Raw genomic sequence first — 71,596 nt, forward strand, 5'->3', positions numbered from 1 at the left:
GGACTGTCAACCTGCAGCGAAACGAGCATCTGGCACGTCCACGACCGTCGACAGTTCGCGCATGCGTAGAGGTTCCTGAACCTTTTTTACCTGTCCTTGACGGACGTACGCTTGGTGCCGAGTGTCCCGATTTGAGATGAAATCACCCATATATAAATATATATATATATATGGGTGATTTCATCTTGAATCGGGCAGGCTAAAAGGGTCTAATTTTTAATTTTCACGAAAAAAATATATGTTTTGGGGGTATTTCTCAAGTGAAGGAGGGGCAAACCGCATGTTCTCCCGATTTTTTGTTCTCGAGTTACGAGCCGTAGAAGCCGCAGTGGCAGAAACTAGTGTTTTTGCCTGCCGTCGCAGGTCGCGTGTTTGACACCTTCTGCTGACGCTATTGTTTTCTCTACACCCTTTTAACTTTTCCCCCTCATTTAATATGTATTATAAAGATACCTTGATGTATTCAAATATTTTAAGAATTCGATTGTTTTCTAAAACACATGTCAAACTCGCCACTCCGGTCGCTTTTCGGTCACATTTGACAGGTCATTACTTTGTCTGTACTTAAGGTAAATTTTCTTTCTTTGGCTCTACAGAAAGCCCAAAGCAAGCCCATTATAGATATAATAATATCATTATGATATTTCTACTAGCCGCTCCGCTACCTTCACGTAAACGTTGTAAAAAATAACAAATTTTGAAAGTTTGAGGTCGATTTTCTCAAAAACCCCATTTTTGTAAATTTTTATTTTTTAAATTCTTTTAGACATATTAGTCTACTACAAGAAAAAACAGCCTAGAAATGTAATATTTTGGTTGTATGTCCTCTGTTTGAGCCGCAATCGCGTGAAATGTGTGAACATTTGTTATTTTTAACAACGTTTACGTGAAGGTAGCGGAGCGGCTACTCGGTAGATAATAATGATATTATTATATCTATAATTCGCTTGCTTTGGGCTTTCTGTAGAGCCAAAGAAAAAAAATTTACCTTAAGTACAGACAAAGTATTGACCTGTCAAATTTGACCGAAAAGCGACCGGAGTGACGAGTTTGACATGTTTTTTAGAAAACAATCAAATTCCTAAAACTATTTGAATACATCAAGGTATCTTTATAATACCTATTAAATGAGGCGGAAAAGTTAAAAGGGTGCAGAAAAAACAATAGCGCCAGCAGAGGGTGTCAAACACGTGACCTACGACGGCAGGCAAAAACACTAGTTTCTGCCACTGCGGCTTCTACGCTTCGTAACTCAAGAACAAAAAATCTGAGGAACTTGCGGTTTGCGCTCTCATTCTTTATAGAAATTCCCCTAAAACATATATTTTTTTCGTGAAAATTAAAAGCTGGACCCTTTCAGCCTGCCCGATATGGGAAATTTCATTTCAAATCGGGCAGAATAAAAAAGTCTGATTTTTAATTTCTTGGAAAAAAATACATGTTTTGAGGGCATTTATCAAATGAATGAGGGCGCAAACCGCATGTTTCCCAGATTTTTTGTTCTTCAGTTACGAAGCGTAGAAACCGCAGTGGCAGAAACTAGAGTTTTTGCCTGCCGTCGGAGGTCGCGTGTTTGACACCCTCTGCTGGCGCTATTGTTTTTTGTACACCCTTTTAACTTTCCCCCCTCATTTAATAGGTATTATAAAGATACCTTGATGTATTCGAATAGTTTTAGGAATTTTATTATTTTCTAAAAAACATGTTGCACTCGTAACTCCGGTCGCTTTTCGGTCAAATTTGACAGGTCATTACTTTGTCTGTACTTAAGGTAAATTTTTTTCTTTGGCTCTACAGAAAGCCCAAAGCAAGCCCATTATAGATATAATAATATCATTATTATCTACCGAGTAGCCGCTCCGCTACCTTCACGTAAACGTTGTGAAAAATAACAAATGTTCACACATTTCACGCGATTGCGGCTCAAACAGAGGACATACAACCAAAATATTACATTTCTAGACTGTTTTTTCTTGTAGTCGACTAATATGTCTAAAAGAATTTAAAAAATAAAAATTTACAAAAATGGGGTTTTTGAGAAAATCGACCTGAAACTTTCAACATTTGTTATTTCTTACAACGTTTACGTGAAGGTAGCGGAGCGGCTGGTCGACAGATCATAATGATATTATTATATCTATAATGGGCTTGCTTTGGACTTTCTGTAGAGCCAAAAAAAGAAAATTTACCTTAAGTACAGACAAAGTAATGACCTGTCAAATTTGACCGAAAAGCGACCGGAGTGACGAGTTTGACATGTGTTCTAGAAAACAATTAAAATTCCTAAAATTTTTTGAATACATCAAGGTATCTTCATAATACCTATTAAATGAGGGGGGAAAGTTAAAAGGGTGTAGAGAAAACAATAGCGTCAGCAGGGGGTGTCAAACACGCGACCTGCGACGGCAGGCAAAAACACTAGTTTCTGCCACTGCGGCTTGTACGGCTCGTAACTCGAGAACGAAAAATCGGGAGAACATGCGGTTTGCGCCCTCCTTCATTCGAGAAATACCCCTAAAACATATATTTTTTTCGTGAAAATTAAAAATTAGACCCTTTTAGCCTGCCCGATTTGAGATAAAATCACCCATTTATATATATATATATACGCGCGTGTGTGTGTGTGTGCGGGGGGGGGGGGGGGGGGGGGGGGGGCGGGTGGGGAGATTGAGGCGGGTTCGTCGGGCCCCGGGAAATCGAGGAATTTCCGCCTACTGTCTCAAGCCTTACCCCCGACTTGTGCGAGGGCGGAGCTTAGTCGGAATCACTGTTAACCTCCTCTCCCGACTTCGCGCCGCCTTTCCCATGCGCAGAACACAAACATTAGCCTACTCGCGAGGCGTATTCAATGCTGACGCGACTCTCCCCTGCGAAGGCTGGCGCGGACAAGTGTCTGCATAGTTTCGGAATCCTTGGTCTTCGTATATCGTCGAAAGTGATTTCAAACTCGTACGAACCGCAGGTCACAAGCTCGTGGTAAGTCTTTATTTTGACTCATTGTTATTTTCGTCGGACACCGGATTCAATAGAATGTTATCGAACGTCATTTTACGACAGGCGATATGTATAAAACAAAATGAACGGTTACATTAAAAAAAAAAAAAAGCTTTTTGAAAACAGTCTGGTTGGGCACGCGTGTCGTGAAATAAAATTTTTAGAATAATATTTGCGGCTCACGACGGAATTTAGTCAACAGTCACCTCCTTCCCACTTGTTTTCTATCGCGGCTTTTCGGGCGCGTGGAGGAGAGGTACGAAGCTGCGTCCATCACGTTGAGGTGGAAAGAGTATGGGACCATTCTGTGACGTCATGAACATTGCGCGCTGAATTTAAAATAAAACTCGCGCCCTCAATATTGCTGTAAAAAAATATTTTTTTTTCGCGGAAAATTTTATTTTTCGGAACGGGTGTCCCAACAAGACCGTTTAAAAAAGTACTTTTTTTTTCAGTGGCCCTTTTATTTCGTGCCCGGGTATAATGCAGATATTCAGTGATACATTCGTTAGTATCGCTTACAACATTATTGCGAAACTTGTCTAGCCGTGTCCGCGTTCACTGCGGCTGCCTGGTGTTTGCTATGATCCGTTTTGCTGTGTCCCATCACTGTGTGTCTCGTCATCTTGTGGAAGTAATTATGTATAAGGTATGCATGCCTACACGAATAACTGCGTTTCTCAATGGCTTCGACTTAAAACAATCACATTTTTCTGAAGATGTCTTATACGCACCACCTGGTGTCATTTCATACCGATTATATAGAGGTGTCATATTTTGTCTGTGTTATAAAATGTTTACTAGCCCCGTTGGTATGTGTAGTTTTATTTTGGCTAATAAGACACGCGTAAGTGACTAAAAGCGCGCTGTTACGACGGTCGATTCACGCGTGTTGCCTTCGCTTCGGTGCTTCCGACGCGTGCCCCCGATGGCCTTCATTCGCAACATCACAAGAAGAGCGCTACGGCCGTAGATTTTAGGAGCTGCTGGCCGGCTTCGCTTCCCGCCGTTGAAGTCATGTGTGGATGGCGGAGATACTGGGGAAAAACTAGGGAGAACGAAAGTTCGGTCTTGGTAGCCAACAAAATAGTACGTGTTTTTTTTTTATTAAATTGACTGAATCCAGGGTAACGACTTGGCATATCTAAATCACGAAGACCTCAATATTCAGATGATTGATTGCCTTTGGATTAAGCTAAAAAAAAATGGGCGGAGTTCCCTTTAAACTGGCGCTTCTTTGTGGCCGGACGGGGGTGAGACGCGGAAACAGCGCAGCCATCTCCCTACCGCTCCAATTATCTTAGGTCAGATGTACGCCGCTCCCTGAACTTTCGTGCGCGTCGGCGCGATAACGCGTCGCCGCAGAAGGCAGCAAAGTTTCGGATTCGGTGAAACTTCCAACTCGGTCGCGACTGAGCTCTCACTTATTCGAACGAAGGCTTACGGACCTCGGGGAAGCAATTCCTTTGATTGTATTTTTATTACATAAGTGATTCGATATTGCATCTTAGCGTGTAGTTGTATTAGACAAAGTTCTAGAGAATGGCGGCAGTTTTGTCGAGGTCGGGACAACGGCCCTTTTACGCGTGCTCCTGTTTTCCAGAAGATGAAGCCGCAGTTAAACTGATATATATATATATATATATATATATATATATATATATATATATATATGCAAGATGTTTCACGACAGGTGGACAAATTCGATATTGCAAAAACTACGCGACGTAAAAAAAAAAAAGGCTTGTGTCGTTTTGGTTTTCGGCCAGAGGCCTATCTAGGAAAATTATTAAAATCCGCGATATTTAAGTTGTTAATTATTTTTGCGTTTGGTTTCAATTTGAAAATTGCATGGAGAAAAACGGAGAAATAGTGCAATCAACCTCTGCTGCGCTGTCATCGCGCGACGCAGTTGAGGTTGGTTGCACTATTTCTCCACGGGGCGCGGTGCCGCCGAGGCCGGGTTGCGCTCCGATAGCAAACCGAAACTTAAAAACCCGTCGAATTTCTGCGGTTTTTCAGAAAGCCGTAAAATGCTTCGTGTGCTTTCTATCGTTCTGCAATTTGTTGGTTTAAGGTTTTCGATGATACTGAGCAATTTTTTTTTTTTTTTTATTTTAACCATCTCCTTAAACAAAATATCAAATAAGTTAATTACGCAAAAATAATTAACAACTTAATGATCTCGGACTTTAATAATTTTCCTAAATGGGCCCCTGGATCAGGACCAAAGCGCCATCTCGTGAAGCGGCCGCCAATGGCTATCTAGGAGCCGTTCCGCTCAGCCAATGGGAGAATGGACATTTCGCGTTCTAAAGCGGTTAGTGACGCCGCCGGCTCTGGTCCATTGGATAGTTAATGCTTTCGCATAAAAAAAAAGATGAATCCTTTAGTTAATCGAAAGCGAAGTCACAGCGATAGCTGCGACAGGTCACGACAAGACGCTGGGCATCGGCGTCAGGTTCACGCACCGTGGCACCGTGGTGTTGTGAGTGAGCAAAAGCGTTCGGGACAAAAAACACAACTGACCTTCTTGTTCCGAACGATTTTCTTTCTTTTTTGTTCCCGACCACGTAAAAGCGCGTCTACCGGCACGAGTCCTTGGCATTGACAGCGATATACAACAACATTTTGTTATTGGCTATTTTACAGTGGTAGCGGTCATGGGCTCGAATTCCCACCACTGGAAATGACGTCCGCTGTTTATTGATAAGATACATATTATAGATAACAATGATAGACAAGAAAGGTGGGTAACATAACGAGATAGATATAGTTATTTATTTGTTTGTTTATTTTTGTTCACCCTCAAGGCCCGGGGGCATTAGTGAGGGGAGTGGGAAAAAAAGATACAAAAAATACCGCACAATACGTTCAACATAAATACTCAAACAGTAGGGAACTGGTAGTTAGCTATACTAGTTCAAAAAATACTGTAGTCAACAATTGTTGTTCGTGATGCGGGTAAACGTTTTCAATCATTGAACGTTTTAGGAATGAGGGATGCCAAAAAAAATGAATTAAAGTGTCAAAACGGTTCACCGACTTCGTGACGATGATGAATGCGTATGAAAAAGAAAAAGAACGATGGTGGGATTATTAGCTTTAGATTGATTTGAGGAATATGGTGGTAGATCTTATTAAAACGACAAATGCGAGTAATTATTTGAAGATGTACGAGACTGGGAAGTAGTAAGCTATTTTTATTGATGTGACACTTGCAGTGTGATTATAATTGGCTAGTATAAAACGTGCGGACGTGTTCAGAACTTCCTGAGGTGAGTCAGGGAGATAATTAGTGTAGGAATCCTAGATGGAGGCTGCAGTACTCAAATTTAGACCGAACAATCGTTTTATAGAAAAACTTTAATGATGAAGGAGCTAGGCAGAAGTAACGTTTGAGATAGCCAAGCATCCGATTAGCATTGTTAGTCGCGTAATTCACGTCCAGCTGCTAGAAAAAATCGGCGCGTATGATGACGCCCAGGTACTTGAATGAATCTACAAGCTGTAAAGATGTGCGATGAAGGTTATAAGTAGCAGAGGATTTAGCTTCACGTGTTATGCGCATCGTTTTGCATTTGGTAATAAGCTGCATAGACCAGAGTTCACACCACTGCAAAGTTAAATCTAAACCATGTTGCAATTTTTGTGAGTTGGAGTCGCTGAATATAATATGGTCATCAACAAAGAGTTTTATTTAATAAGAAATGAAGTCTGCAAGTCGTTATTATAGAGCAAAAATTGAAGGGACTTAAGACGGACCCTTGAGGCACACAAGAAGAGACAGATGCGAGAGGGGAGTTTGCCCCATTACACGCTACGAATTGAGAGCGATTAGTTAAAAATGAAAAAAACAATCTAATTAAACACATTAGAGTCAATGTTAAGTTTTCCCAGGTTAAGCAATAGAAGTTTATGTGACACCTTGTCGAAAGCTTCTGAAAAATATAAAAGATGCCGTCCACCTGAGGTCCCTCACAGGAGTGGTATGACAATTTTTGGTGAAAAAGAGGAGTTGTGTTTCACAAGCAAAATATTTCCTTAGCCTATGTTGGGGTAGAGGAAATAACGAATTTATTTCCAGGAAGATGTTGAGTTGTGTATACATTACGTGTTCAAATACAAAACACTGGCTAGTGAAATAGGCCTCTCATTAAATTTGATTAGTGAGATAGGCCTCTAATTAATATGAGAGTGCTTATGAGCAGATTTATGCTAAATAATTACTTTACCAATTTTCCAGTTGCTAGGTAGAAATGAAGTGTCAAGGGATTGTTGAAAGATGTGTGCAAGAATTAGGTAATAGCACTAACTTGTACCTTTGAGGAATTGTGAGTTAATTTCATCTAGTCCGGTTGCCGAAAACGCCTTCAGACCGTTCAGGAGTTGTAAACTCTGTCAGGACAAATGACGACCGGATTCATTAACGAGAAAAATTCAGAATGATAGGTTGGAGCGGCATTGTCAGGCGAGTCATAAAATGACTTAATAAACACTTCCTGAAGCATTACAGCACATAGTGACTCGTCAATCAAATTTTTGTCTGCTGTTATCAGCGAGATAATAGACGTATCCGCGGTGAGACATTACGTTCCAAAATTGACGTGGGTTATTTATTAGCGTGACTGGAAGAGGGTGACTAAAAAATTAAGCTCAGCATTTTGAACAGCTTTTCGTGACACTGAGCAGCAGCTAAATAATCCTGCCATCGGACAGGACACGATGTGAGCCAGGCGGCTCTAAATAAGCGTTTATTTTTATTGGACAACGGAGGAGCGCTTTGTTAATCGACGGAGAATAAGGATTTGAGATTATGCTTTTTAGGAATATGTATTTTTCAGTAAACGAAACCATCTTTTCCTCAAAAAGAGTCCAATTGGTCTCTACAGAGCGCTCCCAGAGTATCTAGAAAAGTGCATCTGAGAAATTGCCCAATTTAACGTTAATGACATAAAAATTGACAACTATAATCTCGAATAACTTTATTTTGATTTTCGACATAACAGAACAAGCACTGTAAAATGCAATAATAAATGGTCACTAAGACCAGGAAGAAAATTGATTGAACCAATCAAATTAGACGCAGTAGTTAGGGTAAGGTATAAAATATTTGATGTTGCCGCCGTTTACCGTGTCGGCTCATGAACTAATTGAAACATATGAAAATCGGGAACCATTTTTGAAAACTTGGCACAGTCAACTGACAGTGAATCAGACGGGGCTCCATTCGCGCTCCAAACAATGTCAGGGTAATTAAAATCGCCCATCAATAGCACAGGTGTATTTGGAAGACGCGTTGTAATTCAATTCAGTGCATCATGTAATTTTGAGAAAAGTCGGCAGCATAAGATGGGGGGTGATAACAGCATCCCAGTATAAGCTTTTGGTGTTTAACGGTAATACACACCCAAATTATTTCACGGGAACGGTTCACATTTACGACAAAGGATGGTATGCTATTACTAACTCCAATTAAGACGCCACCATCATTTCGTTTCTTACTATCAAAAATAAAAGTGGTAAAATGTTTTTGCCCAAGGCGCAACTTTGTATCTCTTATTTTTGACGAGAGCTACATCTCGATAAGTAAAACAATGTTAGCATCCTATATGTCGTTGGCAGAGCATCAATTGTAGCGCTTTTTTAAATAAACTGCTTATATTAGTGAAATGGAGAGATAAGTTTAATAAGTTATATTCAGGGTCAGTACCCCTCTGCAGCTGTTAAAGAGGGATAGATACAGTATCGGTAGTTGAGCTAGCTGTACTACGGCGTACAGTGCTGCCGGACGCACGTTGGGAGACCCTTTTCAAAAGTCAGCGCCTCTAGGGACGGTTGCGCGAACTTCACAAAATCCGCCTTTACTGCGTCGTCGTCAAGCACCGAGGGTGTTGAACCATACCGCTGTGTTCGGCAGTTTGACATGCCAACTCATTGCTGCGTCCCTCAATGCACCCAAAGAGGGCCAAAAGATGAAAAACAACAAAAGGTGAGTCTTTTTTTTTTTTTCCACGTTAAAAACATCAGTATTCGAAGAAATCGGGTCATGCAAATCCGCGCGGAGTGAGCGGCGATCACATTAGGCCTGTCTGCTGCTGCCTCAACGCTTTTCGAAGCTTCGAGAGCGTGTTCACCGCTTCAGAGTATAAAGTTTGCACAAATAAAAATAATCTTTAGAGGATAACCCTTGTCCACGTGACATCGTTCGAAAATGCGTTTGAACTGCTCGAGTAGTCGTGCGATGAATCCCGTAGCTGCGAGCGATTCCTGACCAGTATTCGGAGTTTATTTCTGACAACGCTGCGTTGTGGTGTCCGTTCACATGTTGTGTGAAGTTTCCTAGTAGGTATGGGCACGTAGCTTCGGATAATACCTCGCCTGCACAAGCAATCACGCAAAAAAAAAAAAAAAAGAGAACGAGCGCAAGGAGTGCTCCCACGTCACATTACATGGAATTCGATAGAACATTGTTTTACGTTCACGACATCGGCATTGAGCGCAGTGAACGCAGCGTAGCGCAGAACGCGCGCCTTTTATTCGCCGAGAACCAGGAACTCAATATTTGCGACCAATCAGTATCTGCGCGCGGTGCGCTACGCCGCGCCCGTCGACGTTACGTTGGAGTATAAACGTACCTTTACTAGCACGGAGAGCTGTACTTCGTCTCTTTAGTGCCTGTATCGGGAGCTCGTGCTGCAACTTCTAAACATGTTTTCAAGCGCGCGCCCGGGGCGGTATCGGGCCTCCGAGACGATTTGCTTTGCTCGTCCCCGCAACGTTTTGCTAGAGCTGCTCTTCAAGTGCTTTGGCCACATTATCTCGTAACGTTGCCCGTGAGCATACAACTCGCCCGATCACAGCCGCAAAAGGCACAGCATGCTATAGAATACATCACAGCATACCTGTAGGCCACAACATGATTGAATGAATGACGTGTTGTTGAGAATAACACTGGAGAGTAAAACAGGCGTGTGCATGGGATGCATAGGAGAGTTGACTTTATTTAGGTCACTTAAAGAGCTTGTAACAAAACAAGTAGGGACAAAGAGACACGCCCGAGTCTTGACAGAAGGCTATTTAAAAACAACCAGTAGAACAGCCTGACGGAAACAAGATTTTATTGCAAAGCTCCGTCTGCATGGTTTAAGTTATACAACCACATTTTTCTAACCGCAATAATTCTATTCCCAGGTTTGCTACTTTGGGTTTCCAAGAAGCAAGGACCTCCAGAAGAAGTGGATTGTTGCCATCAAAAGAGACGAAGGGAAGCATTTCAAGGTTACCCAGTCCACTAAAGTGTGCTCAAAGCACTTCAAGGAAGAACAGTACCTGCCTGGTTATGTGAATGGCCGAAGGTTTCTAAAGGAAGGTGTTGTTCCATCCGTATTTAGGTTTTCGGTCACTAAAGTGCCTAGAAGGACACTCCACAGAAACGCCACTGCACCACCGAGCAGTCCAGTGAACGTGGCAGCTGCAGTTGGAGATGAAGCAGGCACACCAAGCTGCGAGGACCAGCTCCCACCAGACCCAAATGCATCCCTGCTACCTCAAGAGGAAGTAGCCGAACAAGCTGCCCTGGTTAGACGGCTTACATCTGACCTTGAGAAGTCTCAGGAAGAGCTCAGTAAAGCTCAAAGAGAAGTTCTGAAACTCAAGAGGCACATAGAAATTCTAGAAGAAGAGAACAAAAAACTAAAACAGAAAGTAAGCCGCAAGTTTTCCATCGAGTGCTTTAAGGATGCCCCAAAGGACGTCCAGTTTTACACGGGACTGCCCGATTATGGAACATTCATGTTTTTGCTCAAGTTTGTGGACCCAGGCCAGAACGGAGAGAATGTGAAGCTGTGGTCAGTATCCTACTCTCAGGACAGCAAGCAAGGTCGGCCCCGAAGCTTGCCCCCTCACGACGAACTCTTCCTTATCTTGGTTCGCCTGCGCCTTGGACTGTTTGAGAAGGACTTGGCCTTCCGATTTGGAATTTCTGTTGGCACGGTTTCGCGCCTGTGCACAACATGGATTAACTACTTATACATGCACTTTGCAAGACTAGACTTATGGGCAACGCGGCAGCAGGTTGATGAGGACATGCCACCTGCCTTTAAGGAGAAGTATCCTACGACAAGGGTGATCCTGGATGCGACAGAAATCAAGTGCCAGGTGCCCAGCTCACTTGTTCTCCAGTCGGCAAGTTTCTCCGCATACAAGTCCACAAATACCTTCAAAGGACTTGTAGGCATCTCTCCAGACGGGGCTGTGACATTTGTGTCACAACTTTTTTTAGGCTCGATGTCCGACAAGGAGTGTGTGAGACAGAGCGGGTTTCTGCAGCTTGCTTTTGACCAGCGTGACTCGGTCATGGCCGATAAAGGGTTCCTGATATCAGATCTGCTAACAGAGATTAATGTGGAACTCAACATCCCCCCGTTCCTTGGCCAAGGAACCTTCACAGAGAATGAAGTGAAAGAAACGGAAAACATAGCATCACTGCGAATACACGTCGAAAGAAGGATTCAGCGTATCAAGAGCTTCCACATCTTTGATCGTGCAATCCCACTGTCATTGGGGCCAGTCGTGAATGAGATATGGACCATCTGCACGATTCTAACAAACTTTCAGAGCCCTTTGCTACGCCAGCAAGACAGTGGCAATGTGGACTAGCAGTGTGTAAACGCCATGTCCATGTGTGTTTGGGAGGGTTCTTATCTGTGCTTTACATATGCTCTAAATCAAGTGTAATAAACTCCACAATATAGTTAACGAGATAAGAGCACGACAATGGTTTTATTTTTGTATTTACATGCATTTACTGCTCCCTTTGCATATTTGTGAAGGAGATTTGGGATGCAAGGATGGGTACTAAAAATGGCACAGTAAACAAATTGGTGCTGCACAGTTGGCCTAAACATAAAGCAGAACAATGTTTCGTGAAAAAATTATAAAAGACAACTGCATCGTTACAAGTGACTGGGATAAATGACCACATAACATATTCAAAACATTTGATGCGACATGTCCCTGTCACTCAAGAGTTTGTGGATTTGAATACCGGTCAGGGTGGCTTGGAATGTGACAAAGGCTTAATCCGGAGAAGGCACAGTTTAACAGGTTAAACCAAGATGAAAATAATGCCACAGACCTTTGTTGCGACATGCTAATGGCCTTCCATTAGTTCAGCACATAAAACTCCACATTAAGGGGTGACACTGGCTAGAGATTTAACTTTTGAACTACTCAAGTGATCGGAATGAAATTTACATCAGATGTAAGTTTATTGTGTAAAATTGCAACTCTCCAAGACAACTTTACATACCTGCATAAGATATGCCACTCTTTGTTAAGAAATCTGATATGCAAATGAAGCCATTAAGCACCATTTTGACGGTTTGAATATATAGTGGGAGGTGTGGGACTTCGGGCTATCTAGTTTTTATAGCTCAAATGTAAATATTTCAGGAAGAGTTATTACCTCAAAATATGAGATGCATATCTGTCCTACATCAATTTTTGAAACCATCGTTTTTTTTCTCAATGAGGACTTCAACTTAAACAAAATAAGCTAGATATCCAGATTCCTCATTAGATTTCAGTTCAGAAACATCTTGACTGTGGTATCGGAATACTTTTACCTTCAAACAAAAGACTCCCTCGTTTGAAATTTGCAGCAAAAAGTGGAACTGGAAAAATGCATTCAAACATTGAACTCTTACTTCGTTACTGCCTCGCAATGTGTTGAAAATATTTTATATCAGCGTAACTATTTAACATATGGTTATCAAATTTAGCATAAAGGCTGAACTCCATGAGACGAATATGCTGCAAATAACCGACGAATTTTGCCCGGCGGCTTTTGCTCTGTGCGTGGAATCAACACAGTGGCTGCTATGTCGCGCGCAAAGCGAGCGTTCGGGTGGCGTTCGCCAGTTATTTGTCACATAATTCGTCCCATGGAGTTCAGCCTTAAGGGTTTATAATTAGGTTTCACAACGAAAAACCTCAAAATTAAAAGATGCATTTTTAAAACAAAATTTGAAACTTAGTCCCATGTCCTCCTTAACACAGAATGTTAAACTGCAATGAAAACGCTGTAAAGCTGCTATAAAAAAAACAGTGAAGAGAAGGGCATCAATCCACAAATGTAGGTAGCAGACAGTGCGTGCTACACGGAATTATGATAACAGAAAGGTGCTGATGGGCACATGCTGGGAGCTTATGCCTAACTTCGGCAAGCATGCATGCACACTGAGAATAAAAAAAAATGTCTTTAGCATTCTTTTTGAACCTGCGGAGCCAAGAGTATATAGTGCAGGGGTGGCCAAGCTGTGGCTTGCGAGCCACATGCGGCTCTTCGCGTGCTAAAGTGTGGCTCGCGGCTCCCTCTTCAACCCCCCCCCCCCCGTCCCGGCCACACGAGCAGTTCCCCAAAAAGAGAAATGGAACATGTATTAAATCGAAAGACGGGTTGCGGTTTGGTAGTCTTGTGCTACTACTACCTTACATACAGTTGGACTCATTTTTACTCATATAGATTGATAGTAGTTTGAGTTTTGTTTATTGCTGAGGACAAAAGGTTGCCCCCCCCCCCCCCAAGCAGCTCTTGGAAGTTTCGTGGTTTTGTTTGCGGCTCTTAGGCCGGGTCAGCCTGGCCACCCCTGATGTAGTGCATACAATGGGTTTCAGACACCCCATAGCTCCTCATAATGAACGAATAAAACTTTCTGTGCTTCCCAGGTTTCGTAGAATACTAAGGATCATTTTAATTTTATACATTTACCCTCATATGTGTCACACTTATGTGCTACTTCTGCACCAGTACGGAAGTAGCACTGAAAAATAAGTCATCCAGTGCCGCTTTGCACGCCAACCACTCATCCTCGGAGAAGTAAATCCTTTCTACGATCAAAAACTTGTGAGAGTACACTACAAAGTCCCCCCACTGCAGCCCGGACAGTGCCATCTGTCCGAGTATCTGATGGTAATGCTTGTGGTCCCTATTCAGCCTGTAGACACCTGCAGCATCCTTCGTCATGTAAAAGTTGCTAGCTGCGTTGAGGCCTCCGTCCTTCAGGGTGTACGGACACTTTACCTCTACAACTCCATGAGGAGTTGTTTCGGTTGGGTCCCAGACAACCCTGTCTGGCGATGCACCAAGCCATGGGCATTCCGGCTGGACAAGGATGCCACAGGGGAAGGTCTGCACATCGTGTCCCAGGGCACGCAAGCAACTCTCATAGCGCTGGACAGCGACGGGCTCATACTTGATGCCGTGCCTATTGGAAAAAGGCATTCAAGGGTCAGAAACCAGCTGCTACAAAGGGATCTGAAAAAAGGGCTCAAGTACTAGAAACAGATACGACAATGAGCATAGGCGTAGACTATGGGAGGGCATCGGGGCTCGTGCTCCCCTGGTGAGATCTGAGGGGGGGGAGGGGGGGTAAAGCCCCCCCCCCCCCGCCCGCTATGATCGTCCTGCCCCTACCGGGAAAATGGAAAGTCTACGCCGCTGACAATGACCACACTATGTACCAACCGACATTAATCGTGTTCACTGTTCAGGCACGGTCATTTCACCACTGCCACTTTGTTGGGAAATGCATCACAATGGTGTTCAAACTGACTTCCGTAAGTACCTTTATAGTTCATTATAACTGAAATATTCTGCAATAACCAGCTTCTTCTGGTCATCTCGTACACACAAACTCACATCTAAAAACAAACCAGCGTGCTGCTAGCAGCCCTCCTAGCGGTGCCCTACATGCGAAATAAAGTGTAGGCGAAAGGTGCGTTCATTTTACATCGGTCCCATTTTCCGTGGTCCTGACTGCATTGATATTGTTCTTGTCTCATCTTCTTTGCAGTGTGTGACTACTCTAAAAGTCTCAGCAAAATGGACAAGCCTTGACAAACTGCAGAATGTTGCGTGAATATGTGCGGCAGCCCATACTGTGTGAAAGAGGCACGTTTGTCGTTTGCTGTCATGGCTACCACATTCTGGGCAGGCCCTCTCCCTCTTTACCCCGCCAAATGCAGTGAAAGGCCGAACGTGCGTGGTGGCCTGTAAACCGCTGGCGTGGTCTTCTTTGGGCTGCTCTCGTTTCAAAGCGAAGACGCTCGGAACATATTCAGTGCCTCTTGATGGCGGTTCATCGTTCATGATGGAATATCGGAAATATTTTTACAACAATGTATATGAACTCAACAAAGTGCTTCCCGCACAGGCAATCGGAGTGCGACGGCACCCAGTTTTTCTTTTTCACAGAACCTATGTGCCCCGGCGGATTTAGCAGAAAAACAATGGGTGAAAAACTCTTTCAGTACAGTCCAAGCTTACAAAACACCACAGTGCTTTGACAAGAATGAGTTTTGCATTGATTTTTACTGAAATGCCATAACAGTGCCTACCTCACCTGGCTTGTTTCGCCCACACCGATAGACCGAAAGTGCATCCAAAACACCACCAACGTGGCGTGAGATAAGAGAGTTGAGTTGGGGTATATATTCATTGCGTAATCATCCTCACTATGCACCACCCTGGGTCTCCATGACACGGACTGCTCTCTTTCTGTGGTGATGCGGCTCCTCAGAACCAATGACAACCGCTGTCACTACGGCTGTTCTGAGCAATTTCGTTTCTACCAGCAAAAAGAATCACTTGGTGCCTTTTTTCTTGATTTCCGCAAGGCACTTGGCCTCCAGTGGTACTGCAATTTTGAAAAAAAATGTTTATTCTGCGAGTTCCTATACCAAGCCGAAGACCAGCACCTGGCGTGCCGAGCGAAAGACTGGGGATTAATTTTGACCATATGGGGATCTTGTGTCTCCATTACCCAGTATGGTAAGTCATTGAGCACAGACATATGCCTCGGACATCTTGGCCATTCCTCCAGATGCGAGCAATATTGTTACCTGCGTGGTGCCTTCACTGCAATATGCTTCTGTGAAATCGCGGGCACTTTGGGATTCAAAATGCGCCAAGCAGCGCTCCAATTTTGAACAATGTCAACTAAAACAAATCTCAATCTATTCAACAACTGTTTTATACAAGGAAATTTTAGAATCACCTGACTGCACGGACACGAGAGAGGTCCTTGCTTGAAGTCAAATTGTTGAGTCCTTTCAGGGTCCAGCTCTCTCGTTCGACAGCTTGCCCAAAGCATGAGGCAGTGAGTCGGGTCCGCCGGGCTGCCTTCCACAGTGGACTCTTGGCCTGCTGTCGGGTGTTCCTTTCCAGAATTGTGGCCTCCGTGGGAGTCACCAGCAGAGACTGAAAAAACAGAGGACTTTGTTAGTGATTACAATCAATGACACCCAGTACATGAGTGCTGTTGCATCAGAATGTGAATTTCAAGAAGAACATGGTCGGACCTGTCTGTACTTAAGGGGATGGTGAACTGCAATTTGAATTTCAGAAAACCATGCAGGGCGGAGGTAGGCGGGACGCTAGAATCCGTACAACACCACCCATAAGGTGATACCTCGGCTGAGGCCGACAAGGCGTGTGACGTCAACATATCCCGTTTCCTCCTCTCTTCGCTTTGCCACCTCAAGGCGGCGAGGCGGAGAAGACGCAAGGCTGTTTCTGCTCCTTCTCGACTTTTCTCAGAGAAACAAGAGGTCAACGTATCTCAAATGTGCCTCCTTTTTTTTAGAAAAATACGGTCATCTATTTGAGATATTGCTGTATGAGTGATGTTTTGGTGTTGGTAGTGTTTGTAGTAATTTTGAGCCATGGTGCAGCTACAAATATGCCAGGATTTGTATAAGCTCCTCTCATCTAAGGTGCTATATGTCAGAGAAACCTAATGCTATTTTACCACTCATAATCCTCGTTACAAACTACGAAATTGCAATACAAATGTTTGTGCTAATACTTGTCCCTACAGCCGCAATGCAAATCAGGGGCCTGCATTAACTTGCACAATGACTCTAGCGGCCCTATGAGATTGTGTCGTCTAACAACTTCTGGTTTGGTGTCTCGGCGGAATCCATGCTTGTGAACCTATGCCTCATGCTTTAATGTGCACGAAGGCAGGGTTTTCCAACTAGCTTGAGTTCTTTCCATGCTGTGGCCGACTGCACGATTCAGAGTACTCAGCAACCTAAAGGAACATCAGCTGGTGCTTGATTTTAACATATGCTTGCCATTATTCATAGATGAAGATGCGCTCACGCTTTGGCAATCAGTTCACCACCAGCCAAAATGGCCCTGGCGGACTCACTCGGGCGAACTTCGAAGAAAGGAAGAAGGAATCAAGAGTTTAGCGACTGAAATATATCCCAGATTAGGCTTCTTAAGTTTTGTTGCCGCTAGAGCCACTCGCAATGCTTCCGAGATTTTGGAACACCGAAAACGACGCTAACGAAAATTTGCTTACGTGCAAGTGAATAGAGCAAATGGTGGAAAAGTTTTACCAGCATGGTAGCAAAACCCGAGGCAAGAATGAACAGGCATTGGGTGATACTGCTTATACTAACTTGTGTTGCAAGGATCCAAGCCAAAAGCAAGTCACGGGTGGTGACCAATAAACAAGAAATAAACAGAAATAAATAAACGTTTAATGTGGCGAACTTGTGCCAAAAATAAAGAAGGAAACAGAAGAAAGCAGAGCGTCGCGGGCGTCGAAGTCGGCGTGTCAGCAGAGTCGAACGCTGGGGCGAAAACTGACTTGACAAGGTCGCGGGCGGCCTCTTATCTAGAGTGCGTCGCTATCTCGAAGATTCGGCGAAAGCGGCTCGAGCGTCGCGTGATCGGGCGAGAATGAACACGCACTTTCTAGAAAACAAAAGCAGGAATAAATGATAGCAGTTACGTGCGGTACATGAATAAACGAGAACTTTCTGGAGGTCCCTGACCGAGCGTTGCTTTCTCAGCCCTGGGCGCGGCATTATCCCCCCTTTGAAAGTGCATCGTCCCGATGCAGCACAAAAACGGAAAACAAAAAACAAAAGGACAGCAGAATTGCTAGCCGGAGTTCACAGTCCACAGTTCACTCGTCGATGAGAGTGGTAGAGTCCTATCGTTCGTAATACGGCTTCAGCCGGACGACATGCACCACCTCGGGTCGCGGCTGACGTCTTGCAGATGGGCGCGTTCCGTCGGGTAGAACTTCGTAGTTCAGATCGCCGAGGCGTCGGATGATCTTGTAGGGGCCAAAGTAGCGCTTCAGGAGTTTTTCGCTGAGACCGCGACGACGAATCGGCGTCCACACCCAAACTCTGTCTCCGGGCTGGAAGTGGATGTCGCGGCGACGAAGATTATACCGGCGAGCGTCGACATGTTGCTGGTCTTGAATTCGTAGTCTGGCTAGCTGGCGGACCTCTTCTGCCCGTTGAGCAACCACCTGGGCGTCATCGCTCCCGTCGTCGACTGACTCGTGCGGCAACATAGAGTCTAGCATAGTCGTCACCGCCCGGCCATACACCAGCTGGAAGGGCGTCACTCCTGTGGTCTCTTGCACTGCTGTGTTGTAGGCGAACGTGACGTAGGGCAGCACTTCGTCCCAGGTCTTGTGCTCCACGTCGACGTACATAGCGACCATGTCGGCGATTGTTTTGTTGAGCCGCTCCGTCAACCCGTTGGTCTGCGGATGGTATGCCGTTGTTCGACGGTGTTCGGTGTGGCTTAGACGCAGGATCTCTTGGGTCAACTGTGCCATAAACGATGACCCTCGGTCTGTGATCAGTACTTCGGGGGCGCCATGGCGGAGGACGATGGACTCGATGAAGAACTTGGCGACTTCGACAGCAGTCCCCGAAGGAAGGGCTTTCGTCTCGGCGTAACGAGTAAGATAATCGGTGGCGACGATTATCCAGCGGTTCCCCATCGTCGACGGTGGAAAAGGACCCAGCAAATCCATTCCAATTTGCTGGAAGGGCTTGGTTGGCGGGGTAATCGGCTGAAGGAGACCTGCTGGCTTTGACGGTGGTTTCTTGCGTCGCTGGCACTCATGGCACGATCGTGTGTAGAGATGGACGGTCTTCGGAAGCTTTGGCCAGTAGTACTTGTCACGAATCCGGGCAAGGGTCCTGCTGTAGCCGAGATGTCCGGCCGTTGGGTCGTCGTGGCACGCTTGAAAAATTTCTTCTCGGAGGCTGGCGGGGACAACCAGTAGCCAGGGGGTTTCGCTGGTTCCGAAATTCTTTCTGAAGAGCACGCCTCGCCGCAGGACAAAGCTCGGTAGGTCCCGAGAAAAGACCCGTGGGACAGAGCCTCCTCGACCTTCGAGGCTGTCGATCACGGAGCTAAGTTCCGCGTCGTCGCGTTGCAGTGCCCTCATGTCGGTAGCGTTAACTGCGCCTAGAAAACGGGCGTCGTCATCGTCGTCCGCGCCGGAGATGGGAGGTTCGACTGGAGCCCTAGACAAACAGTCAGCGTCATTATGCTTGCGGCCAGACTTATGCACAATGGTTACGTCGAATTCCTGCAGTCGAAGGCTCCAGCGGGCGAGGCGTCCGGACGGATCCTTGAGGTTTGCGAGCCAGCAGAGGGCGTGGTGGTCTGTGACCACGCGAAACGGGATCCCGTACAAGTACGGGCGGAACTTGGTTATCGCCCAGACGACAGCAAGACATTCTTTGTCGGTCGTTGAATAATTTTGTTCTGCCTTAGACAGCGCCCGGCTTGCGTAAGCGATTACTCTCTCTGCCCCTTCTTGTCGCTGAACGAGTACCGCACCGAGACCGGTATTGCTGGCGTCCGTGTGGATTTCAGTCTCCGCCGACTGGTCAAAATGTCCGAGGATAGGGGGCGACTGGAGCCTTCGCTTGAGTTCGTCGAACGCTTGCTCTTGCTCCTCTCCCCACTGGAACTGCACGTCGTCTTTCGTCAAATGCGTCAGCGGTGCAGAAATTTGCGCAAAGTCACGAACGAAACGTCTGTAATAGGCGCACAGCCCAAGGAATCTTCGAACGGTCTTCTTGTCTGATGGCTTCGGGAACTCGGCGACAGCGGACGTCTTGGCGGGATCAGGGCTTACACCCTGAGCACTCACGACGTGGCCCAAGAATTTCAGCTCACCATAGGCGAACCGACACTTGGAAGGCTTGAGGGTCAGCCCAGCAGCTTTGAAGGCCTGTAGCACGGCTCGCAGTCGTCTCAGGTGCTCGTCGAATTCGCTTGCGAAGACCACAACATCGTCGAGGTAGACGAGACAGCTTTGCCATTTCAAGCCGGCAAGGACGGTGTCCATAACGCGCTGGAAGGTCGCCGGCGCTGTGCACAGCCCGAACGGCATTACTTTAAACTCATACAGTCCGTCCGGCGTGACGAAGGCCGTCTTCTCACGATCTCGTTCGTCGACCTCAATCTGCCAGTACCCGCTCTTCAAGTCCATCGACGAAAAGTATCGGGCGTGGCGTAGCCGGTCCAGGGTGTCGTCGATGCGTGGCAGCGGGTAGACGTCCTTTTTTGTTACGGCGTTCAGTCGGCGATAGTCTACGCAGAACCGAAGAGTCCCGTCTTTCTTTTTCACCAGGACTACCGGTGAAGCCCACGGACTGCTTGAGGGCTGGACAATGTCGTCGTCAAGCATTTCTTGTACCTGCTGCTGGATGGCTTCCCTTTCTTTCACGGAGACCCTGTACGGCGGCCGATGCACAGGGAGTGCGTCGTCATCAGTAATTATCCGATGTTTCGCAACCGTCGTTTGGCGCACTTTCGACGACGCGGAGAAGCACTCACTGAACTCGGCGCGAAGGTCACGAAGTTGTCGTCGTTGTGGGGCTGGGAGGGATGGGTCGATGTCGAGCTCTGAGGACGTGATTGTCTTGTTCTGCGTCGGAGAGGCGTCTTCTGAGATCACGGCGATCGCGGCTGAGTCTTCAATTTCCTCGACGTAGCCCACAGTTGTACCCTTTGTAAGGTGCTGCGACTCTTGCCGGAAATTGGTGACAAGGGCTACTGTACGCCCGTCCTGGATCTCAGTTACGCCTCTTGCAATGCCAATCCCTCGTCCGAGGAGAAGTTGGACGCTTCCTTCCAGCAGTGCTACACCGCAGGTGGCTCCTTCGGTCCCAACGGGCACAAAGACACTCGACAGCGGCGGCAGGTTTACGTGGCTGGCGAGGACTCGCACTGCAGCTAACGTCGGTTTGGTATTTTCCACCGATGGGGCAGGCTTCCGAAGCGTCAGCTTGTTCTCCGCAAGGTCGATGATGGCGCCGTATTCACACAGGAAGTCCATTCCGAGAATGACGTCCCTCGAACAGTCTTGCAGAACGACGAACTTCACAGGGCATGTTTCGCCGTGAATCTCGACGCGAGCGGTGCATCTCCCGACTGGTGTAATCAGGTGTCCTCCGGCGGTTCTTATTTGTGGTCCATCCCACGGCGTCATGACTTTTCGAAGGCGGCGAGAGAGCCTCCCACTCAAGACTGAGTAGTCTGCTCCGGTGTCCACGAGTGCAGATGCGTCGTGGCCGTCGATGACGACGTTTAGGTTATTGGACACCACTGCAGCGGCGTCGTTTTGGTCTCTGGTAGCGTTCGAGTGGGGGCCCCCCGACGTTCGTGGAGGATCTTGGCGTCGGTCGTCTTCGGCAACTCCACCTCCAGGGGTTGCCGCGCCTAGTTTCCCCGGCGAGGAGCGAGGGGGGACAGGCTTTCACGTCGCGGTCGGTGCATCGGCGAAGCTGGACGTCGCGGTGACGGCGACCGGAACTCTCGGCGGGACGCAGGCTCGGGGGACTGAGGTCGTCGCAGGTACTCGTCGATCTCGATAGGGCGTTCACCATGACGGGGGCGCGGGTCGTTCGGGTGGAACCCGCGTAGCCCGAGTCGTCGGTACGGGCATCGGCGGTAGGTGTGGTCCGCTTCCCCGCAATGGAAGCACAGAGGGCGTCGGTCGGGCGTTCGCCACACGTCGGTTTTGCGGGGTGCGCGAGGCTCCGGGCAGGCGTACTGGACCTGGTCGTCGCGGCGTCGGTCGTGCTGCGGCGCAGGAGACTGGCGTCGGGGCGGCGTGACATAGGTGCGGAGAGGAGGCGGTGGCCGTCGGGCCACTGCGGCGTAGGTCAGGGCGGGCTCTTCGGGTGGTGCTACGCAGGCAGGAGCCTCCGGTTGAATTGCCCGCTGGACTTCTTCGCGCACCACTTCGGCGATCGACAGCTCAGCCGGCTGGTTGGCAGCAGGCAGAAGCTTGCGGAGCTCTTCCCGGACGATGTCGCGGACGATTTCCCGAAGGCCGTCGACACCGGTGGCGTTCAGGTCTAGTCGGCAAGATGCGGCGGTTCGAGGAGCAGGCACGCCGGCGAGTCGATGGTAATGGCTTGCTCGGGCCGACAGCGCTCGCTCGATGTTAGTGGCTTCAGCCACAAAACCGTCGACGGTTGTCGGGGGATGGCGGACAAGGCCCCCAAAAATTTCAGCCTTCACGCCACGCATGAGGACGCGAAGCTTCTTCTCATCGGCCGCCTCCGGATCGGCTCGGGCACATAGGCGCATGACATCCTCTACGAAGCTGGTCACGGTTTCGTTGGGGCCCTGCACCCTGGTTTGAAGAAGGTCCTCTGCTCGCTGCCGACGGTGGTGGTTGAGGAACGTTCGCTTCAACTCGGCGGCGCAGGACTCCCACGTAGTGAAGGACGCTTCGTGGTTTTCAAACCAATGCCTCGCTGTCCCTTCGAGTGCGAAGTAGAGATTGTGGAGGCATTGCTCAGTCGTCCATCCGTTGTGGCGGGCTACACGTTCATAGTGTTGCAGCCAGTCTTCAATGTCCTCGTGGACGTCTCCGTGGAACGGCGTTGGAGTCCTGGGTGCGACCGGCAGGTACACGACGGCAGAAGCGGCCGGGGTCTGCGCCTGGTTGGCCATCGTCGTCTTCGGCTTAGTCGTGGGTGGCAGAAGTCCGTGTTCCGGGGGTAGACCTCGGATGCGGCGACTTGACCGGGTCTCGATCTGGTCTTCGTCGGGTCCTCCGGAGCTTGGGTTTGGACTTGTGCTGCGGGAACTTGGCGGGCTGCGCTGTACGGACATGCGATTTACCCCGCACCTCCACCAGAATGTCACGGGTGGTGACCAATAAACAAGAAATAAACAGAAATAAATAAACGTTTAATGTGGCGAACTTGTGCCAAAAATAAAGAAGGAAACAGAAGAAAGCAGAGCGTCGCGGGCGTCGAAGTCGGCGTGTCAGCAGAGTCGAACGCTGGGGCGAAAACTGACTTGACAAGGTCGCGGGCGGCCTCTTATCTAGAGTGCGTCGCTATCTCGAAGATTCGGCGAAAGCGGCTCGAGCGTCGCGTGATCGGGCGAGAATGAACACGCACTTTCTAGAAAACAAAAGCAGGAATAAATGATAGCAGTTACGTGCGGTACATGAATAAACGAGAACTTTCTGGAGGTCCCTGACCGAGCGTTGCTTTCTCAGCCCTGGGCGCGGCAATATTTAATTCATTCGTGCTTGCTTTGCTTGTATTAGAAACAAACATCTGAAAATGAATGAGGACGAGATTACTTTAATAAGGTGTTGTGGTTCGTTTCTTCTTCCTTTCATACATTTGGAATATCATGTGTGATTCTAAGTACCCGGGGGGGAATCGGTGGCTGAGTGGGCTAAAGCGCACAACCAGCTCGACTAAAGTCCCTCTATCCTGGTAAAAGTGACGCCATTTATCGTTGTAGAAATGCACGAGGCACGTGCCACCATGATCTTCCCAAGGGCTGCACGTTGCAGGTGCCTCGTGCATCGACGAACCTTGCGCTACTTTTGAAACATGAAGCGGCTTGAAGCTCAACGCGTGTGTAGAGGAAGCTCGTGCTGCAGAACCCAAGGATCCTTGGTTTGAGCCTTACCCCTGCCTGTTTCGATCTGGATGAGCATCGTACCAGCGTGGGATCATGTATCACTACTGCGTGGGCACGTTAAAGACCCCAGGCTAGCAGTCGTACTGCACTGAAAAAATTGCTCATCTACAGTGCGAGTCAGTGTCACCTCATCCTGGCAGACCAACCTTACGTTGTGTAAACATGAACGTCAAATTTAAAAGAAAAACAAAAATGGCATGGTACCTTAAGGAGCAGGTCCTGTTCCACAGGAAAGTTGAGCCCGGACATGTCCCAGCCTGTGCAGGCCTCGAAGAAGGCAGGACAAGAAGGTAGTGCGGCACTCCTTCCTTGCACGTGAGCCAGTTCCGGGCTGGAGAAAGTCTCATAGCCGAATGGCACAACTGACTGTTGGTATGCTAAGGGACTGCCATGGGGAGCCAGTCCAAACTTTGTCTTGACTGTCTCTGTGGTAGCTGCTCGGAGGCGCTTAGCAAAGGGCGAACCTTGGGTCGAGAAAAGGTAATCTCCGAGCTGCCGGGTCAACGCCACTCTGTCGTTGACATCTACGATGTTCCTTTGAGCGTCATACAGCCTTGACGTGATGGGTGTTTCGAGCCCCTCTTCCCGAACGCTCCTCCAGTCCACTAACTGCAGGCTCGTGGAGGCGACCGCTTCTCCCCTTGGACACCGCCACTGTTGAGGCAACTCTGTGCAGGCCACTGCAGGTGGAGCCTCATCATACTTGTTCGCTCGTAGCAGAGTCAGTAGCTTCAGGACAGCTAGAGAGTGGTTGCATGCCCCAGATTTACCCGCCCACATTCACAGTTTGCGTCACGTACGTCCCCACTCTGCTGGATGTCACAGACAACCTGGTATGGCGTTGCGGTTTTCCTCTGGCTTCTAAAGCAGCTTGCCTTGATGAGCACTCCGGTGGTGGATCTGAAATAAATTTGCGTTCTTGTTTACTTATGTTTACCGCATAGATTGTACAGTGAGCAAACATACTATGTGTTCACCCACATTGTTTTTCAAATAAGTAAGAGGCATAATTTTAGCAGTGCTCACTATGTGTGAGAAAAGACGCGACATATATGCGATTGCTCGTTTAATAAACGCCGGAAGCTTTTACTACACCGAAAGTTAGGATTGGTTATCGTAACTTTTGAGCTAGCATGCTCGTGCTGATAGTGCACATAGTGCACGCTCGCGGGCACCACACACGTCAAATTGTCAACTTGAAACTTGGCAGCACAGAAAGCAATGCGATAAAAACTGGCGCCTTTGCTAAAAGAAAAAAAAAAAAAAGCTATGAGGCACGGCGTACAGAGGCGAAGTTCACCGGCACGACGCAAGAGCGATTCTGTTTACCTCTCACCCCCCGCCTCGTACTCTTTAGTCCGAACGCCACTGAGCTTCGCAAACTTATCTCAAGCTGTGAGAAAGCAACGAGCCAGAAAATACCAAATTTATTTCATATTGCAAAATAGGCCGAAGATGCGCGAGTATATTAGGCCTCTTTTGGCGTTTCCTTGTGCACGGCGCAGCGCCAGACGGCACAAGTCCGCCTGCACGTAAAACACATTCACGGCGTGATGCGCGCGCGTGTAGCTTTGGGTTGGCTCACGCTTAGGTCTGAACGGGCGACAAGAAAGAACAGTGCTTACCTCAACACTTGAACCGACGCCGGATCAACATAGGCCTCGGTGAGGAACTTGTTGCTTCGGGCAACCTGCCGGCTCGAAGCGAGTGTCAAGGCGCGGTACGCCTCTATCTTAGTTTCGTCAAAGCTACGCGGAACTGTAGTAAGGTCACTGCTCCACGGGGAGGGCAAAATCACTCGTCCCTGAGGACCGTAGTCCACGGTACCGGGAGTACTGCCACAAGCATCTGCCATCGCTCGCTCGCTCGCTCCCGAAACGACGACGCAGTAATGGCGGCGGTTTCGGTATCTCATAGTTGCTTGACTGACTTTTGTAAAGGGTCTATTCCGTGACCTGGCCTAGATCATGGTCGTATATATAGCCCTTGTCATATTAAAATTACTTGTTATGGTTTAGCTTGAAAGTGGATCCTTGAGCTTTCCAAAACTCGATTAGCTTTACCAAACGTCCTCACTGACACCAATTTTAATCAATTTCAGTTTTGCTCTTAAAGCTAAACCCTGCTGCTTTGACTTAGAGGATTAAAACTGCAGAATGATCGTATTGCATCTGTTTACGGCCAGCTGCCCTAACCTGTGAGCACGTTCAATGCCAAATGACATTACAGTCTCCCCGCTCAAGCAATGTGGTAAGGTTCTTTTAATCTTTTTCCCCCACTTGCATCGACGTTTCGTTGGCACTATCAAGAAGGCTGTAGAAAAAGGCATTATTTCTTCTTAACCTATCTCACAGATCACCGAGCCGATGGCGCAGAGCAGCATTTGTCTTTCTCTGGTCTCCGATTTCCTCTCGTAGACCATGTATTTCTTGCTTAAAAGTACTCGTCTTATTCTCGACGGACGCGAGCCTTTCCCCGAAGTTTGTAACCTTTCCTTCGATAGATTTTTGGCTTTGCTGTCTTCGTCAACAGACTTAGTCGACACTGTTTCGCCGGCCTCGAACACCTGCGATCGAGTGTTTAAAATATTTAGAAGTTGAACCATCTCTGAAAGCCGCTGAACCTGCTCCGCAGTCATGGGACCGAAATTTCTTTGAATTTCACCAGAACACAGCAACGATCTAAAAGAGGCGGCACACGCTTCAAAACAAGGCTGCAGACAAAGTGTACAGGACAGTAGCAGTAAAAAGCGGTCATCAGACCGATAACAGTAACTGTCGTTCTATACGAAACATGCCTGCAAAAAGATGAAAAGCAGCGCGTTACGCATGTTGCACGTCGCACTGGTATCATCCTGTCAACTGAATAGGCTGCTTAAGTGGCTGTCTTATATAGTCCAGGGCGGTGAAGGTGACGTCTCAAGTGGTTTTCCAGCTAACCACGACATATGGCGCCCGTACCCGGAACTGGCCACCGTGAAGTTGCAAAAACGTGCTGGAATTGACTCAATCATCGCGAAGTCCTTACATCCTCTGTTGTCTTGGCGCACTCGCTGAAATCTATCCCCAGAACCGTTGAGACGTGTTCTTCATGGCAGCGGCACACACTGCACAAAGATGAAAAACAGCACGTTACGCATGTTGCACGTCGCGCTGCTGCAGTCCTGTCCACTCCCTAGATAGATTGTTTAGTGCCTGTCAACAGCCGCGATGCCTACTCGACACTGTCATCGACATGATGGCTTGAATAGGAATCCGTATAAAAGATATTAGTTGCCAATGGGCAGAATAGAGTCGATAACATGTGACGACACTGTGGTTGGTACGGGCACACTAAGGTAAGACTGAATGTGCGCAGGCGAACTAGTGGTAGCTAATCACTGAGACGTTCCCTTCTGTGTCTGTTTCTTCGACTAAAAGTATTTTTCCTTCACTGCACCGCAGTCTCAGGTGTTAAACCACATAATACACTAAGATAAAAAAGTAAAATAAAAGTGTAAACTTGCAAACTTATCGAATTGTCACTGGACTCTTTGAATGGATATCTCTTTAAACGTTTAAAGAGATTTACAGGTTTTCCAATAGAACACTGAAGCACAGTGACTGCAACGGCTTACCACAGTCAAGGCTACTGTGCGCAACTTGGTGTAAATAAGTGATATCACGTGCAAGCCTCCTGTCGTGAAGAGACTGGAGGCTTAGGTCTGCTAAGATTGAAGTATAGCCATAAAAACGGCGACGGGCAATGTGTATATCGTATATGATACGAATAAACGTCCGCTGTACCTCTTTTGTTACATTGCTATAGGTTCGACAGAGAGAGTTCTATATTACAGTGGCAAACCTTAAACGCGGTCGGACAAGTGAACAACGAAGAGAGCAAGCACAATGAGGGATTCGGCATCGTTAGCCGTAATACTGCACCAAGACAACGCAATGCTTGATTGGCTATGTGTAACACTTTTTGGTTGTTGTCTATTTGTTATGCACCGCTACTCAATAGAACATACCTTGTTTTGTAACAAAAGGCGCTCCTGCACGTTATGAACGCTGTTGAACAATTTCAAGTCGTCGGCGTGCATTAATGCTTTTCAGCTCTGCACCTGCGACGGCAAGTCGTTAATGAACACACAAAAGTAACAACGACTGTGGGGCACACTGGATGATGATACGAACGGTCCAGACAAACAATCTGAAAAACTAACTTGATTCTGGCGGTTATCCAAGTAACTTGAAAACCATGAACAAAAAGTAAAGCATACATTTTTTTTTTTTTTTTTTTGACAAAAGGATGTTGTGTGAAACCCTTTCAAAAGACTTTGACGTATCGAAATAAATAGTGTCAACTTGACCATGGTTAACTACCAAAGGGCCTGTATATCTAAGAAAAATACTCAATTTGTCTCGATTGATCTACCTTTCTGGAAGCCATGCTGCAATGGTGATATTTTTGTTTAAAATTTAATTTGTAAGTTCAATAATGGCATTTCGGAAACTTTCGAGAAATCGCACAAAAGTGAAACAGGTCGAAAGTTTTTCACATCACAGGGATCGCCACATCTAAATATTTTTACGACAACAGATCTTTTCCACCTTTTACGACAACATACCTTTTCCGCCGCACCGCAACGACAAATTGTAGACACGAGTTAAAGCAGGAACGAGGATTTCAGCGCATCCCCTGATGAGGAAGTTGAGAATTAGTTTTTCGTGGCGTCATTGCTAGTAGTTAGTATGAAATCATAATCATTGAAAAACAGCGAGGGCCACAAACTAGTGTAAAAGGGGCGGAAGAATCAGCCGGCAGACCACATCTCATGTTTGTTAACAATATCAAGCAGTCATTCGTCCAGGGCAACTTGGAACAAATGGGACTAGTGATGGCTTGTTTTCAGTCTCATACATGTCACTGTTGTTACCCGAACGAACCCCGCGACAAGTTTCTGCACCTGAGACGGCGTGGTGCCGGGAGCAAGGAAAGATATAAAAGTCCTCATGCTGCCGGCATCTTTCGCGCGACTTGGGACAGTGACCAGACGTTCCAATTTAGGCGTTACAGGTCCAGCTTTTCCCGCCGTGGTCCCGCTCTCCCGCCAGGGGCCTCGTGAGGTGTTTTGTCCCGCCTCAGCTCCCCCGAACCGCGAAGAGATAAAAAGCGAAAGGATTGTACCAGTGAGTAAGTGCTTTCTCTGATCAACGATTAATATATGCTTGGCTGAGAAGACACCGATGCTAAAGGTTAATTTGCGTATGAAATGTGAACAGGACTATGAACTTAGTATGTACAAAAAAAAGGACAGCGACCATTCGGAAGTCTGAGAACAAAATTACAAAGAAGGCACTTAAGACAGCTTACGTGTAGGAATCCGAAAGAAATCCTACACGCGGAGCGCATTCCTACAAGCGGTGTGTCACATCTTCCTTTTTCACACGGTGATCCGGCGGTGACATCACGCTACCCCACTGCGCAGGCGCGGCGCGCCCGCCAGCTCCACGGCTTCCGTGACGATGCATCTGCGTTGCTGTGCTTTTCTTTGTGATTTATTTCTGAGGCGCGTCCGCTTTGACCTTGAGAGGCCCCGCTGGCTTCCGTGACGAGCATCTGATATGACGCGTCGCAGATAATAGAACTTTAGGTGCCGTTTCGCTGAGCCAATGGGAATTTAGGTGCCGTTTTTCGCTGCTATAGACAACGGCTACAGACAACGCCGGCTTCGCTCTATGGGAGAGTTAATGCTTTCGCATTCATAATTATAGGGTATCTAAGTAACCAGGCTCGATCCTAAATGGACCGTAAAAATCGACTCCTGCACGTAGCAATCTAAACGTTTTATCAAATGTGTACTTCACAGGTCGGTTTTATCCATTAAACTTACAAAGCCTATAGCTCCCTTTCTGTAAAAATAAGGCTAACGAACATGCCAGGGTCAACGGCGGACGGCGACGCAGACGACCGAGTCGAGTGGCGGGGCACGTTCGTAGCACGTATTTGAAGATGGCGTCGGGAGCAGCCTCAGAAGGTGTAGCCGACCAGCGAAAGAAAACAGACAACACTTAGACGAATCCGTCGGCACCCAGAGCGCCATCGTTATGCACCGGCGATTTTTTTTTTGCATTTTTTTATTATAAGTATTGGTTTTATTGTCTGCGCTTATCTTAAAACGAACCTATAACTACAAAAACTATTATGTTCATTTTAATAGACCACATTCGCCGCGAGCTCTCTCGCTGAGGAGGTAGCGCCATCTATCAATACGTGCGTCAAACGCGCCCCGTCACTCGACTCGGTCGTGTACGTCGCCGTCGCCGTTGACCCTGGCATGTTTTTCGCCCCATTTTTTGCTATCAGAGAGGGATCTATACTCTATAATTTTACAGGATAACACCGACCTGATAAATGCACCTTTGAGGAAAAGTTTAGATTGCCAAATGACAGATGCCGCTTTTTACGGCCAATTTTCGACCGACTATGATTATATCAGTTACTCAGTGGATTTGTTCTAAATACATATTCCTGCCAAATGTATTAGATGTGCATGGCAAACCCAAACAGCATGCAAATTGCAAGGAAAAGGAAAGAAAAAAGAAAAAGAGAGAAAAATAACGAAAAAATAAAGAGGTGTGATTTATTACCGAAACTTAAATTTCTCAAGTTTCATAGCACAATATTCACAGCTGATAGGCCTCTACAGCCTCTTGAGACTACAGATGGCTGACAGGAATGCCGTCACATCATCCACCACTAAATTCATTTTTCTAGAAGAGATTTCGAAAGCGAAAGTCCTTACGAAGCTCTTTAACCAGAGCATGGACGGTTCTCTTTTTTGATGCGTGCTGAAGACTTCCAGATTTTTAATAATTGGAAATGGTCGAGATTATTGCGTGCTTAGAAATCTTGTTTGTTAGCGTCTGTGAAGTGATGAAAATGCGCTCCCGGACCACGGTTCACGAAATCGATTCCTCTTAACTTTTCACATAATTTCAATCACAGTGCACATAATCATCTGCTCACCTTCTTACCTACTAACCTGAATATTGAGCAGAATCTTCCATGTATTAAAGACAACAGCAAAAAAAAGAAAGCTCTCCGTAGCTCAGGGGCGACGCCTCCGCTCCGCACAAAGCGGGCCCAGCTCCGATTTCCAGGGGCGGCGGGCGATGTTTTTTTTTAAACAATTGGCAATGTCGACGACGGACGCACGACAACGCCAAGTAAAACATCAAAAAGGACAGTCAAAACAACAACGCAGGTCATTTGGCGGGAAGAGCCCTTAACAGCTACCCTGTCAAAGACGTATTACAAATCACCAACATTTCACTTTTCTTTTTCTTCCAGGTAGAGGAAACAACGAGACGCTGCAAGTGGATTAAGAGGTTTAGACGTCTCCGTCCCGTCATCGGGGAACAGCGGCAACTCTTTATCCCAAGATGGTACGTTTTACTCGCGTCAAAATTGTTGACGCCGAAGTGAATTCGGCCGCGCTAGCAAACCTAGGTGATCGATATAATGATTTTAGGAAAAGTACCGAAAGTGGGTGAGATTTATGTACGAATAAATATACTACCCCCTGAAAGGGAGTTTAACAGGTGCCCTTTAGGCCACTGGTAGCCGCTGAAAAAATACGACTGGGCCGGGGTGCTGTTTCGAGACCTCTCCAAGACAAGCGGAGAACTCTACCAACTAAGTTAACCAGGAGCTGGCAGTTCGTAGGGCAAACGGGTGTTAGCAGTGGCCACCGGCCTCTATTGCAGCCACCGCGAGGGTGAAATGAGGCGTTAATGACTGATATAATAAGTTTATCACACAGATTTTTTTCAGCGGCTTCCAGACGCTTAAAGGTCGCGATGTTACGCTACATTTCAGGTGGAACTCATTTCATTCTTAGGTAAGCCGGAGGTATTTACATTTATTTGTGCCACCCGCGACTCATCTGCAGGCCGCTTTCTTAGTGTCGCGTGAGCTACGAGAACGTGCGAGAGCTTGTTTCGAAAAATAGTGCTTGTAGCTTCGTCTTAGCTCGCACGTAAAGTAAAACAATCTGTATTATCATTTTCAATGTTTCGGTAAATTAAAAAAAAAAAATCTTCGGCTTTCACTGAAATTTTTTAAACTTTCTAATATGCATACCGCTTATTAGGCCTCCTTGCGCTCCTCTTTTTGCAGGCATGGAGGCCACCAAAGCCAAGTCATGTGTCACGTGACTCCATGTGAAATCACAGTCACGTGACACAATATAACATCAAAATCACGTGACGTCTAGTAACGTCACTGTTACGTGACCACCAGTCGCGTGACGTTGTCAGTGAAATCATGACGTCAAACGTCATGATGCCACAGAGTCGCGTGACTTTATGGCGTCACGGAAATCAGGGTGTCTCCTGACGTCACATGACGTGACACCGTGAAAGCATCATGTCACCCGCCATCATCACCTCACGTTACATCATGACGTCACAGTTCTCGGTCACGTGATATCATGACGTCACACTGTCACGTGACGCATGTTGTATAAGATGTATAAAATTTCGGATGCCTTGCGGGAAGGTCATTTTTTTTATCACACTTATAGGATTCCTGCAACGAGGCTTGTTTTTGCTTATTAAAAATAATCAATTACCGCACTTTACTATCCGTAAATCGGAATTTTGTATGAGTGGCCCTGTGCCCACAAACGGGTGTTTTCACAGAAAAACAAGAATAAATAGATGGTATTTAAGTTGCGCCTTTACTTTGTATGGTCAGCGCGGCGAAACAGCATTGAGAAGCCTGAATATGTCCATTGTGATCGCAATATATGCACAAACGGAAACCAGTTTCAACATTGTCGTCAACGTATCGGAGGAGAAATCTAAAGCCCGCGACAAATTCTCCCCGTTAAAAGGGGTGGGACACAAAAATTAAACGGGTAGATTATTCTTCACGTGGAATCTTCGTAAGGTACTTAGTGTATACATCAAGATTCACAATTGTTAGAACTCTAGTAATTGCGATAATCAATTCAATAATGTTGATTATTTTCATCTGGCGACCAGGCAATACTGCCCAAGTTAGTCACATCATGCTACCCATAAACCACGTGATCGTGAGTGTACACCTGAACGCCCTCACATTCTACGGACCCCCATGCTGGCCCAAGTTTGCCTTCTCATGGTACGACTGCTCCTAGATCTCACACTTCTCGGCTACCACAACACTATAATGTTGGCTCACCCCATGCTCCCTTGATCTTCCAACCAGCACGCACGTACGGGGTCGTCACTGATAACGGCGAGTTTCTTTTTGGTATGCTCTCGTCGTCGCTGGAGCTGGTCGCCAGCGGGTCGAAGTCAAAATGACCAGCTTCGTAAATCTCTTGATGACAATCACTCTCATCGCTTTCGCGACCAGTTTCGAAGACACGGACGAAGCGAGTGACGCCGTACACGTCGTCTGTAAACCGCGTGCTCGAAACGCGGACTGTGAACGAGGACACTGAAACGAGAGACATCGAGAGAGTCTTGTTTTGGAGTGCATAAAAGGGGACACCATGTATTTGGTGAATTGCGTCACATATTCACCAATCTTGGCGGCCTTCCCGAATGGGGTGCCTCCGGGGGTCCTGCAAAAAAAATCGATTTATCCACAAAACTATCGCCTTAGTTACAAAACAAATTTAGCGAAAGTAGAGAAGCATAGTGTAGGTCCTAACTGTCTCGTTATTTTATATATTTTATTGGCGTGTCCTAACCCTTTTAAGGTCCATACGTGAACCAAACAAAACACAAATTAAGAGTACAATTGTATAAGGCGCACCGACTGAAACCTTGTCGAAAAACCGCGACTTATACACCGGAAAGTATAATATAACATATATAGTATAACTTCCAATTCATGACGCTCAGTTGTGTCCTTCGTCTGAACTCCCCTAGTAACGGCCTCTTCTTTCTAGTGCTCTTGCGTTCTTTCTGGTACCTCTATCAAAAGGGCAGCAAGCCCTCCCTGAATGTCCAAGGGTTGTTTGACTGGTTGAACTTCACTTTACGCCACCTCTGCCTAAATTTATATAAAACCACTTATAGCAATAAAGGTTTTCACAAGAGCCAGGTGGCATAACAACTATTTAAATTTAATATTTAATATGGAATGAATATTTTCACGTGTCATTCACGTTGTGTTCTCGATTGGAAGGATGTACCGGATGCTTCTATTTTTTTGTAATATTCCGCACAATTGTTTTAAGTAAACATTCAATCGCAATGCTTTGTTGCATTTTTATTTACAGATTATTGCTTTACTAATTATTTCCTTGCATTACCTTTTTTTTCTTTCTCCGATGTTGTTTTGTTAAGCAGTGTAAACAAGGAGCAGGGCCTCATCAGGCAGAGCAAATCTGCCGTTTGCCTCGTTACCCTAAATTTTGTGGCTGAATAAAAAAATAAAATAAAAAAATAAACAACATACATGGCTTGCACGTGATGTCACCGAAAAATACCAGTGGTGATTCCTGCTCATGATGTTCGCTGAGCAGCAAGGCCCTTCAGAATGCCCGCTGTTGTGGGGGTCAGCGCGAGCCATGTGTCGACTATACTCTCTTTACAAACAAGTTCGCGTTTACCCAAACCAGGTGTGGCACTGCTCGTGCGCACCAATTGTATTCGATTGAGGTTAAACGTCCGCGCATGCGCCGGTACCGACAGCAGCACTACCGGAGCAGATTGACATCACAATCGCTCCTTGGCGTGTGGACTGGGACGTAAATATAGACCTTTTCATTTTAGTAGTTGCCTCTCCGGCGGATAGAGGGCACTGATGCAGTAGGCGCCATTAGGTTGCTTCAATTTCGTTGGTTTCGGTTTTAACGTGAACGCGGCTATGTTGCTGTTTTACGTTCTTTTTGGGTAATTTTGTTACACAATTATTTTCCTTGTAGCACGAAACCAATAAAACAGAGGTATTGAGCCACTTTGAGGACGACGAGGTGTATTTGAGCCTAGATCGCGGGCTTTCTCTTTACCAACTCTTTTGGTGTATCTGATTATGGTCGGTTGCGAAACGCCTGACTGATGTACAGGGAAGATTACCATCGTCTACGGCCGTGCGCGATGACCACCAGTTTCCAGAAAAACAAACAAGTGAAGAGACTAACACGTGAATACAAAGAAGCATATCGACAGTTTGATTAGATATCTGCTGAATCAGCCAGAACAGATGAACTCGCGAGTTTACTACTCACTGTTTAGTTTTTGTGGCCACCCAACTTTTAGTGAACTTTTCAAACTAAAAACGTATCGTGTAATGGGGTGAGCAGGAATTTTTTTTATATTATCAACCCTGCTAAAAAAGTACTCATAAGCAGCATTTCGCGATATTGATCCTTGGAAATAAATTGTTTTTATATGAACATTTGCTTACTCAAGATATAAGTGACAGACTCGATCGTCAAATTAAGTCTGACATTTGTCTTCCGTAAAATTGGCCAAATAAAATTAAAGGCTGCAGGAGAAGGTGATGATGATGTAAACTTTTATTTAAATATGGAAATATCCGAAGATGGGTAAGGCCCTTAGTCCAGGGCTCCAGTGCTGGCCGCTGCTGACTTGGCCCGCTCAACCAGACTACACTCATCAGGAGGAGAAACACCTCGGAAAGTTTGGCTGAATTCAAGCGCTAGGCAACACTTCACAGACCTGTGTGAACAAATATTTCTTTGTTTGAACAGATTCCCTTTGTAAAGTTCGGTGTTACCAGCCACCACAAGTAAAGCTCTATTCGCCATCGACAATCCTGGACTCAAGTAATTGTTATGCAAACGGCTTCTTTTCTTTTCTTTTTTTTTTTTCGTTAAATATTGCGGACTTTAGATACTGGCAAAAATTAAAACAGCGTACGCAGAAAAAAAGGTGTCGTCCTTATTGCGCATATCCCGAATCCAAACCGCGTTTTGGATTAGCAAATAGAAACGATGTTATTTTTTTTTTTTTGCACGCTATTCCAAAACTCGCTATTGTTGTCGGGACAGTTTCTTGCGCGGTAAGTCCCAACTGGTTATCCAAATATAATCAATAAATCACTGTCGAAATGGGAGCGAGCACGGTATACATTTTCTTAAACTTGATAAGTAAACCGACCAACCGAACAACTACGTCGCAAAAAAAAAATAAGATTGAGAACCTCATACACCTATGTAGGTGTACTATTATGAACAAACAAATCGCCTGATGTTGACGTAGCAGTACTTCGAGCCCCAGATAAAATGCAAGTTAAACGTTTGTTGTCTATCTCCTCCGCGAGTGTGCTCAGATAATCAAAAGAAACATATTTCGATATATTATAAATACAAAGAACGATACTTTCAGGAAATGCAGATAGTCTCCGTGCGCTGACTATTCTTGACGCCTTCCGATCCTAAATGCACGATATAAATATGCGCGCTTCTTTTTGAGAATGTTCCACCACTTTTAGTAAACAAACCTCAGTTGTCATAAGGACCTTTGAACCCGTGATGTCTTGGTCGTCGAGTAGACGAATCGGGCTACAGTTTCCGAAGTAAGGCAAGAAAGCGCGGTGAAACGCGACGAAAAGCACGAATACAACGCATCCGCCAAGGCGCGGAGGGGAGAACGGAGCAGCAACTTGAAGCAACCTAATGGCTGCCGCGTCACGTGATTCCAAGATGGCAGCGCCCATGCGGAGGAGGATGAAAAGGTCTATACACTTTGGACTCGTTTCAGATGGCGCCATATCACGCTGCTTTGGCCAGAGGGTCCGAAAGAGACGATCTCGCTTTCTTGATGGAGGCAAGACACACGGGCGTGGAGTTCCTGATGGAGAATGGCACCGACCCGCCCCAGACCTTCAGGGCTCACAAAACGCTTCTTGCCATGCGGAACGAGGTCTTCGAAGCCATGTTTTACGGAACTCAGTCTGAAAAGCTCCAGTATAGCATCAGCAACCTACGGGCAGATGGATTCTTTACTCTCCTAAGGTAAGAACAATATCATATTAAGAGTGAAACAATATTGCCTTAGGCCACGCCAACAGTGCTACAACGACTCAGTTTGGAATCTTCGAGGAGTGGCTCCAACACGTACTTCAGAACCGAACTATATTAGAATGCCTGAACGTTGCTCGTTGGCTGCGCCTTTCTAGAGTGGCGACAGCCTTTGGATGGACAAGTGCCACCTTTTCCTGACTGCAGCCTCACTTTTGCCTCATGTCTCCTGACTGGCACCTACCAGAAACGCACACTTGACAGGATGCCATGACCTTGCGGGTTCTTACAGTTACGCAGCGCCATTTCACAAATGGTGATGCTCAATAACTGCGTAAACAACTCAAACAGCTGCATATAAAGGAGGGCAAGATGGCGGCTCCGCTAGCAGAGGACAGAGTTGTCCCTAATCTGGGTTGGCTGCCAGCCCAGAAACATTGAGGCAAGCCTAGACTAACTGCATAGGATCTGCTTGCAGAGCCACAGTGTCGCGTTCCTTTTCCTTTCGTCGCCAATTCCGAATTGGCAAAGAGGCGGCCACGTCCGCCGAGCTGTATCCAACCTACATGCGGGAATGCGAGCTTTCAGGCGCCCAGTTCCGGGCGGAGCATTTTTCTTGCTTTGTGTTCGCGAAATATACATTCTACACTAAAATCGAACGAACTGGAAGGTTCCTTGACCATTGAACAGTATGTGTAGCCACTGGGTACAGTAATTTCGTTGCTTTATAACGTCCACGATGTTTCAAAGCAGAACTTCTGGAGTCTGGGAGGCAGACAACGCGGCAGACGATCGCGTTGCTTGCGTCTGCTGCTCTCGCGAATTGATATGCAACCGGCACATCCGGGCGCCTCGGACGAGAAAACAGCGCGCAGCTATAGCTTGCAAAACGGAGACGTTTTCGTCAGCTACTGCGTTCTAGAGAAGCCATAAAGGAAAATAAGAGACAAATGACGGGACGGCCAAGCACGCGTGGCGTATCGCCGCACTATACCTTCTCTGCTGCGCACGCCGCCTGACAGCCACACCATCAGCGGCCCAGGGCTCCCGCAGAAGCTGCGGTCACTTCCCGCAGTGCGGCTTGGATCCGACATGGCCGTCCTGGTAACGCCATTGCGATATTGTTCTCCGCATGCGGAACATACACAGTCATACCTCGGCAAACTTCACTTATGAGTGCACTCACTCTCCCTAATTACCCTCACCGATCAGGCGTGAGGTGAGGGTGAGTGAGTTTGTGAGCCTCAAAAAGCCTCGAGATTAAGGTTGAGTGAGTGGCGTGAGGTCGGTGAGTTCATGGGTTAGGTGAGGTCGTGAGCTTGGTGAGGGCGTGAGTTAATGCGTTCAGTGAGTTTAGTTAGTTCGGTGACGGGCGTGAGTCCATGAGGTCGGTGAATTCACGAGTTTCATGAGACATCACTCCCCTGGGGGTATATAGGTTCGATTAGGGTTTAAGGGTTGACTTCGAGGAATGGCGGCTCATCTGACTTCTCCGTACATCTCTGGAGAAGTTGAGTCGACGCTCGCTTCACAATGGTGCTGTTAGTTCGTACGGCTCAGTACGACTGGCGCCTGAGTACAGCAAGACGGCAGCAACCATGGCGGGGTTGCAAAATCCACGCAAGCCGCGTACAACACGAGCGCCAGCACCGCGACAACCCTGAGGGCGAGAACTATAGTTCTGAGCGAGTGAGGTCCGCCAGTGAGTGAGTTCATGAGTTCGATGAGGGGCGTGAGTGTGCGAGTTGGGTGAGTTCATAAGTTTGGTGAGGGGCGTGACTTTGCAAGTGCGGTAAGTTCATGAATTCATGAGTGGGGACTTGAAGGTTAGTGCGGCCGTAAGGGGGAAAGCGAGTGAGTTTCAACCTTCTATTTTGATTTGGCCGTGAGTGAGTTCAACCAAAAATGTCGACCTCTGCAAACAGGTTTTTCAGGCACTCTAAACCTTGCCCGCCACCTCTCGGCCGAGGAGTGAACTAGTTCGGTTGGATGAGAACTGGTGCGGGGACCTAACTAATGATGATGATGATGTTTGTAGCTGTCCCGTTTAGATCGAGGGTCACGTACTAAGCGTGTCCAAGCCATTGGGCGTACTTAAGTAACCCTTAGTGTCTACATTATTCTTTCTCCTTCCACCAACTTTGCCAGTCGTTGTTTGGTTTTACCGACTAGCCGTCTTTCCGTGGTGCCTGCTCTGAGGTCGGCCAATCCTTGAAACCTCAGCAATTCTGTTAGTGATGATGCTGGTGCAGCCTGTGAATCTGAAGTGGACATAGCTCTATGCAGGAAATTCGCCGGTGGCGCCGCCTGCATTCGACCACCCTACCTGGCCGCTCGGTCTGCTTGTTGGTCATCCACCTCCAATTTCAGTGTCAGGACCTAACAGCGAAGGACCAAGTGATCTATGATTTCGGCTTCCTGGTCGCAGACCCTACACTGTACGGTCACTATCGTCGGGTCGAACCGCCGCCGATACAATAGCGTCCTCAGCGCTCCTGCTCGAGCTTCAAAGAAGAGGCAACTTCCCAGACTGTTTTTGTAGAAGTCCTCGGCTCAAATATTATGCTTGTGGGTCCTGTATACTTCTATCGTCAACTTCTTGCTTGCCACTTCCATCCGGTGTGCCGGCTGCTCTTCTTTTATCCGTCGTCGTTCCTCTTTGGCCCATTTGCCTTCAGACACTTTTTGAACCAGGGTGGTGAAAAAAAAAATCTTCTTACGAAGTTGGCACACGCACTTCATCCACCGAGTCTGGAAGCACCTGAGACTTCTATAGCCGAGTAGCCGTCTGGCCCATCGACTTTTCTTCATCTGTTTAAGCCTTCCTCGATAAAACTGCTTGCTCGATACCTCCTTTGCCTCGAATGTCGACCATCCAACATCTCCCTGGATTACCCCGACCGCCAACTTTCTGTGGGAGCTGAGCGCCTGGCAACCGGCATCCCTCTGCATGCGTCCTAACCAGGCTCGTGTGTCGGTTGAGACACAACTGATGTCATTGGCGAACGTATTGCAGACACCAGCACAGCTACCCATAGCTCATTTACCATGAGGTATCTATCTCTGTTCCACATTATTCGCCGACGTAAGTTTTTTTGTCCTCTCCGTGCTGCCTACCGAATATGTGCTTCATATTTGTCGCAGTAGTTGGTTCCGTTTGTCAATGTCACTCCAATATATCTATACTGATCACTCACCTTAGCGGCTTCCTGGTGTAGCTTCAACACATTGTTCCCGGTGTGGTCCCCAGAAAACTACGCTACTGCTGATTTCAAAACATTGAATTTAATGCCCACCACCGCCACTTCCTTCTCATAAATATCTGTCAAGTTCTGTAACGTGTCCATGTCCCTCGCCATGAGGACTAGGTCTTCAGCATATGCGAGGCCGGGCGAGGTCCATTCTGTCGCACAACCATCCTCTACGCGTGGAAGTGAAAAGTCAAGACCCGAAGAAACCCGGTGACAGTTGTTACACTGAGGGAACGGTAGTCATGAAACCGCTTTTTGCTGCCTCCACGTCCCTTCACCAGGGCAAATCTAATGCGCAGCCAATTGTATGGAATGGGGCTTTCCTCATGATGTCCTTGAAGATGCTGGCCGGCTGTGTTTTAGTGTCTTCGCCCATGCTCTTCATCAAGTCCTCAGGTATGCCGTTTTTTCCCCGTGGTGTGCTTCGCGGTATATGCGCGATGGCAGTTGTACCGCTAAATCTTCACAACCTCTCTCTTCGCCACTGTTTATTGCACTGTGAATTATGGCACTTCACTCTTGGCAAGGTCAGCGTTCGTCATTGATGGGACACGTGGCATCGCTGTCCCTGAAGTATGAGCGTCTTTCGACTCGAAACACTTTGCCAGATTCTTTTTTTTTTCATATTTAAGTGAAGTTTTAAAAAGGAGCTTTTGAAAACTTATCTTCAGTTAATAAATTTCCAAGTCTTATTGCGCAGGCATTTTGGCTGCAACAGCCATGAAGACCTGCGTTTTCCTTGCTCGTTCCCTTGGCAACTGTACTTGCTCTAGACGGCAGTACGAGCTGTAACATATGAGGATAGAGCTCCGCTATGTACTTTTATAGGTACCTCCACGCGTGTCCAGAGAATGGCGGTGACCTGCCATAAAAAACGCTCACACCCCCGCCTGGACAACAGTCGCATCACTAGCAAACCGCCCCTGGAAGGTATTCTTAAGCAGTGCATACAGCGTTTAACTGGAACTTAAATCCGCGGTCGCACTGCTTATAGATCAGACAGAAGACATGGTGTTTCGCTGCAGACATGACAGGATTATCAGTGGACATGCCTCCTTAAACACGTTCGAAGCATGTTTGCTTAATGTTTGTGTACAGACAGTTTTTTTTTTTTTTTTATCTGGCAGCAGCGTCCAACACGGAAGAAACATGCTTCAGCCAGTGCATGCATGACTGTCGATGTGCAGTGTTACTACGTCTTTACCCCTGTAGTCTCCGAGCAAGGAGCTTGCGTTTTTGGACCCCTATATATCTACACTATGCGTCTCAAGGTGAAATATATTAGAGCAACGCCGGCTTTTCATCGGTATTTGCGGCGAGAAGTTCGGGTATCGCCGCGCCTGGTGGACTTTGTTCACAAACCAAAGTAAGGATACCTCGGTGAATCCCGGAGTAAAGCACATCGGAGAAAAGCGCCGTTTGGATGGTTTTGAAGGTGTGTCGCACGCCAGGGTGTATGTTCCTATAGAGTAGCGTTTTACTTTACTATGACGACTTTGATTCTAACCCATCAAACTCGTTTCGAGCCCGCGAGTGCCGCATTTGCGGGCCCGAAACGAGTTTGATTTCTTACGTTTGAAGCAACGGGAGAGTGAGGAAATACGAAAGTTGACACCAAAAGAAGAGAATGAAAACGTCTCAAGCAGAGCTAAAATTTATTGCGGACAGAACCCTTTATGTAAGATTTGAACAGAAAAGAAGCTTCCCCTCTTACACCACACTCTTAGAAAAAAGGGTATCATAGTCCTCCATAAGGCGAGGAACGGTTTTGTAACCTATGTTCCTTTAGAAAGAGAGAAACTTCCATCCCTGAAGCGGAGGAGCAAAGGTCTTCCTTCACCTTCGTCTCATTATGACGGCCCCGAATCGAGAAAATCGAGCTCAATAAGGCTTAACAAGGACGCTACGTCTCTTGTACGGGACGAGAGGAGCAGCAAAAAAACGCGTAACACGAGCTTTCCGCTAACTGTATTTATTTCCGGAGCCAGGTTCCCCCCGCAGGTAAAGAAACTTGCGTTTCAAAAGCAGTTACTCAGTCTTCTCGTCGTCAGCACTGCGATGTTAAACGGAGACAACCGATACCCAGTTACTTCCCGTATTTTACGTCTTACCTCTGCTATTCCTCGAGTCACAATTCCTTCGTCAACCCCACATCACGGAGGAATGGCAAAGCAATCCGCGAAACCAAAAGCCGCTCTCAAAAGAACAAGCTCGAAGCCGCTGTTTATCGCGTAGCGTGAAAGAATGTTAAATCGCTTGCCGCCAGACTGCAGGGTGAAGCAGAGTAATTGCAAGTAGCTAGGCTAGGTAGCGCTAGGTACCGCCCAAGTCATGTTCTACAAAAAGTATTTTTGTTCCTCGGGTCACCACTACGCGTCGGGTTCTGCGACATGTGCTATACACACATGTAGACATATCACGCATGTGTGTCTACACATCACGCATATGTTAAAAAAGGAACGGGTATTTCACAGGTCATTAGGGAGTTTTAGAATAGCTCACGCTAAAGCTTTGCGCACGCAAAGAATAGCGTCGTCGCCACTGCGCATGCTCCGAAAGCAAACCAGGTTTTGCGCTTTGCGTGCGGAATTTTAGCGTGCGCTATTTCTCGGAAATAGCCTGCGTACGCAAAGAGCCTTTGCGCGCTTTGCGCTTCTCCAAGGAGGATTCATGACGAGAAGTTGGCTAAAGCCAAGACGAGCGGAGTTAAGCAAAAATGGCGGCTTCCAGGATTATGTCGGCGGCTGCTTTGGCGGCGTCGTGAGTGCAACATCGGCGGCATCCTCGCGACTGCGATTTTCAATACGAGACAAAATTGTACTCGGTTCAGCAACGATCACCGGCAACATGATGCTTGCCACGCGCGAACACTTCTTGGCGAAGGTACGATGTGCGAAGGTCAGTACACAAGACCTCTCTTGCCAAGGCGACGCAAGCGGGCACGACCGGTCAACCGCTCGCGTCGCATTCTCGTGTTTAAACAGATCTAAAATGGTACTTTGGACCAAAAAACTTGTTTCTTTCTAAAGTTACAGCATTTCGTGTGTGAAATAAAAGTTGGGACTGTATCTTGACGGCGTCGCAAGCGCGAGATCCTTGGGCTTTTGCGTCGCGACGCGACGCAGAAACGCTATTCTAAAACTCTCTTGCGTCGCGGGCGCTAATACAAGCGCTATATTTAGCGCTAGCGTGCGCTAGAATTGCGTACGTTATTCTAAAACTCCCTATTAGCGTCAGGGATCCGTTCTAAGCGGTATTTGCGCAAAATACGAAAATCGTTGCATCGCCCCTGTAAACCTTTGCTTTTTACCTTTGCTCCGCTATAGACCCTTTCAGAAATTCAGTGCCATCTGGTGGTTCGTAAAGCAGTTTAGGTTTTGCCCTATCAATGGCGGAAATGAACTTGTATCGGCACCGTCACTTTCGCAAGTCGACGGCACGCGAGGAATTGTTCAGTGTGAGTTCTTTCTCGATCACTTTCAGGTCGATGGTGACCAAGAACGTGCATTCAGAACAAAGCTCCAACCCACTGAGATGCCTCGAGAAAATTCTATACACCAAAGTGCTTTAAAGCCGATTGTGTGCCGCCCACAGATTGACTGAATCTGAGCTATTAGAAATAAACGCTTACGTAGCTCTTGTGTTCCAGCCCTACTTCGCTTCGTACTGACCCCCGAACGTACAGGCCTCGCAATATCCGCTTAGGAGCATCTTCAACGTCTTCCTTTATCAGTCACTAGAAGGCCGCCATTCGTATGGCACAGATGCCGTTCCGCAGATGATGATAGTGATCAAAGTGGCCAGACTGAACTTCGGGAAGGGTCTATTGGCGACGTGCGCGATCGAAAGCGTCGCGGTGGTTGGCCTTCCACGATTGGCCGAATGCTGACTATGACGTCAGCAAAGGAGTTCTCATGGACGTAAATAAGAGGAACGTGAGGACTTCAATTTTGACGGTGTTGACAGTGTTGGTTCAAGAACGCTATGATTTCAAGCTTCAGCTAATTACAAACACCATCGAACTTGTTGTTCGCAAGGTAATGACGTCACGAAAGGTAACCATACGAGGGCGCCATGGAAACATCTCGCCGCTAATAGGCCAAAGTCTCCCAATATACGGCTCTGCAACGCCGGTAAAAGGAACACGATGGCGCGCGCTCGGTCGATTTCGATCCTCTGAGCGCTGATGAACATGGCGCCGCCTAAAGGCTGAACTCCATGGGACCAATATGCTGCGAATAAACGACGAATTTTTCCCGGCGGCTTTTGCTCTGCGCGTGGAATGAACACAGTGGCTGCTACGTCGCGCGCAAAGCGAGCGTGCCGTCGGGCGGCATTCGACAGTTATTCGTCACATAATTCGTTCCATGGAGTTCAGCCTTAAAGCATATACATCGTCGGCGGCCGCAGAACTTTCCGGAACACTCCGCGGCGTTCAGTTGGATATTCATGCTTACGCATCCACAACTCATAAAAAGTGCTTAAATGTCCTTTTCTCATTTTTTTCTTTTTTTTTTTTTGCGGAAACGGTTGTCCAAAATTGATGTTTAAAGGCTGGCTCAAACAGCACCTCTTTCTTAAGTTACGTTAATGTTGGCGAAACATTCGTGTCTTGGATGTCGCGCGCAAGGCAATCTCTTTAATCTGGTAGACTCAAAAAATATATATGGTGTGTGTATGTTTATACAGCCTGAAGTTAGTCTGCGTTAGTGAGCGTGTGGTGTCTCAGCTGTAGATGAGCAATTTCGCCAGTGGGGTACAACCGCTGACTTGGGGTCTTTAGCGTGCATCACGCAGTAGTAATACACGACTGCACTCCGGCACGATGTTCATCCAGATCAAAACGGGCAAGGTGAAGGATTGAACCAAGGTTCCCTGGGTTATGCAGCGTGGCAGCCACACTTGATATGAAACACAGATGTCCCGGTGACTTGTGGCGTAAGCATGCCGTTAGCTCTCATAAGACAACGTAACGTAAGAAAAAGAGGTCTGTGTGAATCAGCCCGAACGTAAGCACCAACAATAAGGAGTATTCACTGGGCGCCACATTTGTGGGTGCTGTCTAAAGCGCATGCTCAGAACGAGCCCACGTTAATAGGCTGCTAAGACCGGCAATCTTGAGGGTGCGGAATGCACGTGACAAAGAACTGTGGAAGCTCGCCATCAGCACGCGCTCAGCAGTTGCGCACACAGCTATGGCCGCCGGTGAATACTTCCTATACAATCACTTACCACCGCATGCGATTGGCATTCAACGTTCCATTGGTTCCGCTGCGTCTGCCCATAGGGGGCGCTGATATCGTAATGAATGCTACCGAGTGGACGGCACCAAAATGGTGCCTAGCATTTTAGAAAGCCTGCAAACTCATTTTGATATAGTAACGTTGAAAGTAACTGAAAATATTTGTTTTCGAAGGCTGCATTTGCTAGGAGTTTGTCAACTGATTGATCTAAAAACGTTGTCAGGAACAGCAGTAGATGTGCCGTCAATTCGTTCTCTTAAATTTCTTCGTAAGAAAAAATAGTGTTTGTGCATGATAGAGTAAAAGTCACTATAAGAAAGTATGTCGCTTCCTTCAATGGCTTTGTTTGTAAGCAATCTCTAGTGCTTCGGAAAAGGATTCCAAATAAAATATTGAAACGTCGTTATAAGAATTAGTCCTAGATAATTTCGCTTCAATTACGTGGGTCACTTTGCTTTCTCTCCAGGTACCTCTACACCGAGGTCGCCAGCTTAATCAACATTCCGCAAGCGCTGCACACACGAACGGCTGCTGAAACGTTCCGGGTGTCGAGGCTCGTGGAAGTCTGCGACGCGTTCCTCGCAACGTCAATGCAGCCAGCCGACGTCTGCTACGTCTTGGATTACACGACAGCAAAGCGAAGCACCAAGACCTTGGACGGTCTCATCGACAAGCATCTGAAAGAGAACGCTGGGCAGGTTATAAAGTGCAAGGAGTTCATCGCGGCATCGCAGGAAACCGTACTGAGAATACTGAAGAACCCCTGCGTGAGGATCAGAGAATACGACATCATCGAGGCTGTTTACTCTTGGGCGACGGTGCACTGCGCCCAAGCGAGCGACGAGACTCCCATCAACGCACTGCGAAGGACCATGAGGCCGTTCCTGCCGGAGCTTCGGTTGCTCTCATTGACTCCTCTGGAATTCGTGGAGGGCCCGTCTTGCTGGCAGATCCTGACCAAGCGCGACACCCTGGATGTTCTCAGCAACATCATTAAACCTGGATCGGAAAGGTTGCCCGAAGACATTTGCGCGAACAGAGAACAGCGAACGAACTCTCACAGCTCCTCTGCACAGCCGGCCATAGAAGCGCCGCGCGTCTTCAATTTCGGCGGATCTCCATGTTTTTAATGACTGCTTTTAGAGGCGCATGGCGTGGCGAGTCCAGATATTTTTCTTATCGCCGACAATGAGATTTCGTCGTTAGTCGATAAGAACGCCGATGAACCGACCACGAAGCACATTAAGAAGGCCACAGCCCGCTCTTTATAAAGTTTCCACTGAATAGCACCGTTTCTTCGAATGTATTTCTTCATGAACGGTATTCTTCATTGAAGGTCTTGCACCGGTCATACAAACACCGTCTCCATACGTGTTCGAAGTATACGTGTGTGTGAAACAAGCGTGCTTGGAACGCGCGTGAGGCGTTCCCTTAAATAATTCTGTCGCACATGTCAACAGTGAACGTCCTGCCTTTTGTAGGGTGTACGAGGTCTGTGGTTGTGGCTGAAAGCCGCACTCACATTGCTATAATGCGCAGATTTGTGCCTGTTTCAAGTGATACTGTATTCCAATTACGTTTGGAAGTAATTTTTGTGTCCTGGAAATACATATGATCGTGAATATTGGCTACTGTACCTTAATTACATTTTCCGGTATCTCGTACTCCATGTTTCAAATAAATTTTCGATCTTAAAAAAAAATTGTCTCGGGTCTCAATTCTCACACCCTTAGCGAAGAGTTGAACTGATCGCAAACTTGATGCGGGAGCGACCGAACGAAGAACAGCAAACGAGCCAGGACCTAATATGCAGACTCAAAATGCTAACAAAACTACCAATGAAAATATATAAAAATTGACGTAAAAAAACTACACTTTTTTTTCTTCTTTTTTTTAGGTTTGACTCTGCTACGGTAAGAACCGCGATGGCCCGAATTTTTCATAAACATAGGGATTGCAACGACACTGGAAACAAGATACGAGCAGGATGAGCTTTCAAATAATAATTATTTTATTTTAGTAGGGTACGTTGTTGGGCTAGTTGGTTCATCTTTGTTAAACATATAAAATTGCGCAAAAAAGACAAGGAGAAGAAGGTAACACGAGAGGCGGTCGCTCAAGAGCTATTGGAAACATTCTTTATAAAAAAAAATGGGACGGCATGTGTCAGTGATAATTCTATTGTACTTCATTGTAATGAGTTTCAGTTTTTGAATGATCATGCACAAAATTAGTCAACTTTTAAGTGGTGCTGCTTTGCCTGTCGTGTATATGTATATATACTTGCTTTTTCTGAGTAAAAACTACCTAGATTAAAGTTAGCGCTCGTCCTGTATACTTCTTGTCCTTGTCTTTTTTTGCGCTATTTTATATGTTTAAAAAATAATTTTATTGTAGAGTTGTTGTACATATGTGTTTACGGGCCCGTCAAAGCCTATGGTGGCTTGTGAGATGGAGCTCTGCAAGTCGCCAAATGCAAGCAGCACAAAAGATTTGGAAGTATAATCAACAAGAAGTACTATACCCAGACAAACTCAACTGCTCTCAAGACTGATTCAAATCCTGCCTACCCCCCCCCCCCCCTCCCCAAAAAAAATAATAATAATAATAATAAAAACTTTTATCCTGCGTTAGACATATATGCGTGGAGGAATTTTTTCACTTCCGTCTGGGAATCCAGAGAAAATACGCGATTGGATAGCTGATTGAAGGTGTCGGGAATGTAGTAGCCTCGCGTTTTCATTCCGTACGTCTTGAAACAACGTGGTTTCTCAAATTTGATCGACTGCCTAAGAATACGATATGGTACATGTGGAATCTTGTAGTTGTTCGTCCAAAATACCGAAGAATTACTGTTTCTTGGTACAACGAACAAACATTTTGCATCTCTAGATCGGTGAAAAGATTCGTTCTGTTTAAGTAACTTGAAGTGTACGCCACATTTTTTTAAAACACTTTTCAAAACACTGTTTACCTTCTTCTGCCAGAGCCTTGCGCTGTGCGCGAACACTGTCACACGGTACCTCAGCACACCGTACCCCAAAGCATAAACGCGGATTTCTCTAACATGGAAAGGAACAGAACTTTTAATATTGTATAACAGTCAAGCCACATTCCGCAAGACACGACACATGCAGGCTAACTGCTTGTTCGAGGACATGTCGCATTCAAACGTAACACCCATGTACTTCGTGCTGCCTACCCATTGAACAGGAACACCACCTTCCAGGCACGCTATTCCACCCACGTAAATAGAATGATTCATCTTTGAAACCATGTTTTACCGAATTACGGTGACAGATCAACTAAGGCTGTACTGGATTGAGTTTTAAAAGATTGGAGGCGTACAAGTTCACTACTCTATACAGGAATTTGTTTGCAAATTATTGCAGGCACTGTAGAAATTCCCATGCCGGGAAATCAGCAAAGTGTCGTCGGCATATTGATAACATTTACAACTTGAAATGACAGAGACAAGGTCGTTGACATAAATATGAAACAGCAGCGGAGATAACACAGAGCCTTGCGGAACCCCCGGCTCGTAGATAATAAACGGAGCTTGTTTCACGCCCACTCGAACTCGTTGCGATCGACTGACGATATGGACGGATCTGTCTTAATATCACAGGAAAGAATTCTAGTTACTATCGATGTGAGCTCTTTGTACACTAACATCCCACATAACGAGGGACTGGCAGCCGTGGAAGAATTCCTCTCTCTCTACCCTTCGTCTCTCGCAGACAGTAGCTGTATTCTCCGCTTACTGGAATTAATTTTACACTGCAAAAACTTTATGTTTGATTAGTATCATTGTTTACAAATTCAAGGCGCGGCCATAGGGCCGAGAATGTCGCCAAATTACGCTAATATTTTTATGGGCAAGTTTGAGGAGACCTTTGTGTGGAGTTACGCCAACATTCCCGCCATATATCTTTGTTATATTGAAGATATATTTATCATTTACAATAACACTGAAGATGCACTCTTCTCTTTTCAAAGTTACCTCAATGGTTGTCACCGTACAATTAAATTTACCCGCAGTTACTCAGCAAACCCTATGAACTTTGTCGCCGTTAAGTTTAAAAAGATGGGAAGCCATTTAGTATCCGAGTTGTACAGAAAGGCTATGACAAACGTCAACGTCAGGTTCTACGCTATGATAACTACCTCCGAAAATGTAAAACAAAAATACCTTTTAGCCAATTCCCTTGGTTGCGTAGAATTTGTTCTGAATGATCGAAATTTTAAGGAAAACGTAAAATCTTTAAAGAACACATTATTCCGAAGAAAATATCCCGCATCTATTATTGACGACGCCACAAGAAAGGCTTCCGCTCTGGAACGTAGCACACTCCTTCAATCCACACGACAGCTTGACTCTAACGAAACAATAGGGTGCCATTGGTAACAAAACTACTATTCGAACCTATCAAGCCTGAATTCTGTATTGAAACGCCATTTAAACATCCTACATGCTGACGATAAACTAAAAAAATTTTTTTTCCAGAATCACCATTTGTCACATACCGGAAGCATCGGAATTTTGGGAGGATGTTATGTCCCTCGTATATAAAAAAACCCAGTTCATGCGGCGCTTGTGGTCCTTGGACCTTGCCACAACACTAGTTGCCAACTTTGCGTGTTTATTTTGGTCGCTGATAAAATATCGAGCTACGGATCAGGTTTCTACGTAAATATTAAGCAGCATACCGACTGCAAAACACCTGATGTGATATATATTATTAACGGCACGCTGTGTAACAAGCAATACGTGGGAGAAACTAAACATTCTATGAAAGCGCGATTTAATGGCCATAAGTCTGACATTGTAAATAAGGGACGAACACCAGTCGCTAAAGAGTTTAACTCCGACGACCACGACATCCATACGCACCTAAAATTATCATCGTGGAAAGCAGTTTTCAAAATGATATTACGCGCAAAAATAAAGAGTTCTTTTATATATCTAAATTTAAAACCCTAACCCGCTGTTATGAACATTTCAAAAGGTAACCTGTATAGGTTGTTGTAGGTTTTTAGTTCTTTTGTATGCTACAGTACTACAGGCAAACCATCTCCCCCATCACATAGGAGAGCGGAAAGAGGGAAAGCTCTTTGAGGGGAGAGCTAAAAACATTGGGACTTCCCTCTTTTCTTCTCTTTTTTTTTTTTTTTGGCGGAGAGGGGGGGAGGTCGAGCTGGGAGGCGTTTTAAATAGTAGTTCTTGGTATTCTGTTGTGCAGTGCCACCCACGTGTGACATTTCTGGTGTCCGTTTACACATACTTCGGGCTTTTTAAGATCTTCGTTTCCTTCGGCGTTACACTGGCTGGGGCTCACTCGACTTGACCCCTGTATGTTTTTATTTTATTTTATTTTTCCAGATCTGGAGTCTAACTTTAACGTGATGGAGGTCGCTGCCTGTGATACATTTTCTTTGTTTTGCTGACGAGTGTCGCTACCGTGCTCCCCCTAGTACTACTACTTTTTGGTATCTGTATTTTGTTGGAATGAAGTTTTTTAATGCTCAATGGTTTTTACTTGTACTAATATATAAATAATTTCTTTCCGAATTTTCCCTCTCTCCTTTGGTCTCTCTAAAAACGCTTTGCAACTGTATTTTCTGCGCACTTGAAGGGGGGAAGTTTGTTCCCGAAACGTCGTGTAATAAAGCCTCTACTGCAGTTAAAACATTGTTCTTTCTCTAAAAAGGCCCACGAAAGCTGATCTTAAGCAATTTACATAGCAAGATATCGTGGTTGACGGTATTGAAGGCTTTTGCCACGTCTAGAAACAGCGCACATGAAAGCATATTGTCATCGAACGCGGAGTTCAAAACATCGGCGACGTCATCTGGCAACAATTGCGTGTCCTTTCCAGGCACGAAACCGTACTGCGAGGCTGACATTATGGGGTGGTGGTCCACAAAACTATTCATCACCACAAAGAGATGCTTTTCCAACGAGTGTCTCAGTACAGGCAGAATAGATATAGGGAGGTAGGTTTTTATTGCTTTTGATTGACCCCAATTGTATAGCGGTCTAACAATAGCCATTTTCAACACTTCGGGAATCGAACATGTTTGAATGAAACCGTTTAGTATAAAAAGCAGCACATGTTTTATCGAATCAAAGTTCCTCTGTAGAAAACCAATGGTAATTTCGTCAGCACCTGGTGATCTTGTCCACTTAATACTGAAAAAGGCAGAACGCAAGCCCTCTTTATCAATCTCGCTAAGAAAAGCGTACGCACAATTCGACCCCTTCAAGGTCAATTCCTGTGCGCTCCCACTGGGTGTTTGCTCGAACGAAGCAGCAAAAAAGGTGCTAAATTCTACCACCGTCTCCTTAGGATCGTCGCCAACGTTCTTAACTACGACGTCATCAAGTGAGCACTGGCAGTGGCACCCTTGGAGACCGTTTGCAAGGGACCAGGATTTGAAGATAATAAAACTATTTCTTGAAAATGATTTTTGAAAGTAGATCTTTTTAGCAGAGTGAACAAGAACATTTTCTTTGTTTCTAGTTGCACGAAAGACTTGGCGTAGTGGAGCATTGGCAGGCGATCGCCTCCAACGCGCCCATAACTTTTCTTTCTCCGCGATTGCAGACAACATATCTGCGCTTAACGAAACACAATCTGACACGTCTATTCACTACAACGTTGCGCTGTGCCTTTGTCTTGAAAGAGTCATGGAGAACTACAAATTTTCGGTAGACATTAGAATATGACACCGTTTTGAGAAACGAGCTGCAATCATAAGATGACGCCGGGAGTTCATGATGTGTTTTTCAAACATTTCTAAAGTTTGTCGACTGTTGTTGGCACATCTCGACGTGCACTGCCAAACCATTTGCCACCCAACAAAATAGTGGTCAACCAGGTTTTGCAAAATTATTGCCGACCTCACCGTTGTGTCTAGAGTCCTAACCAAAATATGGTCGATACAGGAAGATTCGACCCTTCCGGCCATAAACTCCTCTTTTGTTGTGGAACTAATAGTACTTTCAATACCAGCACTAGCAAGTGTGTTAAGGTAGTCACAAACCTCAGACATGTCAGCTGTTAACAAATCTATGTTGTTGTCTCGTACGATGAAAAATAACCCCCGACTGTAACTCGCGGCTAGGATCTTTGAGAGCTCTTGAAGAAATTGTCTGACGCTAAGAGAGAAAGGGGGTGACAGGAGTTCTCGATTTTTTTTAAAATACACTCTAAGTAATTGAAAGCTATTTCCTGTCTTAAATTGAGCCATTCCCTTTTTACGTAAACTACGAGCCCCCCTCCACTGGAATACTGTCAAGAGAACCAAAAAGAATGGTACCCACGCAACTGAACAAATCCCGGAATGTTTCTGGAACGTTTGATTTAGAAACGACAAACACGTCTATACGAGACGAAACTTCATTTAGAAAAAAAAAAACTATAAACTGTTCCCAGTACTTCCTCAGATTTCTAACATTAACGTGAACAACAGAATAGGACTGAAGAGGTGCAACGAGTAAATGCTCACACTTTTTGAAGTTCTTACACTTATTAAAGGTCACTGCCATGTTCTAACGTATCTTTTCCAGATCTTGAACATTGTTGCTACGGACAATGTCCATGTTTTTCGCCTTCTTTTGCGTAGCTTTTCCCCGATTTAACCCAGACGAACTTGTAACCCATTTCCTTTCCTTTTACTCTCGCCTTTCAGTACAGTTCCCTGCAGACTCAAGACAGGTGCTCGTTAAAAAGTATACTTTAGAGTGCATCCGACTTGGCAGTCTCTGCAGGCGACTACGGTAGCTCATCCAGCTTTCTCTCACGTCGCACGACGCAAACGTAACCAGAATTAGGGCAGTGGTACTCCTGTTCGACGGAAGACGACAGAGCTGATTGAGATTACTTTGCTGGGGGACTGGTAGTTCAAGTTTTGTGGCAATGTTAATTAATAGCAAATATAGATCTTCGTTCTGGCCGTCCGGTACGCCGTAAATTTCCAAAGTCGACTGATGCACAAATGCCTGCATGTCACTTGGATCACTCTGAATTTGCTCAATGGTGTGCAACTGCTCGCCGACTATCTCCTTCACATTCGTTAACTCGCTCTCTAGGTTCTCAGTTCTTTCTTCGTAACCCTGACCAAGTCCAAAAGTGTATCATACTGGCCAGAACAGAATTCAACTGAGGCCTGCAGGTCACTACTTCACATTTAGGTTCTTTCAGAGCAGGCTTAAGAGACAGCAGATCATCGATCTTGGCCGGGAGAGGAGCAATTATTTACACTAGTCTTAATAGAAAGCAACATATCAAGTTTGTTGTTTACAAAAAAGTCCTCGCTAAAACTATCGGAAAAATTTCCCCGCTAAATTTAGCGGAAGAAATTCCCCGCTAAATCTAGCGGAAAAATTTCCCCGCTAAATCTAGCGAAAAAAATTCCCCGCTAAATCTAGCGGAAACAATTTTCCCGCTATATCTAGCGGAAAAATTCCCCGCTAAATCTAGCAGAAAAATTTCCCCGCTAGATCTAGCGGAAAAAATTCCCCGTTGTCTAGCGGAAAAAATTCCCCGCTAAATCTAGCGGAAAAATTTCCCCGCAAAATCTAGCCGAAAAAGTCCTCGCTAAATCTAGCGGAAAATTTTTTCTGGGGGGTCACGTGACCCCCCCCCCCCCCTCCCGGAGAACAGGCGACCCTCAGTACCCTTCCCTCCTCCTCCTCAAGAGCTGCGCTCTAATTCGGTGTTACAGGGAGTTGAAAACGGCTTTCATTTTTTTACACCGGTTCACCCTTTCCAACTTCTTCGACGTTTCCCGCCACTTACACAGATATCGAACGCGGATCCGTACCCCCTCGATTCGCGGGTTCACAACTCGCGTAACAGGCGATGTAGCCTCACGCGAGGGGACGAATTCTCTGTCTTCGATGTGCGCTACTTAAATAGCACGCCCTCGAGGCACGGCTGAAAAGCGCCCGGCGCGAGGCTAAGAGCATAGACTTCGAGGGTACGGACGATAGTTCTTTTGGTTTACTTGTCTGGGCCATGGGGGTCGAGTCCACTCCACACTTTACAGTCAACTGTCCACATAAAGGGGGGTCAGGCCATCTAAATGTTCTGACGGAGAGAGAGATAGAACGCGTAAGAGTGGTATGATCCTCCGCCACTTTTTCTGACCCGTCAAGTTTTCGGTCATGGAGTGTACGTCGTCCTTATGGCCATCTCTTCATGAGATGTTCAAAACTCATGGCGTTAAGGAGAACCGAAACCAAGAGTTTCCGTGCATACTTTGCTTGCCAAACAAATACACACATTGTCATCAGCAAGAAAAACAAACTCTAATCTACGGAAACACATCAAGGTAAGCTGGGACACCTGCATTTTGCATTGGGCTACATTATAACATTAGAACCAAGCTTTTTTTTTTCTTGTGAATAACAGGTGAAACACTCGAGTGAAAAGGGTGCTTTCGTAGATCGCTTCTTTACCTCCAACTCTCGTAGCGGAGGTAGACGCTGCTACTGAGCATGCGTACCGCTAGCTTTGTCTGCACAATTTCAGGGATCATTTCCTGAGGCTAGAAGCTAGCGGGATGGCGGGTGTAGTTGCAGTTTTCGGTGTCTTGCCAGCGTACAAGTCAATGGAGTGCAGCTACATTTTTCTCTTAAATAAAATATTTATTTTCACAAAAGACTACCATAATACGGGCGTGTGAGAAATGAAAAGTGGTGTTGCAGAACATTTTTGAAAAATATCAAAATTATTTCTATTGTTTTCTGGATAAGTGTACGGAAAAAGTAACGTGAAAGTAATTTGTAAGCTAACGAGTGAAGTCATCCGTTACTTTTCAGCGGAAGTGATTTGTAACGGTAATCCATTGCATTTGAGGCTCGCTAATTTGTAATTGTAATCCATTACATTTTTCAAGTAAAGAGCACAAGTCTGCTCGGAGAGGAGCCAGCGGAGAGCACGTGACATCCAGCGCAATCGTGACGTAGCGTGTCTCGGAACGAGCAAAGCTGCGGCGAGGCTGACGTTGACAAGACGATTGCAAGCAGTGCTAAAATGAACTAGTGGAAGGGCAGTGAGTTCAGCAAGCGTCCACGGCCGCCGCACATCATGTCGATGGCAGGAGAGGGCGCCACTGAAGCATGGGCTGTAGTAGGGCATGCATCGCATAGCATTTGCTGCTCTACTGGCGTTGTTGTCGTCGTTGTCGTCAAAGTCTATTCAGCGTTGTACTTAAATTGACACAAACAATAGGAAACACGGGTAAAAAATCTGAACGGGAGCCCGTTTGCGCTGCCAAACCGCCAAGCGAAATATGCGCGCCGAAGTCCGTCGGATCGCTCTGATGTGATCCTCCAGCCCACGCTACCGCAGTGCCCCTGTGTATATCCGGGACCTTTCCACGCTCGCCACTTCACAGCAATGCATGGCGGGCGTCGGTGCCTGGTCTCACTACCCCTCCTCTAATTCACTATAGCAGGGCATCTGGCCGCCGCCAAGCCTCTTCTCGCGCGGGCAGATGCGTCCAATTACAAGCTTGCCAAAGCTACGTTCACGCGCACGCTTCTCATGCTCTCCCGGATGGGGCACCAGTGAGGTTATAATTTTAGGCGAGACAGGCGTCGTCAGTACCTGTCAATGTCCCCAGACGGATATTACAAACGGGGCTTTAGGGACATCCACCAGGGTTCATTTTCTCGAACGCGAACCGTGGTTTAAAGTTAACTATTGTCCCTAAAAGGGGGAATTCCAGGTCACGTGACTGGGAGGGCAGGGGCGCCGAGGGAGGAGCAGTACCTAGAAGCAAAATGGCCGCGGCGTCGCTTAATGAGGGCTAATAGTTCTGCTTGGTTCTGCTGAACATTCATTTCGATCTGGCTGTTATATTAATGACTCACCATCAACCTATTAGCACGTCAAGCAAAGCGATAGTTCAGAGGGACTACTAAACTAACCGACGGCAGCATTCCGCGAACGCATCACTCTTCACGGGTCCGAGATCCAAGACATATGACGGTACATAAGCCTTGCAAGTGTTTTTATGGTGAGTAAAAAAAATGTTTTGCGAACGAGTGTTGGTACATATTTATACTAAGACGTTTAATTTGTTACACTATGCACGCCAACTCGTGAGCAGCGATTACTTTGCGGAGAAAGGGGGCTATCCTCAATAAAGTCTTCGTTCCGGGTGAACAGCTCAGACATTGTACTGTTCTTTTTGTTCACAGTGCGCCGACAGTATGCCGACAGCATTGACGTTTCTACATATCCCCGGTGCCCAGCAATTCAAAGGTAGCTTCTCGTCACCGGTGAATCGGTTGAGCAAGCGGAAGAGAGGTCAAACAGTTGAGATCAGCAGGAATCGCAGAAACGTGCGTCGCAAGGAACGAAAAAGAGATTACAGCACCGGCGTTGCCAGACTGGAAGAAACACGGGAAAGTTATGCGTTGTTTATTTCGAAACATATTGAATGAAGGAAATGTTTCTTACATTTTCGAATATTCGTCGACAAACTCTAGCATAGTAGCTAAAATTTCTTCGTACCATTGGAAGCAAATAAATTGGTCTTCAAGTAGAACATTACTATATTTTGACTTAAAATACCATACCAGATCGATGACAACCAGCGGAAAAAGGGGATAAACAAAATGACTGGCTTGTTTCACCGATAGATGGCGCATCTTATTGCCCAATCAAAAATAATTATTGTTGTTCTATATCCAGCCGTTTATTACAGTACCTAGGTACTTTTCCTTTCCTAGGCACCGTGGTTTACCAAAATGGGTTTACCATCGCTTCGAGAAAACCGGCCCAGGTGCACGGTGAAAATGACCAGGTGCCGCTTGCTACTCGTTTTATTCATTTTAAAATTATTTTTAGTGTATTTTCCGATATACGTTTGGGGTGCCATTGTGATACCGCTTTCTTAAACACTGATTAACCGAAAAATAAGGACCGAAATTTTGTTGTAGTATCCCTTTAAAGGCCCACAAGAGGGCAGAAAGGAGGACACTCTCCCTAAATACCTCCTTTCTATCGGAGAAAGAAGGAGACCCCCTCCTTCCTGCGAGTAGTGGCTCAGAGATCAACACCGCCTCGAAGAGAAGGCCATAGTGCTGACACTTTTTGCGTCACCAGCGGTGGCCAACGTTGGACACAGATGGGAAACGAATCCTGCGTCGGCGCCGCTCGGCTCCATGTCAAGTTTGAGCCGAACTTTCATGCAATCGTAGTGTCCAATCTGTGCCTAGCCTTGGCCTTCGATGATGACGACATCTCCATCAGGACTACGGCCAGAGTTGGCAATATTGACATTAGTGTTATAAAATTACAGAATTTAATTATTCTTTGTGGTGATGAGTAGTGCTATGAAATAATTTTCTAGGTTGGTAATTCAGTGATGTGATGGATTCCTTTAAGGCAGTAATTTCAACAAAAATATCTCTTTAGTTTTGAAATTACTTGTGGTAAAAATGAGAAAGTTCGTTGCGAGCTCTAAAAAACAGCAAAATTATTTTGCACGGTGAAATCTCGTGAGAGAGAGATCAGAGCAAATAAACGACGGCAATATAATAATAATAATAATAATAGTTTATTTCTATGAAACATGGTGAAGCAAAGAGTAAAAGCCTCAAAGGAAGCTTGACCAGCGCTCGGCCCCGTACATTGCCATTGCAGCAAGAGTGTGCACAAAATTACAAAACACTCATTAATCACCTAAACAGATTGCATGCACAGTCGCTGCAGACATGAGTCCGAAAAATACAAAAGAGTGCAATCTATGTAGCATAAACAAATTTAAACAATCAATTGAGTGGGAGAAATAAATCACTGCTGCAGATAGAAAGAGCGCAAAGCCTTGAAGGAGATAGCGTTAATGCAAATTTCTTTTTCAATCAGTAAATTTAACAGTTTTGGTATAGTATATCGCAACATTGGCGTACGTACCATAGTTAGTAGAACAGTAGACAACCTTCCAATACTCTAGTATCTAGTTAAGCGAACGTGTAGATTTGTTGTCAATGCCGCTAGGTTTGACAACGATTTACAACGTTTAATTTTTTTTCTGATTTTAAACTCAGAATCAATCTGTATTCAAAAAGGCTATGAATTTTTAATAAGCAGAACTTCTTAAACAAACTGCCTGTATAGAAATCATAAGGCAGGTTGCATATTATTCTAACCATTCTTTCTGCTGTAAAAATAATTTTTGCAGGTTTGTGAATGTGATGTTACTAAAGACGAGGTTGCAGTAACTCAGATGAGAATAGAATGAAAACTTGTAAATTAATAGCTTCACGGTGACTGGGAGTGTTTTGCCGTTACGGAATGTCCGACCTATGATGATTGATAATTTTGCAACTAAGTGGTTAATGTGACTGGTCCCACAACATATGTTCCCAAAAGATGACTTCAAGACTTTTAAAACTACTGACGATTTCAATTGGCGTAGAGTCAAGCACGATGCTTCTCATTAAAGTTACACACTTAATCTTGGGTCGAAAAATGATAGCTTTAGTTTTATCAGTATTAATTTTTAAGTGGTTATCTTTTGGCCATGCCCCAAGTTTGGACAAAATGTCATTAGCGATTGTGACAAGGTAATCGCTATTATCTGAAGAAAATAATAGGCTACTGTCGTCAGCATGTATGACAAATTTTGCAGGGCTTATGTTTAGAATGTTATTAATGTACATATTAAAAAGAAACGCTCCAAGAATGCTCCCCTGTGCGACGCCTGAGTGAATAGGTTTAACGTCAGTACACAAATGGCCAATAGAAACATATTGGCAAAGGTGTCTCAAGTAGGAGCGTAGAAGTTCTAAATATAACCCACGGATACCATCAAGTTAAATTTTTTGAAGTAAGACATTATGGTGGTAAAATAAAAAGCTTTCGTGAAGTCCACGAATACACCTAGAACATGTTTTTTTTCCTCGAAATTTTTAAAAATATGTTACTTCTGCTCTGCTAATGCTAATTTGGTCGATCGACCTTTCCTAAAATCAAATTGGGCGGAAGTCAGCAGGTTATGCTTATCAGAAAATTGAACTAAACGAGTATGTATTATTTTTTTTAGGCCTTTGGAAAATAACGGGAGGATAGAAAGCGAAAGCGAAAAGCCTCGCACGAAAAACTTGACCGACGCAAAAAGGCGGGCTGGAAAGGCGAAGGAAAAAAAAGCTTACGTGCAAGGATATCACTGAAAGGCCACGGCTCACGAACTCTATGCAATACAGATTCACCACGTCACGTCATCATAACGATACCACACTTCGTTCATTCCTAGGCTGACAGTGGGGTGAGAGCTACGAGCTCACCAGAACCAATCAACCACATTCATTTTATCACCTGAACTAGGATCGACGAAGGGAAGCTACGAGCGCGTAGCTTCCACCGCACTGTCAGCCTAGGAATGAACGGCTTATAGGCTTCAATTCGATGGGCACATCACCAGTGAGGCAGACACATTTTAAAACATGAGAGGACAAGACAAACACATCCCAAGTCTTCTTGCTCTTTCGTTAACCAAGGTCAAACCGTAAGCTTCGACCATTGTGACATTCAATTGGACTTGGTAAGTAAATGTGCTTTTTCCAGTCGGAAAAGGGGGTATCGAGCAAAGCACGTGCCGCTCCCGATATGGCTCTCTGCCTTTTCTTGGGGAGTTTATTCGGAAATAAGCGTACGCGCAGATATGGCACCTGTCTGTTGAGGACGTACACATTTTCGGAAGCTCGCGCCCTCCCTTTACTCAACTGGCGACGCTTCTGCCTAGCAAATATCCAGCGCCCTTATGTGACAACGCGCAATAAATTGGCCTCTTGGTGCGAACAATACTTCTTGAGAGGGGACGAAAATACGTGAACTAGTGCTCTTGGGAGAATAGGTTTAGAGAACGTTCGAGGCGGAAGAAAAACGTTTTACGTGACGACTCCTAGTAAGAACAAACTCCCATGGTCTGACAAGACCTCTAACTTCTAAATCAGGAAGACAGAAACCTATTTCCCTTTAACTAAGAGCCTTCACCGTTAAATGAACAGCAAAACTGGTGAGTCAGCTGTCTCTCAGTCCCACCTTAAGCAGAAGCCGTTCATCATGCTTAACATGTATGCCGTGTTCGCCAGCAAAACAACGGTTGAGTATGGTTCACTTTGAGGCGCACGAGGCTGTTGCGATGTAAACCGGAAGATCTGAGGTTTGGTACATATACTGTAAATAAAAGGAGCACGAATTACTGCCTCAAGGTATAGAAAAATAATTCAAAGTTACTTCATTACTTTTGAAAAGTAATGTAATGTAATGTTATTACTTTTTGTCTGCGGTAATTTGTAATGTAATTTAATATACATTTTCGCACTTTCCAGGAAAGGAATTCTTAGTACAATTACATTACTTTATGAAAGTAATCTTGCAAGATCTGACTACGGCTTTGTTACCTAGGTGGTGTTGCAGAGACCCGCCCCTGTGGGGACAGGAGAAGAGAAAAGTGCGAGGGAAAATGAAAAAAAGCAACAGGGAACCGGCTTTCCTCCCGGCAGACGACAATTCTTTAGGTCGGCTTTTAAGATGAACCCCAGAGGACGCTACGAGCTACCCGAGCGTTTACTCGAACGCAGAGTTCCTGTATAGGCTCCCCACGGAAGGCAGAGTTGCGCGTCTGTTTTTGACGTGCCACCGTGCCGCTATTCAGCGAGATACGATCACGTGCGAGATCCGATCAAATGCCGTGCAGAAAAGTTGGCGTTGCGCGCGCCCCAGTGTACGTTCCCCTGCTTTTGAGTGCGCCGCGCGCCTCGAACGCGCGGCGCCGACCTTCGCCGCATTCAGTCACGTGAGGAGCAGGCTCCAAATGCCGTGCAGGAACGCCGGCGCTACGGGGATCAACGCGCCACTTTAGCTTCCGTAGGGAGCCTATACAGGAAGTCTATCCGAGCGTATGCAATGTGTTATGAGTGTGACGTGCACTTTCCGGAGAGGCGCAGCGACTTGCGGGGCGCGTAGTCACGTGATGTGCCCACAACGTTGGATTGGCTAGGGTGACTCGTAGTGCACACTGCGGTTGATCGCAATTGGGGCGAAACGGAGTATAGACCATTGCAATAAGCACGTTTTGCTCGCCGCCATCTTTGTCTACTGGGCCGGGGAACGCACCCTAAACATTGGCAGTGACCCTCATGCGCGGAACATCAGACGCGGAGCATGACTTCAGTGACTCAGCATTTTTGGCCCGGGTGATCAGCGCTGGAAATATTTAAGTTCTCGGCGAGAACTTTGGGCATCGCCACCTGGCGGAATTTTTTTCACAACCCGAAGGCAGCAACTTCTGCTGGTACAAGCACGTGCAATGTCACGCTTCTACGCACAAATTAAAACATAACCGCGTGGGTAGCACGCGCACTACCCATAGTAAGAAAAGCAGAAGCGCCCCTAGCGAGCTTCTTACCGCGAATAGCCGATGCGAGAAAAGCCTTGGACGTACTACGCAGACAGTTTGACGTTGTTTGTCACTCCATCTCCGCACGACCGTGTGCGCGCACGCGCAGTTTTCGTATTTTGGTTTCTACCTTTCGCGCTCGGATCGGCTTATGACACGGCGTGTCTGACACCCCACGCATGAGGTACAGATACAACTCAACGAACCAAATTGCCTTGACCTCAGAAAAGAACCGCCTTGTGCCCGTCGTTACCCCAATAAAATACGTCTCACGTACCTAGTAACTGTCTCATTAAGAAATCAAGTGTAAAGATTCCTGTGAAAATTTAGATACTGTGAGAAAACAATATGCGCGGTAGTTCTAGGAGAAAGGTCTCAATTAAATCGCTATAGTAAAACCGGTATGATTTCGGCCACGATTTAGCTTTGACGCACGCTTCAGATTCTCTCGATGTTTTCATTCACCCTGCCTGAAACGCGATCCAGTTCTAGAGTTGCCGATAGCTTCAGAAATGCAGGGCGTGGCTCATGATGTTTCCCATTCGCAATTGCTTCTCTGACGTTCTCATTGGCTAACGTTCCAATCTCTTTGACTCCTGAGCAATAATCTCATCGCATACTTGAAGGGACAGCTAAAAAGGAGGCCTTTCATGTTTTCATCGTTTCTCCGTGATATCTCCCATTTAAGGTCTGTACCAGAAGCGAGTATGCAATTACTCCACCTTAATGAACACGAGCACTGTGTCATTTTTAACATAACCATCCGTTTCCATATTCTCCAGTGTGCGAAACGAGTGGCATAGAAAACTCTCGTTGGGTTTTCTCACTGGCCTCTGGAACCCCGCGGAAAATGTATTTTTACTCGCGTCTACCATCTGGCGAAAACTCCGAGTTTTATCCGAGCTGTGCATGACCTCTACAAGGATATTTTTGCAGATCGGCCATGTAAGTTTTGAATCGTAGTCCCCAGGATCGATTCTGAACCCATAGTGAAACCAAATGTTCTCTCCGTACTTTTCCAACATGATTGCAGCGGACGTCTTGTATCCACATACGTAGTGCGGGGGGCTTTCAGCTTTCGCCAAGCCATCCTCGTATGCTTTCCGCACAAGAGCTTTCCATCCCTTAATGTACCCGTAGTATACCATCACTTGGAAATCAGTAGCCACCTTTTGGAGTACCCCATCTGTGGTGTTCAGCGGGCGGTCGACTTGTGCACACCGGTTCACGGCCTGGACCTGTTTCACTTTGCCGCCGTAACCTGCTACCCCACTCTTTCTGCCCTGTGCAGAAGCAAGACTATCAAGGTTCAATCTGGCCAAGTTCTTAAAAAGTGTGGCGGACTGAGACTCCAGCTGTTGTTTGGAGCTTCTTTCTGCTGCCTTGACGTCCTCCCGGCACTTGTCGAGGCTCGTACGCAGCCAGGACAGCTCTTCAGAGTGATCTTCCAAGTGCGTTTTGGTCATTTTTTCCGCTGCCCTGACGTCTTCCCGGCACTGGTTGATGCTAACGTGCAGACAAGACAGGTCTTTAGACTGAGCATCCAGCTGTTGCTTGGACCAGCGTTCAGCTGCCCTGACGTCCTCCCGGCACTGAATAATGCTGCCGTTCAGACAGGACAGATTTTCAGATAGCTTGCCAAATGCTTCTTTCAGTTCGTTAGTCGTCTTCTCGATGCGGTCGTATCCCGTGATGGCTCGGTCTGTGTCCGACACGTGTCCAGCAAGGGGGACGTGGCAGCCATTTTTGCAGTGTTTTACAACCTCGCTCCTCAGCACGGACATTTGACACTTAGGGCAAGACACGACGTGGAAAGTACACTTTTTGTAGTGCTTCAGCAGACCGTAAACCGGACCCAGGAAGGAGCAGCCATTGGGCTTGTTCCAGCAGGCCACCTAAGGGAAGAAACGTCGAATGTTTGAGTGAGTGAGAGTCGTCTCAAGATATGGGCGCTCTTAAAGGGACTATAAAAACACTTTGGACTTTTCATAAAAAAATGTGTTTCCGACTCCGAAATTTGGCAATATGCTCTATGTATTTATACATTTCTATGAAGCTTATTTTTTCGTACAAAATAAATCAGTGAAACTGAAACTGACGTTTGGCTTTCCCGCCACACAACCTTTCTTAAAACGGGGGTGACGTCAACAGTGACCCCCTTGGTTTCGGTAGAATTCAGTGGTTATGAATGTAGACGGCGTGGTTAGCTGAAGCGGCGCTTTGCGGTTTGAAAGTGCTGCACTGCGTTGTCATTACGAGTAACTAGGATATTCGTGCTTCCTATGCCACTTCACGCGGAGCATGGATGCTTTTGACTACGTTGCGCCATCAAACACATTCAAATAAAACCGTGTTCAGAACCCTATTTTTGTCGTCATTGTTTATTGCTACTGTCGTTGCGGCGCTATCGCATTACAATGAACAATAACGTTTTTTTGCGTGTTTTTTATCGCTGTTGAGTACGAAGTGAGGCAGAACACAGTGACAGACTTAACGCTAAGGGCATAGGCTTTGCTAACCCAAGACACGACACAGGTGTTGTCCTGCTCGAGGAGGTTCGGTGTAAAAGCGACGGAGCTTTGGGCTCGCGCAGGGGCGTTTACTGATGTCCTCGTTCCCGCATATTGGCGCACAAAACTTCGGTACACCAGACGCGGAAAGGTCTTGTTGGATGACAGGCGGGATGGATGTGCAGGAAAGATCGAGGCGAGGTACAACAGAAGCCTTTTGACATTAACCCTGAGGAGTACCGGAAACTGCAGCGCGTGAACCTCGAACAATTTGCAGCTCCCTTCAGGCGTGGAAGCATAAATCCCGCCACGAAATGGAGAGAAGACAATAATCCACCGTTTTTGTTTTTCGCAGAAACAAAAAAGAAAAGCTTATTAGTGTTTTTACGTCAGATGATGCCATGACGGTCCGAGTCATATTTATTTTTTGTATTGATGTAAAAAAATATAAGCTGAAGCCATGTTTTTGGGAGGAGCATTCAGCTATCTGCGAACGCCTTAGCAAATTTTCTTTCGGTGATATGACATTTTGTAGCTCGAGGCGGGGAAATTGCCAAGGTTTGCCATGGTAATTTGCGCCGCCGTCAATTTCACACCTATGCATGCACATAGTACTACTGTTTCTACTTTTTTTAAAAAAGGCTTGCGACATGTACACAAAATATTAAAAATTACAATAAAATATTTCTATGCAAAAATGTACGAAGCACGTCAAATCCACACGTTTTAGACATATTCAGAAATTATTTGCCAACGAAATACTTCATATGAAACGACGCAAATTATATCAAACGGATCCTCTTTAAATCCGTTTTACGAATATATAAAAACTACTTTATAAGCCATTATTGTAGTTCTATCATTAAATCAGAAACGCAGCTTCTTCCTCAAAGTGTGGCGAAATTGCCTGAAAATATAAAAAGAGCTCCCCACTTATTTTAAATGGCAAAGCCTTGTGTAACATATGACCTCCTCAAAGAAAAAACGACAACATACTTTCACTCCAATTGAGTTAGCTCATCTTAGTTAATAATCAATCAATCAATCAATATTTATTAGCTTAGCATATATAGGACGTTTGCCTCAGACTTATTCCCGACGCCCCCAAACTTATCAGGAATAAGCGGCATGGTGGGCTGGAAGGCTTATTTCGAAACATCTGTGCGTCGTCGAGTTTAATAAAAATGATCAAGATGTGGTTAAGTTTTTTTGCTACCAACATAAAGACAATAAAATTGAATTTTTACAAAGAAAAGCGGGGGAAACCACACTTTTGTGTAATGGCGCCCCACCCTTCAATAAGCACCAAACTTCGAAAAAAAAAAAAACGAAACCTGCGGCTACTACACGCGTATTTATTTAGCACTCACCTGACGCGTTCCCAGGTAGCCATTTGGAAAATCAATCGGGACGAGATCATCAGCACTGAAGGACTCCTGGTCAAGGGGACAGGTGCTCCCTTGCCGAGCACACTCCCTGTGGCACTCGGGACAGAGTGTATGGCCACAGGACGACCTCACTGCTCTCTTTGACAGCACTCCGCACAGAACGCACGCTCCGAGTGCCACGGCTGGCTCCTGGAAGAGGATGGGCCTCCAATCCAGTGCATCGGAGAATCCAGACATGCAGAAGGACATCATCTTGGGTGTTCCAGCGTCAAGCCTGGCATCCAATTTGTTTTCGATGAGTTGGGGCAGCCCTGCGAAGGAAGAATAGCAATATTATGCGAAGATATTAGAACAAAATAAGCATATTTTAAATATGTTTATTTAAAACAAATAGTATTTCGAACATCACCGGATAGATTACGTTTAAAGCTCAAACGTTTATTGTCCTTGAGGTTTTCTAAACTGGGCAAAAGCACCATATGTTGCAGTATAAATCAGTGGTGGGCACGGCACGCATCGTGACATGTCTTCAAACCCGTTTTCTTTTGCCTGTCTGCAGTTGCTTCTCGCCGTCAACGGATGCTGCTTCAACGCTTCAAGCACTGCTCCGTCATCCATGCCGCTCGAGGATGACAACCTTATCTGCACCGCCTGGTCACGGGAAACATGTGAAGTGACGCATACAACGTCACCGTACATCGGCGCGAAGATTGGTCCCATTGCTGGAGCACCGTCGACAGCAGCGCCACAGGAGCCCATATACGACTGGCACGGACTTCTCGGCGCCAGTGGTGGGCACGGCACGCATCGTGACATGTCTTCAAACCCGTTTTTTTTTTGCCTGTCTGCAGGTAAGCCATGAAACGGCTTCTGTTCGTAGTGACAAACGTTGCCTTATTGCCGTGTCGTGCCCCCACAAGTTGTTTTTGTTGATGCAATATTGTTTTCGGGCTGTTCATGAGTTCATGAGGCGGTTGTTAGTTTTGAGTGGTGACGTAGAGCAAAATCCGGGACCAAACCATTGTCCTGACGATAAACTAAATATGATCATGGAAGCTAAAAAAAAATCAAGGGAAAGTTCTAAATGATATTAAACGCGATCAACGGTCGATCCAGAAAAGTGTCAGCGAAGCTTGCGAACACTTTAAGAAACTGGAAGAAAGGTTAAGCCAATTGGAGTCACAAATAGTGCTATTGCGGTGCAGGAAACAGTTGATAACCTTATTAGAACCGTCACTGATCTAAGACAAAAAGTTGATGACATGGAAAATAGGTCGAGATGAAATAACCTGATTATATTTGGCCTGGAAGAGACTAAAAACGAGAATGCTGATGAGCTTGTTGAAACTGTTAAATCAACCGTGTTTGACAAGATAAGAGTTAACCCTGTAACCATTGAGCGCATGCACCGTCTTGGTTTTAAACGCGACGGATCTCGACCAGTCAACTTTCGTGTCGCGGATTTCAGGGAAAAACTTGAAATACTAAGAAATTGCAACAAGTTGAAGGGTAGCAATATTTCTGTTAGTGAAGATTTTTCAAAGGAAGTGCGAAATGTGCGCGGAAAACTCTGGGCATCCTGTGCTGCTGAAAGAGGCCAAGGTGCGAAAGCTCGCCTAATATTCAACAAGTTATCGCTTAATGGAAAGCTTTTTTCCTTGAACGAAAGGACTAATACGCGTCAATTAGTCAACCAAATGTCTGAGCGGAGTTCTCCCAACCAGCAAGAATGACCAGAGTCTGCCTAAAAACTTTTGTTTGTTGAATGTAAATGCACGTAGCATTGTGAATAAAGTAACCCACTTTGAATCTCTACTTTTAGAGCATGAACCAGATGTTGTTGTCATGACTGAGGCATGGTTAACGGCTGAAATAGAAAATGCGGAGTTTATTCCACCAGGTTATTTAGCTTTTCGGAAGGACCGAGAGGGAAGGGGAGGGAGTGTTGCCATTATTGTTAAGGATGAATATGCCTGTGTTCAATTGCTTGTGGTTCATGGCATAGAATGCGTAGCTGTTAAGCTTTTTATAAGCGAATGTCCTATTATTGTGGTTGCTGTGTACAGGCCCCCCGAGCCAAACCCTAAATATTTTTCAGTATTAAATGATTACTTTTGTATGCATGCTAAAGATAAATGTAAGAGATTTTTCGCGATTACACAAAAAAGAATAATATTATGACAGTACAATAACTAAGTCATTCATTGATCACATAGTTATAAGAATTAGTAATGCAACATTAGTGCCGGCGGTAATTAAACAGAAGGTAGCTGATCATTATGTAGTAGCACTAGCAATATTGGGTGAAAGTCCAAAATTGAAATGTCAAACCAGGGGGTATTTAAAACCATTTTAGATAACAAAAAGGTAGACCGTCTTATCAGTATGTATGACTGGAATTCATTATTAGTACATGACCATGTTACCGCTTACGGCTTACTCGTTGATAAATTTAAAGAGATATATAAAATATCTGTCAAAAATGTAAAATTGAAGCAAAGAAAACACGAAAATGTCTGGATTAATGAAGAGATTTCAGAACTATCCCATTTGAAAGACAGGTTATGGCATAGATGTAAACAAAATCCGGGTAATACCACTTTAAAAACCGAATATCGTGTGCTAAGAAATAAGTTAACTGCTAAAATTAGATTAGCCAAAAGAAATCATTATACTAGCAAATTTAGTTCTGCAAAAAACCCAAGGAAAACATGGGACCTCGTGAATGAGTTGATGGGTAGGAAAAGGAAAACTAACACTGACGATACAATTAGAAAGAATTTTCCAGCATTAGATAACTACATGGAATTAGCCGAATCTTTCAACAACAGTTTCATTAGTAGCGTACCAGCCCTAAGGCAAAAGATAGCGGTGCATGTAAATGATGAACCGGCTGACCGAATTGACTGTGTAAATTCAGCACATTTACCAGAAATAAATGAGTACGATCTCATGAATATTATTAATTCAATGTCAATAACGAAAGTGCCTGGGATAGACCAAATTCGCATTAGGGATTTGCGCTACAATTTTTCAAGTCTAAAACTGGTCCTCCTCGCTATAATTAACGGATGTCTCACAACAGGAATAATACCGGAAGGACAAAAATCGTCAGTAGTGAGACCGCTATACAAAAAGGGTAGTAAGAAAGAATTAGGAAACTATAGGGCGATATCAATATTACCAACAATTTCTCACATTCTCGAAAAATGGGTACAAATATGTATGAATGACTTCTGTGAGAGATTTTCGGTTTTGAACGACGGGCAATACGGTTTCAGCCAACAAAGGAACACTATTTCATTACTTGAAGTTTTCTCGGACTGTGTTAATGAAACGCTTGAAAATAATAAAGTAGCCCTTGCCTTGTTTTTGGACTTATCCAAGGCATTTGATACAATTGATCACGCACTGCTCCTATCAAAACTCAATAAGCATGGTTTCAGGAGCCCGTTTCAGAAATTCTTCACTGTCTACTTTACAAACAGGTTTCAGATGGTTAAAATTGGAAGCAGCACTAGTACAAAACTCAGAGTCGATTGCGGCGTGCCACAGGGTAGCACACTAGGTCCGTTATTGTTTAATATATATGTGAATGATCGATAGTTATTACAACTACGATCTAGAATGTTTCCGTACGCGGATGATACCGTTCTATTCCTACCGCATGACAACTATAACCAGGTGGTTCCGCTGCTTCGAAGCGATATAGATGTATTAGTTAACTGGTTCTCAAGTAATCTCATTTCTGTGAACGTCAATAAAACTAAATTAGTCTGTTTTCGTAATCCGCATAAACAAATTACTCTAGTACCAAACATATATCTTCACCTTCATGATCATGCTCAAAACATTTGCACGTGTAGATCATAAACTTATGACTCTTCGGTTAAATATTTGGGGTTAATATTTGACCAACATCTCCTTTGGAACCAACAAATCGAATATATTATTAAGAGAATGCGGGTGGTATCGGCGTATCTTTACAAGCTAAAAAGTGTATGTTCTGTAAACTTGCCGAGAACTATTTTCAGATCGCTAGGAGAATCTGTTATACGGTATGGGATTACCATATTTGCGACTCCAGCAAAACGGACGCCACCAAGCGGGTAAACCGGGAACCAGCCGGTCCAGGTCGCTCCGCGCCCCTCCTCGTCTCTGGTGGCTTTTGCGGAGACGTGTTGTCGGCGCGGTGGCGAACAATACAATTTGACGAATGTCCGAATATTTCTTAAGTTTGCCATAGTGACAATTAGTGTGGTGAAGCCTCAGTAGATTGTTTTCTTCTATTACGTGTTTGAAAGCCCGTTTACTCGACAACACACTGTCGCGTGCTTTCGATTTCTTGGATGGGGAGGAATCGCGCAAAAACGTTTTGATTTCTTGTCTGTCTCGAATCACATTCAAAGTTACGACTACTTGGTAACTGATAAGTGGTTTCTTTATAAGGATGTAGGACAGTGGACTGAGGACGACAGACGAGGCATTTCACTGGAGGGAACCCCATTGTTGCAGTCAGATAGCTGCTTTTCTTGAATTTGGTTGTGTATGATTAGCTTCAAGATTGAGCCGCCCACGCCGGTCGGTGCATTGGCTATTCATCTTGGCTGCTTTTCGCCGAAAAAGCCTCTGGACTACACCGAAGGAGTTGGGCTGATTTCGCAATTACTTGATTCAGGAAAACCTGCTCGTTGCAAATAATGAATGAGGGAAATTATCTGTTTTCAAAAGGTGGGGGACGAGTCTAGATGCTGTCACGGCATTTTGACCTATCGCGCCTCCATTTATATTACGAGGACGTCAAAGCCAGCAACAATATACGTTTACATTGTCCAGGTTGACCGGCCAAAAAAAAATACTCATTTTCTCCGTTCAGGATTCGAAGCAAAGTTCAATGCAGAAAGGTTCTGCGGGAATCTTCGATGAAGACTCTTCAGTTTGTCCCCGTGCTGCCGGCTATAGGACCATTTGACTAAGTTTAAGTAGTATCTCTCTGTCTGTCAAATATACTTTTATTCAGCAGCTCACCTAATAGCTAGTCAACTAAGCTCATATTTCAACCCGAAGAATATACTAATATCGCTTTAGTGGGACACCCCCCCCCCCCATAGTACGTAATATAATACATAACACGCTCGTCAAAATGACTACTAGATTGCTACTAAAACCTGAATTAAAATACGAGTATCAGCTGCTTAGTCGGCGGGTTAAGATGCTCCTTGGCTCAAGAAGCGCTTGCTTAATTTTCGTAATTTTCCTGCAGGCTGTGTTGTTGACCGAGCAGACGACTGGAGCTGTTTCTTAAACGCGGATACGCGCAAAAGCTCGATTTCGCGAACAGATAAGTCGCATGGTCGAGGCAAGCGAGTTAGCTGAAAAGTTACTGTCTGTGGAACAACTCTGTAGCCATCGCCGCTTTCCTTAGATGATCAACACTGATTAGTATATTGCCGTCTCTCCGGAGCCCATAGTTTCGGTTTTGAGCGAAATCTCCGAAACGAAAGTTTGACATGAAAAGAACGAAAAACACCGGCAAAACAAAACTCTGCTTTGCAAGTTTATCTGCACCGGCTACACTTAACCGTCTCAGTTCAAATACCTATAAAGCTGGGCATTAAACAAAATAAAATCTGTTAAATTGAACGCGCCACCTGTTCAGGAGGCCCGGCCGAGCCGACGCGACCTGGACTCAGCCGCCATGTTTGTTTGGTGGTGGCGCCCCCTATAGGTCGCTGGAGTTGCGAATATGGGAATTGGTCAGAGCACAAAAAACAGGGAATTCATACAATCATCAAATATAGTGTAAACAATATTTCTTACGGGTCAGTGTTCGATAAACTAGACATTGTAGAAAAAATGCGCGCGTTAGAAGTATTGTCATTTAATCAGTTTCATAAATATGTGATAATAACAAGTAATTATTATAGTAGAACATTTAAACAAGAGGTAAAAAAAAGAAACTTCCGGCGTACAAATAGGTTCAAGGTCTCTAAGATACAAACAAATTATGGA

General features: G+C 45.7%; 4 protein-coding genes and 1 pseudogene across 4 annotated transcripts; 3 read left to right on the top strand and 2 right to left on the bottom strand.

Moving 5' to 3' along the window:
- Window positions 1-2,843: 2,843 nt before the first annotated feature.
- Window positions 2,844-46,963, top strand: LOC115327461 (BTB/POZ domain-containing protein 9-like). The gene is made up of 4 exons (XM_040206390.3): window positions 2,844-2,976; window positions 31,133-31,227; window positions 36,508-36,761; window positions 45,728-46,963. Exons 2-4 carry the CDS (start codon window positions 31,225-31,227, stop codon window positions 46,389-46,391), a joined length of 921 nt encoding a protein of 306 aa, XP_040062324.3. The 5' UTR covers window positions 2,844-2,976; window positions 31,133-31,224; the 3' UTR covers window positions 46,392-46,963.
- On the top strand, window positions 10,183-11,675 carry LOC115332861 (the record flags this gene model as incomplete). The annotated part of the gene is made up of 1 exon (XM_040499475.2): window positions 10,183-11,675. A coding segment is annotated over one exon (1,473 nt), but the record flags the coding sequence as incomplete, so codon positions are not given.
- LOC121045961 lies at window positions 13,793-24,577 on the bottom strand. The gene is made up of 3 exons (XM_040499476.2): window positions 24,002-24,577; window positions 16,056-16,258; window positions 13,793-14,264 (listed from the first exon to the last, which is right to left on the bottom strand). Exons 1-3 carry the CDS (start codon window positions 24,575-24,577, stop codon window positions 13,793-13,795), a joined length of 1,251 nt encoding a protein of 416 aa, XP_040355410.2.
- A 10,858-nt stretch (window positions 46,964-57,821) lies between the features above and the next one.
- LOC115327460 (TNF receptor-associated factor 6-A-like) lies at window positions 57,822-65,890 on the bottom strand. Its single transcript, XM_029988479.4, has 2 exons — window positions 65,567-65,890; window positions 57,822-63,581 (listed from the first exon to the last, which is right to left on the bottom strand). Exons 1-2 carry the CDS (start codon window positions 65,834-65,836, stop codon window positions 62,400-62,402), a joined length of 1,452 nt encoding a protein of 483 aa, XP_029844339.3. The 5' UTR covers window positions 65,837-65,890; the 3' UTR covers window positions 57,822-62,399.
- Window positions 65,891-66,200: 310 nt separating this feature from the next.
- Window positions 66,201-67,379, top strand: LOC121838479 (annotated as a pseudogene).
- Window positions 67,380-71,596: the final 4,217 nt, after the last annotated feature.

Source organism: Ixodes scapularis, unplaced genomic scaffold, assembly GCF_016920785.2.
Source record: "Ixodes scapularis isolate PalLabHiFi unplaced genomic scaffold, ASM1692078v2 PGA_scaffold6__148_contigs__length_123643588, whole genome shotgun sequence".
Lineage (NCBI taxonomy): Eukaryota > Metazoa > Arthropoda > Arachnida > Ixodida > Ixodidae > Ixodes > Ixodes scapularis.

Excerpts from the sequence above, each read along its gene's own strand:
- LOC115327461 (XM_040206390.3), top strand. Across the intron at positions 36,762-45,727 it reads GGATTCTTTACTCTCCTAAG|GTACCTCTACACCGAGGTCG; the intron begins GTAAGAACAATA and ends CTTTCTCTCCAG.
- LOC121045961 (XM_040499476.2), bottom strand. The coding sequence starts at position 24,577 with ATGTGGGCGGGTAAATCTGGGGCATGCAACCACTCTCTAGCTGTCCTG. Across the intron at positions 16,259-24,001 it reads AACAGGACCTGCTCCTTAAG|TCTCTGCTGGTGACTCCCAC; the intron begins GTACCATGCCAT and ends CTGTTTTTTCAG. Across the intron at positions 14,265-16,055 it reads TCTCGTGTCCGTGCAGTCAG|GCACGGCATCAAGTATGAGC; the intron begins GTGATTCTAAAA and ends TTTTTCCAATAG.
- LOC115327460 (XM_029988479.4), bottom strand. The coding sequence starts at position 65,836 with ATGATGTCCTTCTGCATGTCTGGATTCTCCGATGCACTGGATTGGAGG. Across the intron at positions 63,582-65,566 it reads GCTACCTGGGAACGCGTCAG|GTGGCCTGCTGGAACAAGCC; the intron begins GTGAGTGCTAAA and ends TTCTTCCCTTAG.